We start from the raw sequence: 72,089 nt of genomic DNA on the forward strand, positions 1-72,089 counted from the left end.
CTGATAATCTGTCCATTGTGTGATATTTTTTAAACTATCTGTAAAAATAGCGAATTTTCTATATCTAACCCCTGATAAGTATTCTAACTCGGGAAGTACTGAAATTACTGGTCCATCGAGTGATACTCGTGCCAAAGCGTCTGCCAATTCATTTAATTGTAATCCGCAGTGACCTGGGACCCACACTAATTTGAGGAGTTTTAAATGCGGCCGTGCTAATGTGTGGAACGCTGCTAGGGCATGAGATTGTTCAGAGGTTGTCAGAGCTGCACACACCGAAAGTGAGTCTGTTAGGATGATTGCACTGGTCTCGGTCGTAGGAATTTTACGAAGAGCTAAAATAATAGCTACTAGCTCGGCTTCAAACATAGGAGTGAAATCTGGAAGCCTTACTGACAAAGACCAGCCGAGGAAATCAGACGCAATTCCTACGCCTGCCTTTTCATTGTTGACAGAAGCATCTGTAGCTATTACATTTTTTGTTTCTGCATGTACCAAGTAATTGTTTAATGTAGTGGTCAAAAATCTAAGAGATTGCAACTTGGCTTGTGGGGAGAAGATTTCATCGTACTCTATTCTAATGTTTATGGTTGAGGAATTAGTTTCAATTACTGTGCTAATGTCTACATTTATGCGATCCAGTTTCTTTTTAACGAAAATTATCTGAGGGGTATGAAATCGAGGCCAATGTGCAAGAAAGAAAGAGTCAGGGTCGCTGATAAATGCGTACTCTGATCTTCGCGCCGGTAAACTGTAGAACTTTAAGAAGGTTTGAACCGTTAGAATTCAGAATCGACAGAGGAGTGTTGGCAATCGTGCTTCTTGATACAATACATTATTCGCCACGAACCTGGGAAGTCACAGGCATATTCGCAGGGCTTCTTGCTCTAACATTACTAGCGGTTTAATTTTATAACCAGCGGCCCCGGAGAATAATACACACCCAAATTCCAATATTGGTCGCACATACATTTTATATATCATTAACATCGTGTGTCTGCGCAGCCCGTATTTTCTGTTGCTTAACCTGCGTAATAAACCTAACGCCCGTTGTGCCTTTGCTGTTATATATTCAATGTGTGGGCTCCAATTTAGCTTTTCATTATAAATCATTCCTAAGTACTTGACTGAATCAACTTGTGGAATAGGTTCCCGATTATACAATACAGAAATCGAAACTGTATCTGCTATAGGAAACACCAAGAGCGCACTTTTACTGATGTTCAATGACAATGAAATGGATTGCAACCAAATTTCTAGTGTATTAATATATCTTTGCAGTTTTTGATGTAGTGAGTAAATGTCGCTCTCTGCAGCGAAAAACGCGATATAATCTGTATAAATGTAGACACTGACATCCTGAACAATTGGAATAGAGCTCATCAGTATATTGAATAATGCTGGAGATAGGACGGACCCTTGGGGAACACCACGTTTCTGTTTGAATTTATGCGAACAACAGCCATCCTTCACGAAATACAATTCTCTTGATTTTAGGAATTCTGCTATCCACTCAGTAATATACTGAGGAAACTTTAGACTCTGCAAGGTGGTTAGAAGAATAGAGTGCTCGACACTGTCGTACGCTTTAGCTATGTCGAGAGTTACTAATGCGGCGTACTGTTTCCTTTTACGAGCAAGCTGTATTCGACTCTCTAAATCCGCATGGGCGCACCAAATTGAGCATTCACAACAAAAACCAATTTGATTTGGCTTTAATATGACCTTATTCGTCATCCGGGAGTTTATTCGGCCCTTTAGAATCCTCTCTATGAGTTTCACCATGTTCTAAGTTAGCGAGATGGGTCCGATATTTTCTATGGTAAATTCTAATCCTTGCTTTTTTATTAGTGGGATTACCTTAGATATTTTCCATTCATACGGTATCCAGGCATTCTTTAAAGAGTAGTTTATAAGGTTGAGAACGTCGCCGGGGGATAGCTTGAATAAAATTTTAATCATAGAGACTGTGATTCCATCTGGTCCAGGAGCTGACGATGGTAGATCTCGAATGACTTTTGATGCTTCAGACAGCGTTACGTTTTCGAAGTCAGTGCTTACGCTAGACTTTTGCCAGTTGAAAGCCATAATCGAAGAAAATCTAATTTCTAGACCTCTGCCAATTGACTCTAAAGAGTTCTTCGTTTCTTCCAATGATAGTTTTTCATAATCAGTATTTAATGTAGCCGGCAGGATTTTGCGAGATCGCATATATTGAAATAAAGCTTTCTTATTTTTGGATTTCGAGAGAAAATCGAAATGTCTTTTATCATAATCTTCTTTAGCTTGGGCACCCGTGTGTTTAAATACAGCGGCAAGAAATTTATGATCTGACCAGTTCTTAGGGGACTGATTATGTATTAGCTTCATCCAAGGTGCCTGTCTTCGTCTGTGATCTCGTGAACAGTTGGAATTCCACCAGGGGCTATAGGGTATTCTCTTCGCCGATTTAACAGTAAATTCAGGGTTTTTGTATGCCCTTTTAATTACTGCGCTTATTTTCATAGCTTTAGTGTCATCTCCATCCTGAGAAGGAGCGTCTAAAGCAGTTTTTAGGTCGTGTTGAAATTTTGCATAATTTATATAGGATCGGGCATGGAAGCATGATGGTTTGACGGGGCAAGCGATCTCGAACATTATTGGAAAATGGTCACTGTTGGAGGCGCAATCAAGGGCTGTCCAAGATGTACTAGCAATGGCCGAGCTTACAAAGCTTAAATCTAAGGCGGAGCGTGAATGACCTCGAATAAACGTGGGAGTTGTAGCGTTAAGGCACAATAAGTTGTTGTCTACCGACCAGTCCCACAACCGTTGTCCACACTGATCTGTTCTAAAATCCCAGCAGGTATGGTGAGAGTTGAAGTCACCAACTATTATTTTTTCTTTACAGCCTGAATTAGCAGCCATATTTAACAGTCTCGTGTCTTGAACGCCTACAGGAAGGTAGACGTTTATTAGCGAGAAAGGCAAGTATCCTGGCAAGGTAATATCTAACGCGAAAATTTCGCACTCAGAAGACATACATTTGTATGAGTTTTTAACTTTTAAACTAATTTTATTGTTTATAAAGAAAGCTAAACCTCCACCTTTGGATGGACGGTCTAGACGAAAGGTTTGGAAGTTGGGTAGGTGAAATACATGATGTGTGAATAGCCAAGTTTCTTGTAATGCAATAATAGCCGGATCGAACTTGGAAGACAGGTATAACAGATCTGTTATGGCTGAGTGAAGAGATCGGCAATTCCAATGTATAATTTTAAGAGACCCTATGATTTCGTTAAAATGGTTTTGGCAATCACCTTATCTAAAATACTTTCTTTTAGAAAATCGGTTTTTGAAAGGTTGTCTTTCTGGTATTTCTTGCTTTTTACATGTTTCGGCGAGCTAGGTTTTTTCGATGCAGGGGATCTAGAACGCTTTAGGCATTTGAGATCTATGTCCATATCTTGTGTGTCCTGAGAAGCTTCCTGTGCACCCTCGCTTTGCCTCTGAACGCCTTCTCCAGAGGGCTCTGCAGACTGTGCATCTGGAGGAGTTATCTCAGATTCTGCCTCACTTGTCGGGTGTGCAGACTCAGCATTTTTTACAGCCGTACTTATATCTATCTGTGCTCCATAGACTTGTGCGGTTTGGTTATTCACAATGTGCGACAGCGACTCACATAGGGTGGTAGCAAGGCGCTGCATAGCCTTATCCACAGCCTTCTCGATCATGTCCGCAATTGATAGGGAAAAGGATGCTTCCATTGCTATGTTATGGCGGGCAGCTGCTCCGGCATATCCTTGAGTTCGGGCTTGGATTTCAGCAATGGCATCCTTTCGGGAGCATCGCCTTCTGTCTACAATTTCAAGTATTTGGATTTCACGTGCCTTGGCTGAGCAGTTTGGGTTATCAGCGCAGTGTGCTTCATGGCAGAAAAAGCACTTTTCTTCATTACTTTTACAGTCGTTTGAGTTGTGCGTCTCACCAGAAATTCTGCATTTAGGTACTGACCTGCACCCTTTCACTGTGTGCCCATAACGCCAACACTTAATACACTGTAGGGGACGAGGTGATAGTGGCTCCACTCTGTATATTAAAGGCTACGCTTTGATTTCGGTTGGGCGATTCGACCCGGCAAATGTAGCAATCACGGACTCCGTTGGGACCTTGTTCTTGTCCACAACTCGACTACATCTATAGATAGCTATCACACCTGCTTCTGAAAACATATCTAATATCTAAGTTGGGGTCAAGTTGACATCGACACCCCGAACGAGGCCTTTGACGCAAGGTAGGTGAGGTGGAATGAATGCGCTCACCGGGTTGGTAGCGAATACCGAGCATTTTAGTAGGTCTCGAACACAGAGCTGGTCAGACGAGAAGCAAAGAATGCCACCCTTGCCGAACTCCCCGACCTCTGTGATGCTTTGGTAGTGAGTTGTAGCAGCTCTCAACTCCGTCTGAATCATTTTTGGATTCTTTATCCGTATGATACCATCATTGCTTGGGAACAATGCCACAGGAACGTATGAGATGCCATTGCGTAAAAACAAGTCCACTGGCAATTCCTACGAAGGAAGAGAAGCAGACCAGAGGAAAGCCCCTGGTCCAGGTGAGGAAAACGGCATCAGCCTGGTCGTACTATCTGAAAATACACTCGCTAATCAATAAGGACACTATGGAAACGCTTACGAAAAAAAAAAGAATAAACAAAATCAATCACAACTAGTGAATTCTTGGCCAAACCCTCAGAGCAGGCAAACGTCAGTCGCTGTTCGAAAGCTCGAGACACAGAGCGACACGCGTGCTCGAAGCGTGCCCTTCTTGCCTCTTTGCCGTCGTTTTGTTCTCGCGCTATAACCATCGTCAGGTTTGATAACACCTGATTATGCGAGGCATATGGTGTACCAGAGAGAGAGAGAATAAAACATTTATTTGCGACCGAGAAAAGTGTGTTGGTGAGTGGGCTCCTCAGTCCGGGATCCTATTGGCACGGGCCGCCGTCCTCGCTCGTCTCACGAGGGCACTATCACAACAGTTGCAAAACGCCCACACAACATAAGTAAAAACCCGAGCACCAAACTGATCAACTGAATGACCATTAACTGTTTGTAGCGCCAGCTTTTGACAAAAGAAAATGATACAATTAGTGATCACAAACATTTTTTTTTTTGGTGTTTTTGCCATTAACGGCGCCACTCGCTTAATGAAGCGAGAAGTGGTTTTACGTTAGTAGCTTTTTCCTACATAACTCTGTTGACACATTGTAGGCACACAAAAAAGTTTTCATTTTAGTTTTAATTTACGCAACCACTTTAAACGCTGCAGCCACGTAGTGTTTTTTTTTATTATTGCTCCTCGACGACGCGTCAATATGCAAGTTTTTATGGCTTAATATTAAATTTAGTTGCAAAGCGCCCGCATAGCCAAGGGTAAAAATGTAAACACTAAAATGATCAATTGAATGGCCATAAGATGATTGGAGCGCCAGCTGTCGACAAAAAAAAACTACAAAATTAATAATAATTTTACGGTGCTTTTGTTATCAGAAGGGTTGCAAACTTGATGAAGATAGTTGTGAGTTTACGTTAGTAGGCCTCTTTCTGCAGGCACAATAAGACCACATAACTCTGTCGATACATTTTAGACACGCATGAAAGTTTTTAATTTATGTTTAATTTACGCAGCCACTTAAAAGCTGCAGACACGGAGTGTTTTGTATTGTCGCTTCTAGGCTGCGCGTCAATCTGCAAACTACAAAGACTTGACATTAAGTTTAGTTGCGAAACGCTCACTTATCAAAAGTTAAAAACCTGAACAATTAACTGATCGTTGAAGTGACCTTTAACTGATTAAAGCGCCACCTTTCGACGAAAAACACACTGACTAAGGAGCCTATTATGCCTATACACCGACACTCCTTTTTCTGTCGCAAATAAGTGTTTTATTCTCTCTCTCTGAGCACGTTCGATCACAAACCCGACATCATAGCACTACAGAATACTGTAGTCCCCGATATCAGATTTTCGTCGTACATTACCAACGGACCACTGACTATAGAGTTTCTATATATGAGAAACTCTAAACCGCTGACATCCCAAAACGTTGCCAATGTGTCCATTGCAAATTTTTTTTGGGCGCTAAAGTTTGACAATTTAAACACTCAAATTTTTGCAATACAAATTGCAAACAAGCTTGTTCACGTATTAAAGAAACTAAAATTGCATGATGTTGATTATAACTATTCTTTAAAAAGAAACGACGGTCTTTTGTTCAATTTATTGCTCGCGGAACAGAGCGTTTGCAGATTTGTTTAGTAGATGGCATTACCATTCTTGTAACGTTGAGAGCATAAAGGAAGGTCTAAATAATAACTCTATGGTTGAGAGTACAGGAACCCGTTCTGTGGTAAAGTTGTTGAGAGCGTAGCGGCATGGCGTAGCGATGAGGCCGATTGTGTGTGCCTGCTTGCTTGCGCCGTCATCCGTGTTTCTCGTTGATATGAGCGAAAAACTGCACTTCATGTGACAGTATCTTACTGCGATGTAACAGAGACCCACGAAACAGAAAAATGTCAGCTGCTATGGCCGTATGAAGTGGCGAGTGTGAGTGAACCACATAAAGCCGGTCGTGGTGTGAACGTTACGCGAAAGCCGAGTGTCACGCGCCGTCAACATCGCGGCTTTTCTTGGACCGCGTAGCCCCGTAGGAGAAGGGCGCGTGCGCAGGTCGCTATTTATAAAGCCGGTCGTGGAGTGAACGTTACGCGAAAGCCGAGTGTCGTGCCATCACGGCTGCACCCAAGCGGTTATAGGTTTTAGTGCATGAACCCTATGGGAATCTTGATGTACTAACTCTATGTCTTGAGTTATACAAGCCGAAGTCCTACTTCAATCCAAGTCAAACTCAACGTCAAGTCGATCGACAGTCAAAGCCAAGGAGCCATAGCAGACGGAGCATTCGTGGCAATCTGGCAGCCACGACATTCTGTTGGCAAGAAGAAAAAGCCGCTGGAATTGATTCCTGGCTTCATATTTTTTGTTTAGCACTAGCAGGTACGTATCACATAGGGGAATTTATACTGGTGTGTGCACTAACAAAAACGGACACATACAGCAAGTGTGCATGTTACATTGCCTAGAGTAAAGAAATGATTATGAACCTTCTGCTTTAAAAACCCATGTGGTGTTAGGTTGGAATAGTATGAGCTATCTTGCTAAGAAGCGCAGCCACTATAACAAAGAACACACAACACAAGCGCTTACTGAACAAACTTGAAAATCTGTTATAGTGGCTGCGCTTCTTAGCAAGATGGATCCTTACCAACTGGCCCGATACAATTGTTTATTGAGTATGAGCTAGTTTTGCATTTCACTAATGCCTTCTTTATAAACCTTGTAATATTTATTCTTTTTAACCTCTGGTACATTCAAGCATCAGAAATTTATGAGATTGTTCAGTGCGTGGCAATTTTAAATATGCGTGTTTGACTTTGCGCACAGAAGGAAATGTTAAAAAGAAATTGCTGTAGTGTTTTCAGCGTGAGTTTGATTGCTAGCACCTCATCGCGGCACATGCATAAATGTTTGGATGTTTTCGGTCATTTTTATTTTGTATGTTCACATTGTATTTAAAGAGCCTGCTGTGATGGTGTTCTTGTCGTGGTGTGGATTTTGATTGATGAAAGAGTATCGTGTGAGTTGGTAGTCCCTGTATGAGAGGAACTGTAATTTGCACAATCCAAGGGCAGCACATTCCATTTTTCTAGATTTTTCTTGGTCATGAAGAGCGTGAGTTTTTTGTTTCTGTGACTTGACTAACGAAACACAGCTCTTTCTTTCATATGATGTTCTTTACTTGTTGTGCAGCTAACATTTTCGTTCATAATCAAAAACTTATACCTTGCATCAAGTAACGGTGATTCTATTAGCCGAGGCTATGTCTGCTGACGTTTTTCCAGTTGTTGACAGCGCTCGAATGTGTGTTAGCGTTAACCACGATCATTCATTGCTGTGATAAGCCCGCATTAGATGTGAACAATTTAGCAGAGTGTAGCGGCGTTCATGGGAAAGGGCGCAGCCATGCTAACCTCACATTTCCTGGAGTGATTATCCGGGCATTACTGCACCTACTGCTTACTGATTGTTGCATGAGTGCCAGGTATTTATGACTCTTTTGAATAAGCTGCTGCTTTCAACACATTCTTATCTCGTAAGTAGGTGGATTGACGGCGCATGCAGTTGAACTCCTCGGCAAATTACCAATTAAATTTGTCCATGTTTTGATAGAACAAACAGCCAGGTACTGAAGCGCAGTTCTTCACTTTTGCTTTAATTTATTTTCTTGTATAGCGATGAATACTTATAAAGTTCTAAAATGCTGTGATGATAAGCTTTACTTTCGCTACGAGTGGTTCAGATTTTTACATGAGGAATTCATGAATAATTGTTTACACTGCTTTCCTGAAAAATTTGTTGATTGAAAAGGTAAACTTAAGTTTAGATGCGATGCTGGCCTGTATTGCTCGAAAGGAATTAGAAAAAATGCATGTGCGGGAATGATAGACAAATGCCGATCTTCCTGCTCAAAAACAGTGACTCCTACCATCATTTTGGAAACACAACACGGTGCATACCATGTTTTGTACTATTGCCGTGTTGCTTGTGGCAGGTCGGTGCATACCGTGTTGCATGCAGACGCCACAAGCATGTTGCTTTTGATTCTTTTCGAGCAAAATGGCCAGTTATTGCATTTGGGCATTGCAGTAATGCAAAATGGCACCTCTGTATCAAACTTGATTGCAGAAATGTTAGCACTTTAAAAGGCTCTTCATATAAAGCTGGTGCTCTTGCTCACATGTTTACATTTACATTTGGGAACTAAATATTACTGTTTTGCCATTTGTAGGAAAGACGTTTTACAAAGTGCTGGCACAAGGGCAGTGTTTAGAATGGCATCTCATCTCTACAGCTAGCACTGCATCATTGCTATGTATCTTTGGCTGGTAACTCTGTCCCGTTCTGTCTTAACTCTGAATCCACAATCAATTACAATCAGTCGAGTTACTTAAAAACCTTCAGGTGAGCATTTTGCTTGTGAATCGTGCGGGCACTGAAAATTGCAGAATGCTTACGACATCAGGATGGTTAGTATGCAGAGGTTTTGCTAAATCAAGCTGAACAAACTTGAAAATCTGCAGAATAGCTGAAGAATGCCCCCATCTTTTATCCCAAATAGAAAATAGAGGGGAATTTTATTTTGAAAAAAGTGTGAAATCTTGACCACCACTGTACAGCTGCACCAAATATGCTCATAAACAAATCAATTCCGTCTCACCACCACTCAGGATCATTCAAAGCCAAAATTATTCGTGGGCAGTGTTTCTATATCCTATTCAAAAACCAGTTCTTTGCCATTCCGAAAATTTTTATTGTGTTTTCATAGTTATACTACTGAGCGCTATCATGGGTTTTGTTGCATTCTGTGACAAACACAGTAGGTGTGGCCTGAAATATTTCGACCAATCACATCGTGCTGCCTACCAATACGAAATAAAAAAAAAGCAAGATAGTTTCACATTATCACGCCTCTGAATTCTCATAGTGCTTCTGCATACCTCATAGCATCGTGGAAGCCCTTTAGCATTGTAGTAATGTTTCTTGTATTTTTAATGCTACGATCGTGGCATATTTCTTAAGCAGCTGTGCCAGCTAATATTGTGTTGCCTTATTTATTCCTATTTTCCTTTGTTACTGTCTTTATTTTCTGTATACTCTTACGTGTCTCTCATCGCACTTACATATTTTAACATGCATTCTCTACTGGTGGTGTAGGGCAGTCGGTCTATCCATTCTTGCCGTGTATGGTCCAGCTGACTCACTTTCATAAAAATCTGATAAGGGAAATAATATCGGTCTTGCAAATTAAATAGAAAAGAAGTTGTTTTTACAAGAACCCAGATAACTCAATTCTTGCTTGTTAATTGTGTTAAGAAGACTCATAACTGAAATGAGAAAGCTTGTATCAACAAATTGCGTTTTGAAAATGCAGACATGTGAGTGGTGACAGCACACTAAAAGTCCTGCGTTGATTTGCTCAGATGTTACTGATCTCGGAAGCAAATGTTTGGGTAAATACTTTTCATTGAAGAAACACATTATTGTAATAAGAAAAAAGGTTGGCCCATGTACTCGGAAAGCAGCATCAGATCGTGGCATCATCAGCACCTCATTTTTTTCACAGAATGTAAAACTAAGGATGAGATTGATATTACTTTTGCTTTATTAAAACAATAGAGATTTCGTTTTTGCTGAAGATTAAGTGAGCCTGTTGTGTTTTCTTTATCGTTTTAATTTATGACGAGTTACTCAGCATTTTCGAGTAGATATGAGTATGCAGAAATTTTCTGCTTCATTGAAGTGAAGCAGCTGCATCATGCACAGCTTGAGTGCTTATCATTTGTGATTCTATAAAAGCCGGTGGTTAAAGAAAAAGCTGATTTTTCCTCAAAGGGATGAGAGTGTTCTTTAGGTTGTGTTCTTAGGAGCCTGGTTCCAAGTGAAAAAGTTGTGCCTTTTGCTACCAGCTTGCGACTTTGCAAGTACTGTATGCCTCTTGACATGTGTGTGTGAAAGTGCTGGAAACGTGAAATATGTAGTTTTCTTATTCAATAAATGACTGACATTGCTAAGACATTTTCTCTACTAGTTCAGTGCAAGTAGCATTCTTGGTGACCTCGCATTTGTTTTCTGGTGTTCTGAAGGAGCACTGCCGCAAAAGTTTGAACTTGAGATAACTTGTGAGAGAGTTGCACATGCACAGATACATCACCTACAAAATATCCTGCACATACTATATAGCCAGGAACATACTAAAAATCAATATTAAAGTGTGTGCCAGAACGTAATGTGAAACGGGGTACCTCGTGACATCGACATGAACTTTTTTTCGAGCACAAACAACCAGCAGCCAGCTACGTGACCAGTTGGTGTTGGCTGCCATGGTCATTGCATGCATGCACTCCTGCAGATGGCACAATTCTCTTGTCCACATGATCCCGTATGCTTTTTTTGTGTTGTCACGTAGTCATCCGAGTTTTTCAAAAACCTACACTGCATCCCATCTCTGCCGGTGCTGTCTGAAACTGGAAGTGCAACTGGGCCCCGTGAAAAATATCTTGTAATATTGAATCGTCACATGCTTTAACAGATGAGGTTTGCGGCCTTGATATGTGGGTCGAGGTACACTCGAACCTCATTATAACAAACTTGCATATTAAATGAATTTAACTTTGTTATATCCAAAAATTTGTTATGAAGGTTTATTCTTAACACTAAATCTTTTAATTTGTTATAACCGATATTTCGTTATATCGAGATTTGTTATATCGAGATTTGTTATATCGAGTTTTGAGTGTATGCGGCTTTGATATGCAGGTCACTAGCTGCTTATTCATATATAAAGCAGAACAAGGAAAATTTTTGTGTCGGTATTCATTTAACTGCTATGTTTCTGTTTTAGTTGCTTCAAAACTTATAGCTTTACATATTGAAGCTTTTGGTCATACCTCTCACGATAGACTTGTAGTGTGACATATTACCTGCTCATGGCAAGCCATTTAACAACCAGAAGCGGCCTTTATTCAAAAAAAAAAAAAAAAAATCCTGCTTTTATATTTATATGTTAGTAATGTCATCTTTTGATAAAGACTCAGTGCATGCTCCAAGACACCTGTCATGGGTGTTTAATATCATCATCATCATCATCATCATCAGCCTGACTACGCCCACAGCAGGGCAAAAACCTCTCCTATGTTCCACCAATCAACCCGGTCTTGCGCTTTCCGCTGCCACATTATACCTGCAGATATTTTGATCCCATCGGCCAACCTAACTTTCTGTCTTCCCCTCACGTGTTTGCCTTCTCTATGAATTCAGTCAGTTACCCATAATAACCAGCTGTTATCTTGCCTACGCGCCACGTGCCCGGCCCATGTCCATTTCTTATTCTTGATTTCGACTATGATATTCTTAACGCCGCTTTGTTCCCAGACCCCATCTGCTCTCTTCTTGTCTCTAGGTGTACATATGTAACGTTCATGAAATTTGATAGCCAGTACTGCAAACAGACTTGACATTTCTTGAAAATTAGGGTTAATTTGCAAAGTATTTCCAAGACCTGGTGTGGCTCTGTGATAGAATACTTGATTGCCATGCAAAAGGACAAGGTACGATTCCGGCTGAGACACGGACGTTTATTCTTTGCATTCGTTCAGTCAACACTGCCTCTGTCAACTTTTTCTTGACTCTCAAGCGTTAAAAGTTACCTATGTGTGTTCTTGTTGTTCCAAGGTAGATACTAAGAGTCAATCACCTGTGGCACATACCAGCATACTAGTGGCACTTACCCGCTTCCAGGTATGTGCCACTGTTTTTGTGAAGTGTTTCATGACACAGGAAACGAGACTGTGACATTATTTATGTCATGGCCAGCATACTGTGTTCTCACATCATTTTACCCTTCAGTACTAATTTTGGTGTATCCCAAGGGGTTGAGAGGTTGCGGCGATGGCGTAGTAGGTTGCGGCGATGGCGTAGTGGTTAGAGCATCCGCCTCGCATGCAAGAGGTCCGTGGTTCAAATCCCGGTACCGCGCAGTTCCCAACCGGATTAAAAAAAAAAAAAAAAAAAAATCCGCGTGTTGATGGAACTGCATTAAGAGGCCTGGGGTGTGGCCTCATCGGCAAACACCGCCGAGAACGCACTCCCTCACCAGAGAAGGATTGGCCACCCTGGTGCAGTATCTGGCCACTACCTCCCACATGCTTACGTCAAATAACTCACGGCCCTCAGTCCCCAGCAGCTGCGAAGCAACTGACCATGGCGGCGGTCAGATCTGCAACGCAGCAGAGGGTGCTAAGAATCTCTGGATCCGGACAGGCCGCCATTGGAACCTGAACTTGGCAACGTTTAATGCTAGAACCTTATCTAGTGAGGGAAGTCTAGCTGTACTATTCGAGGAGCTAGAGGGTGTTAAAGGGGATATAATAGGGCTCAGTGAGGTTAGGAGGACAGATGAGGACTATACGGTGCTACAGAATGGGCACGTCCTTTGCTACAGGGGCTTGGCAGACAGAAGAGAACTGGGAGTGGGGTTCCTAATTCACAGAAACATAGCTGGCAACATAGAGGAATACTATATCATTAATGAAAGGGTGGTAGGTATCGTAATTAAACTGAATAAAAGATACAAGATGAAGGTAGTACAGGCTTACGCGCCTACATCCAGCCATGATGACGCTTCAGTTGAAAGCTTCTATGAAGACGTGGAATCGGCAATGAGTATGGTAAAAACACAGTATACTATAGTGATGGGCGACTTTAATGCAAAGGTAGGGAAGAAGCAGGCTGGAGACCAGGCAGTAGGAGATTATGGTATCGGTACTAGAAACGCCAGAGGAGAGCTACTAGTAGAATTCGCAGAACGCAATAATTTACGGATTTTGAATACCTTCTACCGAAAACGAGAAAACCGCAAGTGGACATGGAGGAGCCCTAATGGCGAAAATAAGAACGAAATAGACTTTATAATGAGTGCACAACCTGGAATCGTGCAGGATGTGGAAGTGATTGGCAAGGTACGATGCAGTGACCATAGAATAGTACGGTCTCGAATTCGCCTAGACTTGAAGAAGGAACGACAGAAACTGATACGCAAGAAGCCAATCAATCAGCTAGCACTGAGAGGGAAAGTACAGGAATTCAGAGTGTCGCTGCAGAACAAGTACTCGGCTCTTAGTGAGGAAACGAACCTTAGCGTAGATACAATGAATGATAATCTAACGAGTATCATTACGGAGTGTGCAGTGGAAGTTGGAGGCAGGGTAGTTAGACAAGACACTGGCAAGCTTTCCCAGGAAACGAAGAACCTAATTAAGAAGCGTCAAATCATGAAAGTGTCAAGTACAACAGACAAAATAGAACTGGCAGAGCTTTCGAAGTTGATTAATAGACGTAAGGTATGCGATGTAAGAAGGTATAACATGGAGAGAATTGAACACGCTCTGAAAAAACAAAGGAAGTGTCAAAGCATTGAAGAGGAAACTTGGGATAGGCAAAAGTCGGATGTATGCACTAAGGGACAAAGAAGGCAAAATAACTACCAATATGGATAGGATAGTTAAAATAGCAGAGGAGTTTTACAGAGATCTGTACAGTAGCCGTGACAACCACGGCCTTAACACTATAAGAACTAGCAGTAACCCAGATTACACCCCACCAGTAATGATAGAAGAAGTCAGGAAAGCTTTGGAGAGCATGCAAAGGGGCAAAGCTGCTGGTGAGGATCAGGTAACATCAGATCTGCTGAAAGATGGAGGACAGATTGTGTTAGAAAAACTAGCCACCCTGTTTACGAGGTGTCTCCTGACGGGAAGAGTACCAGAGTCTTGGAAGAACGCTAACATCATCTTAATACATAAGAAAGGAGATGACAAGGACTTGAAGAATTACAGGCCGATCAGCTTGCTCTCTGTAGTATACAAGCTATTTACAAAGGTAATTGCTAACAGAGTAAAGAAAACATTAGAATTCAATCAACCAAAGGAACAAGCAGGATTTCGAACAGGCTACTCAACAATTGACCACATTCATACTATCAATCAGGTAATAGAGAAATGCTCAGAGTATAACCAACCCCTATACATAGCCTTCATAGATTACGAGAAAGCGTTTGATTCAGTAGAAATATCAGCCGTCATGCAAACACTGCGGAATCAGGGCGTAGATGAAGTATATATAAACATTCTGGAAGAAATCTACAGGGGATCAACTGCTACCATAGTGCTTCATAAAGAAAGCAACAGAATACCAATCAAGAAGGGTGTAAGGCAGGGGGACACAATTTCCCCAATGCTATTTACCGCGTGCTTACAGGAGGTTTTCAGAAGCCTAGAATGGGAACAGTTAGGGATAAGAGTCAATGGAGAATACCTTAGTAACCTGCGCTTCGCCGATGACATTGCATTGCTGAGTAACTCGGGGGACGAATTGCAACTCATGATTACGGAGCTAGACAAGGAGAGCAGAAAGGTGGGTCTTAAAATTAATCTGCAGAAAACGAAAGTAATGTACAACAACCTCGGCAAGGAGCAGCGCTTCGAGATAGGTAATAGTGCACTTGAAGTTGTAAAAGACTATGTCTACTTAGGGCAGGTAATAACCGCAGAGCCGAACCACGAGACTGAAGTAACTAGAAGAATAAGAATGGGGTGGAGCACATTTGGCAAGCACTCTCAAATTATGACAGGTAGTTTGCCACTATCCCTCAAGAGGAAGGTATATAACAGCTGTATCTTGCCGGTACTTAGCTACGGAGCAGAAACCTGGAGACTTACAAAGAGGGTTCAGCTTAAATTGAGGACGACGCAGCGAGCAATGGAAAGAAAAATGGTAGGTGTAACCTTAAGAGACAAGAAGAGAGCAGAGTGGATTAGGGAACAAACGGGGGTTAAGGATATCATAGCTGAAATCAAGAAGAAGAAATGGACATGGGCAGGGCATGTAGCGCGTAGACAGGATAACCGCTGGTCATTAAGGGTAACTGACTGGATTCCCAGGGAAGGGAAGCGGGTTAGGGGGAGACAGAAGGTTAGGTGGGCAGATGAGATTAAGAAGTTTGCGGGTATAAATTGGCAGCAGCAAGCACAGGACCGGGTTAACTGGCGGAACATGGGAGAGGCCTTTGTCCTGCAGTGGACGTAGTCAGGCTGATGATGATGATGATGATGAAGGGGTTGATCATGAGAGCATCCAGGTGTAGGTGGCTGGATGGCTATATACATACATGCATACATACATACGTAGACAGACAGGCACCAAAGGTGCTTGTTGTATCGGAGCATTTCTTTGCATACGCCTCAATTGCTCTCTCTCTGTGAAGGGCGATACAAAGCATATATGCGCTTCAACCCCTGGTACGCGTACACTGAATGCAGACAGAAATGAGTCCTTCTTATGTAAAAATATATATATAAGTGGAGACGCGACAGACTTATGATGCCACTGAATGGGTTAAACAAAAGGGGTATAGTGCACTCTTAAAAATAAATAAATAACCATTGTGTATAGGGCTTAAGGATAACATTTAAATTATTTTCTAGTGATAGGAAAAAGAATTGGTGAGACAACAAACATGTCATGTCCACTAAAACGGGTTAACCAATAAAGAGGTTATAATGCACTCTTAAAATAAGTAAATAAATGTAGTGTAAGGGATATGGACAAACTTAGAAGTAAGTGACTGTGAAAGCGATTACAACTGAAACATTTCTAGTTTGACATTCCACAATGCTGCCTGGCGGGTGGGTCACTCTTCAGTTGTCTTCGAAGAAAGAAGAAAATCCAGAAGTTTCAGTGTGGCAGAAATATTCTTTTAGTGTTTTTTTTTTTCTATGGTGTAACCGGGTGGCTCGCTTGAATACTCGCTGTATATATATACGTGTGTTATAAAATAGAGGGTCCATGAACATTATGCGTGCGTACTGCCTCCGTGATTGACACACGTACTATTGACCAAAATGACGGTATGTGACGTCATTACACGTCATATAGTATTGTCATCACGTGACTTGTATTTGACCACTCGCATTGACACCTACGCCGTGGGATCCCGATGGTCAATTTTCGCATTCGATTAAACATCTGAGGCTTTCAAAAAAAGAAAAAGCTACAAAGATTTAATCCATGCAGTCCTATGAAGCATTATCTCAACAGCATCGTGGCGGTCAGAGTAGAGTAACATGACAAACCTCATGCGTGCCACCTTGATGGAAAGATACACTGCTTTCGAGTGGTCCCACCTCTATGGGTCCCGCTATCCCCGAGTTTAATGTGTAAGCACCCTGGTTATTGGAAGCTTATCCTGGTCTTCTTTCAAATTATAGAGGTTATATCATATAATCAGGTGTATACATCAGTTAATGCACTAAGTAGGCTGTAAGTCGCAAATTTATCTGAACTAAGTAACCTTAATTGCGATTCGTGAAAACCACTTGCACATCGTAAATCGTCACAGTCTTGCATTTGGCGCCTAGCGTTCTTTCACTTGCGTCTTTTATTTTTTGCTCTTTTTTATGTGAGCATACATCTCAATCACGGTGCTAATGCAAGATGAGCAGTTGTGCCGTTCTTCATTTCTTGTATGTGAGATAGCGTACGCGAGTTGTTTGCCGCAACCGAAACTGAAACGGAACAATAAAAGCGTCAAAATACTAAAGGTAACACATTTTAGCAAACTATTTCTCTTGATATGACTCAGTCATTTTATACAAAATACTTTGGCAGGGAATGTTGAACGCAATCATTTAATTTACTTATAAATATCCCATAATGGTTTGATAACTTGGAAGTGTGGCAGCTTGGGCTAGTTGGTATGACATGACGATAGTTATAGCGCGAGAACAGAACGCTGACAGAGAGAGAGAAGAAAACATTTATTTGCGACCGAGGAAAGTGTGTCGGTAAACGGACTCCTTGGTCCGGGATCCCATTGGCACGGCCCGCTGTCCTCGCCCATCTCACAAGGGCCTCTTGGGTCTTCAGATCCGAGCTGGACTGAGCTGCCTCCCACCCTACGGTGTTGTGCTGTGCTATGGGTTGTAGAGGTGGATTGTGTGGGCATTCCTATACCATGTGGTACAGGGTGGCTGTTTTAGTGACTCAGAACCTGCACTGTGGTGCGTATATGTTGGGATCTATCTTGGACAGTATGTATGCATTGCGGTAAGACAAGGTCTGCAGGCGACGCCACACTACCTGAGATTCTTTACTGAGCTTTGGCCCCGGGGGCGGAAGTTTCCGTCTTTCAAGTCTTTGATGTTCTAGAATATCTGTGTATGATAGGAAGGGGTCCATACGCATAGCCGAGGGTGGGTGCGATATGTCGGGGTCGGAGGTCCGGAAGAGTAATTCTCGGGCCGAGGCATGGGCGAGCTCATTGCCTCTAACTTCGCAGTAGCCGAGTATCTATATCAGCTGCTTCCATTCGCCCTCTGAGCGTGAGGACGAGAGTCGTGTAAGAAGTCGATGCGCAATGGGGCCAATGTAGCCTTTACAAAAATTTCGGTAGGCTGCTTTTCAATCTGTTAGAACAAAAGTGGACCTTGGGTTTCGTTGGGCGAGGGCGATTCCTGCTTCTCCCATACTAGTTGTCAGTGTCATGGGCTTTCATCAAGCAAGGCACTGCGCCATGTCGCCTGCAGGCAGACAGAAATTAGGTGCCTTCTTTCTTTTCCTCATGAACCACTAACAACAACATCAAGGGATGAAAGAACACGACATAATGCGACTCATTCAGGCATTTGTTATAGCTTTCCTTACCTGAGTGGCTTGAAAGCAGACGAGCGCAAAATAGACGAAGTCATACGTACGACTCTCTAGAGGACTCAGAACTATTCCATGCACACCACACGAATCCAGTTATGCACTTCGTCATCACTAAAACGGTACGAAAAACACTATCAGAACTTGGCATCGAAGCCCCCGTTGAGAGAGAGGGAAAACAACGTATCCCAAATGAATGGAGGCAAGACTTCATCTTCAAACCACTTCCACGCAACATGCATCCTCAGTTCCACGAACATCGACGTCGGGCACGAGCAAAAGTTCACACTTATTCAGATACTGAGGGCGCCTTCTTGTCGATGCAGCTGGACCAGTGAACATTTCATTGTGGAAAAGAAGGTTGAGAAGGACAACAAAGAGGCAAGAAGGTCGTGCTTTTTGTTTGTTTGTTTGTATCCTCTAATCCATGGCTCGTACCCACTCTGGGGGATTGGCCAAGAGAACATATAGTCTCATATGGACGATAACTGCATTATTGCTTACAACGGAAAAAAAGGGGGGGGGGGGGAGTTGTATAGTGAAGACAGTATCCTAAAAAAAAAGAAAGAAACCAAAGATTTAGATAGTGAGAAAAAAGAATCAACAACAAAGTAGACACTAATAGATACAACTTGATTTTGGGAGCCGACCAGACAGCTGGTTTTGCCAAATCCGATTAATTTGGTATGTCACGGATTTATCCAGAATTGAAAATTACTTTTCGACTCGTTTTCTTTTTCATTGAGTATCTGTTAACGTGGGCTTTATGTTGAAAAACGTTTGGAGTCTTGAATAAAATTACACACCGCATCGAATGCATCTCTGTGGCAATGTCCCAAAACAGAGGCACCAAAACTTAGAACATTTTCTGTGGTTAAATTTAAACCTAGCTTCGCAAATGGAATATCTAAAAGTCGTTTCCTAATTAATGCATAGTTACGACATGAGCCAAAATAATGTTCAATAGTTTCCCATTCTTCGCAGAACGGACAAAGGGGGGAAAGTGTCAGACCACCTCTGTGTAAAGAAAAATTTAATGGGGGGACACGGCACCGGGATCTGGAGATTATAATTTCAAGTTTTTTTGACGGACTCCACTGGGCTTTCCATGGAAATTTGAGGTGCTGATAATCTGTCCATTGTGTGATATTTTCTAAACTATCTGTAAAAATAGCGAATTTTCTATATCTAACCCCTGATAAGTATTCTAACTCGGGAAGTACTGAAATTACTGGTCCATCGAGTGATACTCGTGCCAAAGCGTCTGCCAATTCATTTAATTGTAATCCGCAGTGACCTGGGACCCACACTAATTTGAGGAGTTTTAAATGCGGCCGTGCTAATGTGTGGAACGCTGCTAGGGCATGAGATTGTTCAGAGGTTGTCAGAGCTGCACACACCGAAAGTGAGTCTGTTAGGATGATTGCACTGGTCTCGGTCGTAGGAATTTTACGAAGAGCTAAAATAATAGCTACTAGCTCGGCTTCAAACATAGGAGTGAAATCTGGAAGCCTTACTGACAAAGACCAGCCGAGGAAATCAGACGCAATTCCTACGCCTGCCTTTTCATTGTTGACAGAAGCATCTGTAGCTATTACATTTTTTGTTTCTGCATGTACCAAGTAATTGTTTAATGTAGTGGTCAAAAATCTAAGAGATTGCAACTTGGCTTGTGGGGAGAAGATTTCATCGTACTCTATTCTAATGTTTATGGTTGAGGAATTAGTTTCAATTACTGTGCTAATGTCTACATTTATGCGATCCAGTTTCTTTTTAACGAAAATTATCTGAGGGGTATGAAATCGAGGCCGATGTGCAAGAAAGAAAGAGTCAGGGTCGCTGATAAATGCGTACTCTGATCTTCGCGCCGGTAAACTGTAGAACTTTAAGAAGGTTTGAACCGTTAGAATTCGGAATCGACAGAGGAGTGTTGGCAATCGTGCTTCTTGATACAATACATTATTCGCCACGAACCTGGGAAGTCACAGGCATATTCGCAGGGCTTCTTGCTCTAACATTACTAGCGGTTTAATTTTATAACCAGCGGCCCCGGAGAATAATACACACCCAAATTCCAATATTGGTCGCACATACATTTTATATATCATTAACATCGTGTGTCTGCGCAGCCCGTATTTTCTGTTGCTTAACCTGCGTAATAAACCTAACGCCCGTTGTGCCTTTGCTGTTATATATTCAATGTGTGGGCTCCAATTTAGCTTTTCATTATAAATCATTCCTAAGTACTTGACTGAATCAACTTGTGGAATAGGTTCCCGATTATACAATACAGAAATCGAAACTGTATCTGCTATAGGAAACACCAAGAGCGCACTTTTACTGATGTTCAATGACAATGAAATGGATTGCAACCAAATTTCTAGTGTATTAATATATCTTTGCAGTTTTTGATGTAGTGAGTAAATGTCGCTCTCTGCAGCGAAGAACGCGATATAATCTGTATAAATGTAGACACTGACATCCTGAACAATTGGAATAGAGCTCATCAGTATATTGAATAATGCTGGAGATAGGACGGACCCTTGGGGAACACCACGTTTCTGTTTGAATTTATGCGAACAACAGCCATCCTTCACGAAATACAATTCCCTTGATTTTAGGAATTCTGCTATCCACTCAGTAATATACTGAGGAAACTTTAGACTCTGCAAGGTGGTTAGAAGAATAGAGTGCTCGACACTGTCGTACGCTTTAGCTATGTCGAGAGTTACTAATGCGGCGTACTGTTTCCTTTTACGAGCAAGCTGTATTCGACTCTCTAAATCCGCATGGGCGCACCAAATTGAGCATTCACAACAAAAACCAATTTGATTTGGCTTTAATATGACCTTATTCGTCATCCGGGAGTTTATTCGGCCCTTTAGAATCCTCTCTATGAGTTTCACCATGTTCTAAGTTAGCGAGATGGGTCCGATATTTTCTATGGTAAATTCTAATCCTTGCTTTTTTATTAGTGGGATTACCTTAGATATTTTCCAGTCATACGGTATCCAGGCATTCTTTAAAGAGTAGTTTATAAGGTTGAGAACGTCGCCGGGGGATAGCTTGAATAAAATTTTAATCATAGAAACTGTGATTCCATCTGGTCCAGGAGCTGACGATGGTAGATCTCGAATGACTTTTGATGCTTCAGACAGCGTTACATTTTCGAAGTCAGTGCTTACGCTAGACTTTTGCCAGTTGAAAGCCATAATCGAAGAAAATCTAATTTCTAGACCTCTGCCAATTGACTCTAAAGAGTTCTTCGTTTCTTCCAATGATAGTTTTTCATAATCAGTATTTAATGTAGACGGCAGGATTTTGCGAGATCGCATATATTGAAATAAAGCTTTCTTATTTTTGGATTTCGAGAGAAAATCGAAATGTCTTTTATCATAATCTTCTTTAGCTTGGGCAACCGTGTGTTTAAATACAGCGGCAAGAAATTTATGATCTGACCAGTTCTTAGGGGACTGATTATGTATTAGCTTCATCCAAGCTGCCTGTCTTCGTCTGTGATCTCGTGAACAGTTGGAATTCCACCAGGGGCTATAGGGTATTCTCTTCGCCGATTTAGCAGTAACTTCAGGGTTTTTGTATGCCCTTTTAATTACTGCGCTTATTTTCATAGCTTTAGTGTCATCTCCATCCTGAGAAGGAGCATCTAAAGCAGTTTTTAGGTCGTGTTGAAATTTTGCATAATTTATATAGGATCGGGCATGGAAGCATGATGGTTTGACGGGGCAAGCGATCTCGAACATTATTGGAAAATGGTCACTGTTGGAGGCGCAATCAAGGGCTGTCCAAGATGTACTAGCAATGGCCGAGCTTACAAAGCTTAAATCTAAGGCGGAGCGTGAATGACCTCGAATAAACGTGGGAGTTGTAGCGTTAAGGCACAATAAGTTGTTGTCTACCGACCAGTCCCACAACCGTTGTCCACACTGATCTGTTCTAAAATCCCAGCAGGTATGGTGAGAGTTGAAGTCACCAACTATTATTTTTTCTTTACAGCCTGAATTAGCAGCCATATTTAACAGTCTCGTGTCTTGAACGCCTACAGGAAGGTAGACGTTTATTAGCGAGAAAGGCAAGTATCCTGGCAAGGTAATATCTAACGCGAAAATTTCGCACTCAGAAGACATACATTTGTATGAGTTTTTAACTTTTAAACTAATTTTATTGTTTACAAAGAAAGCTAAACCTCCACCTTTGGATGGACGGTCTAGACGAAAGGTTTGGAAGTTGGGTAGGTGAAATACATGATGTGTGAATAGCCAAGTTTCTTGTAATGCAATAATAGCCGGATCGAACTTGGAAGACAGGTATAACAGATCTGTTATGGCTGAGTGAAGAGATCGGCAATTCCAATGTATAATTTTAAGAGACCCTATGATTTCGTTAAAATGGTTTTGCCAATCACCTTATCTAAAATACTTTCTTTTAGAAAATCGGTTTTTGAAAGGTTGTCTTTCTGGTATTTCTTGCTTTTTACATGTTTCGGCGAGCTAGGTTTTTTCGATGCAGGGGATCTAGAACGCTTTAGGCATTTGAGATCTATGTCCATATCTTGTGTGTCCTGAGAAGCTTCCTGTGCACCCTCGCTTTGCCTCTGAACGCCTTCTCCAGAGGGCTCTGCAGACTGTGCATCTGGAGGAGTTATCTCAGATTCTGCCTCACTTGTCGGGTGTGCAGACTCAGCATTTTTTACAGCCGTACTTATATCTATCTGTGCTCCATAGACTTGTGCGATTTGGTTATTCACAATGTGCAACAGCGACTCACATAGGGTGGTAGCAAGGCGCTGCATAGCCTTATCCACAGCCTTCTCGATCATGTCCGCAATTGATAGGCAAAAGGATGCTTCCATTGCTATGTTATGGCGGGCAGCTGCTCCGGCATATCCTTGAGTTCGGGCTTGGATTTCAGCAATGGCATCCTTTCGGGAGCATCGCCTTCTGTCTACAATTTCAAGTATTTGGATTTCACGTGCCTTGGCTGAGCAGTTTGGGTTATCAGCGCAGTGTGCTTCATGGCAAAAAAAGCACTTTTCTTCATTACTTTTACAGTCGTTTGAGTTGTGCGTCTCACCAGAAATTCTGCATTTAGGTACTGACCTGCACCCTTTCACTGTGTGCCCATAAAGCCAACACTTAATACACTGTAGGGGACGAGGTGATAGTGGCTCCACTCTGTATATTAAAGGCTACGCTTTGATTTCGATTGGGCGATTCGACCCGGCAAATGTAGCAATCACGGACTCCGTTGGGACCTTGTTCTTGTCCACAACTCGACTACATCTATAGATAGCTATCACACCTGCTTCTGAAAACATATCTAATATCTAAGTTGGGGTCAAGTTGACATCGACACCCCGAACGAGGCCTTTGACGCAAGGTAGGTGAGGTGGAATGAATGCGCTCACCGGGTTGGTAGCGAATACCGAGCATTTTAGTAGGTCTCGAACACAGAGCTGGTCAGACGAGAAGCAAAGAATGCCACCCTTGCCGAACAGCCTGACCTCTGTGATGCTTTGGTAGTGAGTTGTAGCAGCTCTCAACTCCGTCTGAATCATTTTTGGATTCTTTATCCGTATGATACCATCATTGCTTGGGAACAATGCCACAGGAACGTATGAGATGCCATTGCGTAAAAACAAGTCCACTGGCAATTCCTACGAAGGAAGAGAAGCAGACCAGAGGAAAGCCCCTGGTCCAGGTGAGGAAAACGGCATCAGCCTGGTCGTACTATCTGAAAATACACTCGCTAATCAATAAGGACACTATGGAAACGCTTACGAAAAAAAAAAGAATAAACAAAATCAATCACAACTAGTGAATTCTTGGCCAAACCCTCAGAGCAGGCAAACGTCAGTCGCTGTTCGAAAGCTCGAGACACAGAGCGACACGCGTGCTCGAAGCGTGTCCTTCTTGCCTCTTTGCCGTCGTTTTGTTCTCGCGCTATAACCATCGTCAGGTTTGATAACACCAGATTATGCGAGGCATATAGTGTACCAGAGAGAGAGAGAATAAAACATTTATTTGCGACCGAGAAAAGTGTGTTGGTGAGTGGGCTCCTCAGTCCGGGATCCTATTGGCACGGGCCGCCGTCCTCGCTCGTCTCACGAGGGCACTATCACAACAGTTGCAAAACGCCCACACAACATAAGTAAAAACCCGAGCGCCAAACTGATCAATTGAATGACCATTAACTGTTTGTAGCGCCAGATTTTGACAAAAGAAAATGATACAATTAGTGATCACGAACATTTTTTTTTTCGGTGTTTTTGCCATTAACGGCGCCACACGCTTAATGAAGCGAGAAGTGGTTTTACGTTAGTAGCTTTTTCCTACATAACTCTGTTGACACATTGTAGGCACACAAAAAAGTTTTCATTTTAGTTTTAATTTACGCAACCACTTTAAACGCTGCAGCCACGTGGTGTTTTTTTTTATTATTGCTCCTCGACGACGCGTCAATATGCAAGTTTTTATGGCTTAATATTAAATTTAGTTGCAAAGCGCCCGCATAGCCAAGGGTAAAAATGTAAACACTAAAGTGATCAATTGAATGGCCATAAGATGATTGGAGCGCCAGCTGTCGACGAAAAAAAACTACAAAATTATTAATAATTTTACGGTGCTTTTGTTATCAGAAGGGTTGCAAACTTGATGAAGATAGTTGTGAGTTTACGTTAGTAGGCCTCTTTCTGCAGGCACAATAAGACCACATAACTCTGTCGATACATTTTAGACACGCATGAAAGTTTTTAATTTATGTATAATTTACGCAGCCACTTGAAAGCTGCAGACACGGAGTGTTTTGTATTGTCGCTTCTAGGCTGCGCGTCTATCCGCAAGTTACAAAGACTTACCATTAAGTTTAGTTGCGAAACGCTCATTTATCAAAAGTTAAAAACCTGAACAATTAACTGATCGTTGAAGTGACCTTTAACTGATTAAAGCGCCAGCTGTCGACGAAAAACACACTGACTAAGGAGCCTATTATGCCTATACACCGACACTCCTTTTTCTGTCGCAAATAAGTGTTTTATTCTCTCTCTCTAAGCACGTTCGATCACAAGCCCGACATCATAGCACTACAGAATACTGTAGTCCCCGATATCAGATTTTCGTCGTACATTACCAACGGACCACTGACTATAGAGTTTCTATATATGAGAAACTCTAAACCGCTGACATCCCAAAACGTTGCCAATGTGTCCATTGCAAATTTTTTTTGGGCGCTAAAGTTTGACAATTTAAACACTCAAATTTTTGCAATACAAATTGCAAACAAGCTTGTTCACGTATTAAAGAAACTAAAATTGCATGATGTTGATTATAACTATTCTTTAAAAAGAAACGACGGTCTTTTGTTCAATTTATTGCTCGCGGAACAGAGCGTTTGCAGATTTGTTTAGTAGATGGCATTACCATTCTTGTAACGTTGAGAGCATAAAGGAAGGTCTAAATAATAACTCTATGGTTGAGAGTACAGGAACCCGTTCTGTGGTAAAGTTGAGGAATCTTCGATTTGGCTTGCACTAGTTCAGAAAAGTGCAGGTGCAGAAAAAGCGGTGCCAAGCGGTGCAGTGAGCGTGCAGCGCCGGTCGAGCAAGTGCAGGTGCAGCCTCAACCACGCCTCGGCACTAGCCGACACTAGCGCGCGACGGCTACAGCCAAAACGAAGGCGTGAGTTGACGTGAGTGCAGGCCGGAGAACACCTTGTAGTGTAAGCCTAAAATAGCCGCCTCCGCCGCCTTGTCCGATCAATACACGGCCGTGATGGCACTTCTTGTGACTGCGATGGAATTGCTGGACTCGAGCAGCGACGACGATTCCGTCAGCGGTGCCGTTTGCAGTGACTGCGACGATGAGTACGACGATGCGTGCATCTTGGTCGCGTGCGCGTTGGTGCGCGACGATGCCAACCGTGTACCCGGGTACGAAAGCATTATCGGCAGGTACCATGAGTATGAATTCAAGCGCCTCTTCAGGCTGTCCAGGGAGACTTTTGATAGTTTCAGGGCCAAGTTCAAGACTTCAGCCTTCTACCCAAGGGCAGTGCAAGGCCGCCAACAAATCAGTGCCGAAAAAACATGCCTCATAGCGCTTGTGTACCTAGGCTCACAAATATCTATGTACGCCATAGGCGACAAATTCGATGTTACCGAGTCGTCTGTTCATGTTTGTGTGACACGGGTCGTTCACTTCTTACACGCTATTAGCGATGAGATAATTTGCTGGCCTAGTAGCGCGGAAGTGACCCGCATAAAGAACGGCTTCCTCGCCAAAAGTAAAGGCAAGGGCCCAAGAAACACCATCGGCTGTATCGATGGATCACACATCGGGATACTCACTCCAAGCGAATCTACGCAGTCTTACTTCAACCGGAAAAAGTGGCCTTCGATAATCCTGCAAGGAATCTGCGACGACAGGAACAAGTTGCTGAACGTGTTTATTGGGTTTCCAGGTTCGGTTCACGACGCCCGTGTCCTGAGGGAGAGCCCCTTCTTTGCACGCGCAATTCAGGAATGTGAAGACAATTATATACTGGGTGACAGTGCATATCCACTGATGCCATGGCTCATGACCCCATTCAAGGACAATGGAAGTTCTTTTCCTACGTGGAAAAAGAGCTTCAATAAACGACACAGTCAACAACGAGTGCTTATTGAGAACACCTTCGGCCTGCTTAAACAGCGTTTTAGGAGGCTCTACCTTGTTGATGCAAAAAGTGTGCAACAGTGCTGCTATATAGTTATGGCTGCGTGTGTGCTACACAACATGTGCAACGATGAAAGGGACTTCCTTGAGGAACTTGCAACGCTTCCCCAAGAAGAAGATGTGGGCAATGATGAAAGTGAAGGAGATTTTGATTGCAGTCTGCCAGGCTACAGTCAGTCTCTGCGAGAGTTCATTGCAAAGGAACAGTGCTAGAAGTTCATCTTTGCTTCGCGATTTATTCAGTGTGCAAATGTTTTGCGAAGTGGGGTGCCGCGTCTAGAAGCAATGTTTTTTTTTAACAAATTAGATGGAGTAGACACTGCTAGTGTTATAAAAGTTTATTGCCCATATAATAACCCGTCCTTATTTGAGAGTACGTCGATCAACCGATCGAATCGCTGCATGCGCTCATCATGCCGCTTTGCCTTTGCCTCTTCCCATTTTTTTCTTTCCTCCAGTTGTTTCACTGCTGCCTCCTCTTGCTTAGCTCTCGAAGCTTGCATTTTTTCTAATGCCTCCAAGAGCGGCGTGACTTGGGACCTACTCTGGCGCTTCCTTTTTGGCGTTGTGCTGCTCCGAACTTTGGATGCTGTGTTGCACTCGACTGGGACTGCTGCATCTTGAGGTGCTTCAGTGATGCTGGTGCTGTTGAAAGTAATTGTACAGGTGCCATGTCATTTCCAGGCTACAGCACAAATTAAGTAATTTTTACTTACTCTGGACTTGCACTAGGCAGGATTGTTTTTCCAGGCTCCAAGAGCAGCCTTGGATTTACACTATGTTCTTTTTCCAAGACTTCTGCCAGCTCTCTGTAATAGACACTATGAGAATCACTGAAGATATGAAGACACAATCGTAACTTACTCTTCATATTCACAGTTCACACGGTGGTGACCTGAAGAATTGTTGTCTTTTTTTGACTTTTTATATGCTCTGTCCAGCGACTTCCATTTGTTTTCCACTTGTGTGGCAGTCACGTTGCACAAGAACTCCGTATTGATGGCCTCAGCCAACTTCTTCCACAGAAGCCTTCTTGTGCTAAACAAAAAAGCAAAGCACAGTTAGTAGGAAAGAAGGAAGCGACGTAACGTGACCCAAGTCTTGCAGTAGCACATGAACCTTTCCTTAGTACTTCATATGTGTAGCTTTCAGGGATAATTGCTAGGGATGTTCGATTATTCGAAAATTTTGGATAATGAATCAAACAGCACTGTATTCGGTTCCTAAGTCGAATCGAATTGCACATATTCTAAGTAACAAATATTCTTTTAATAATCGGCACTGGCGGGAGAACCCCAAAACAACGAAACAGCTACAAGTCATTCTTTCAATCCCTAATGTGACCTGTACGCAGCCCAAGCTTTTGCAAGACTACCTACACTATATTGATTGTCGAATGAATGCGCTTCTGAAAGCTCCATTCTTGCTCAATTTTTACTGCACTTTAGCTGTATCGCATTTATCAGCTCCTGTCTTCGTCTTGTAATAACCAAAGGTGGGAACTACGAGTGCTTGCAGCTTCACGACTAGCAACAGATACAAGTTTTGCGTTTGCGTAAATTGTTCTTGCAGATGTAAATTTCAACGCCCATTGTTATCCGCTTTTAGTGCGCAGGCCATGTTGTGATGACGGGTTGATCTGCTCCGTTACATATTTAGTTGTATCTGCAATGTTTGGTTGTAAATTGTTTTGTTTTTGTGTCCCAATTTTATTTAAAGTGAGGTGACAAAGTCTCACGTTGATAACGCTAGTCAATGCCGTAGTTGAACCTACAATTACAAAATGTTACGAATATTCTAGTTCCTGCTGCATACGAGATTACCTTAGTTTTCGTAATTGTGGTATTTTGAGTAGATTCAAACTGACTGTAATGGCCTTTGTCGAAAGTTTGTGACTATTTGTTTCAAATAAAATGTTCTGTTCTAAGGCTGTTTTGAAAATGGTCTACTTACTATTCAAACAGTATTCAATTACTATTTGTATTCTATTTGGTGCCATTACTATTTGACTCTTACTTGATTAGGTTCCGAAATTCACTATTCACACACTTCTGATAACTGCGAACGTTCTTTTTGTGCGGGAAGCATTATGTTGGAGAAGTTGAACATTGTGTAAATCACTCTTTTGGATCATAAAGCTTCACTAAGGAGACAGCCATATTCTAACCTGTCTTTGCATTGTAAAACATGCAGCTGCGCAACCTTGTTTGCTGACACGACGGCGCAGTCTAGGTTCAAAGATAGGGTAGCACGTGTCAAGAAGCATATCTCTTTTAACAATGAGCTGCACCATCTTGAAAAGTGGCAGTGCGAGAGAAATGCGGACAGACAGTGAAGACACAAGGACTGCAGGGCGAGACTTGCTAGAGATGTGCCTCAGAATAACAACATGCAATTCCCTCTAGTGCAAATTCTCAAGGCAGCACTACACTTGCAACATGGCTTGAGCTTGGAGGTGCTGCACCTTTTCGGCAAGACAGCGGTTGTGCAATGCCCAACACAAAAGCACCGTCGCTGTTTTTGAAGATCACTTGACTTAATGAAACATTACGAATGCCTTCGTTGTGTATATATGTGCGTGACTATACATACTGTTTGTGTGTATATGTAAACGTATATGTCACAGTCAGGCGCATAGCCAAAATTTTTTTTCAGTGGGGGGGGGGCAGTAAAATGTAAATTGCTGGCAGTAAAATGTAGGCAACAATAACCATCGCCATTGTGAACTTCATGCGCCCTTATCTTGTTGGTGCTTGCCTAGAGTGAAACGGAATAATAAAAAGCTGCAAATAATTTTGGACATAGGATGACATACCGAAGTGCCCTGGTTTTTCCCACCAAGTCCTTCATTTCCGAGTATTTGGCGATGAAGAACCTTGTTTTTCGGGCGCTCCAAAGCTCTTCCACATCTTCAGCCGACGCGGCTGCTGCTGGAAATGCGGCTAAAGCCCCATCGCTGTCAACGTCGCCGTCGCAGGCAGGAGAAGGCGTCGGCGGTTGTGCCGGAGGGGGGTCATTTTCACGATTCCCTGCCATGAACCGCAACGTAACGCGCTTGCCGTCTGCAAGGGCGAAAACCAAGATTAAAAATACCGACATAGCATAAGCAATGCTACGAGGCTGTTTGCTGACCGACTACGACTCCTGGCCGCTAACCACGTTTTTTGGCAATGCATGCAGCCTGACTTACCTGATGCCTCATAGACGTAACCGTTGGCGTCCGTCATAAATGACCCGTCGGGATTGTGAAGTGCCTTAACTTCCTTTTGAACGCCCTGAACAACTATTTGCAACGTCGTCTGCTCTGGCCTTGGGGGGACGCCCGCCATGCTGCACTACTCTGCACCTGCTTTGGAGTGCGTGCACGCCGGTACAGAACTCGTCAGGAACTAGGCTTACACCTAGACAAAACGAGGGAGCCAGTGCAGAGGGTGCGACAGAGGGCGCGCGCTGCTCCGGCAAAACGAGGACGAAGGTGCTGCACCCTTTGAACTGGTTCAGCCGGTGCAGCCAAAACGAAGAGACCATTGTTGAGAGCGTAGCGGCATGGCGTAGCGATGAGGCCGATTGTGTGTGCCTGCTTGCTTGCGCCGTCATCCGTGTTTCTCGTTGATATGAGCGAAAAACTGCACTTCATGTGACAGTATCTTACTGCGATGTAACAGAGACCCACGAAACAGAAAAATGTCAGCTGCTATGGCCGTATGAAGTGGCGAGTGTGAGTGAACCACATAAAGCCGGTCGTGGAGTGAACGTTACGCGAAAGCCGAGTGTCACGCGCCGTCAACATCGCGGCTTTTCTTGGACCGCGTAGCCCCGTAGGAGAAGGGCGCGTGCGCAGGTCGCTATTTATAAAGCCGGTCGTGGAGTGAACGTTACGCGAAAGCCGAGTGTCGTGCCATCACGGCTGCACCCAAGCGGTTATAGGTTTTAGTGCATGAACCCTATGGGAATCTTGTTGTACTAACTCTATGTCTTGAGTTATACAAGCCGAAGTCCTACTTCAATCCAAGTCAAACTCAACGTCAAGTCGATCGACAGTCAAAGCCAAGGAGCCATAGCAGACGGAGCATTCGTGGCAATCTGGCAGCCACGACATTCTGTTGGCAAGAAGAAAAAGCCGCTGGAATTGATTCCTGGCTTCATATTTTTTGTTTAGCACTAGCAGGTACGTATCACATAGGGGAATTTATACTGGTGTGTGCACTAACAAAAACGGACACATACAGCAAGTGTGCATGTTACATTGCCTAGAGTAAAGAAATGATTATGAACCTTCTGCTTTAAAAACCCATGTGGTGTTAGGTTAGAATAGTATGAGCTATCTTGCTAAGAAGCGCAGCCACTATAACAAAGAACACACAACACAAGCGCTTACTGAACAAACTTGAAAATCTGTTATAGTGGCTGCGCTTCTTAGCAAGATGGATCCTTACCAACTGGCCCGATACAATTGTTTATTGAGTATGAGCTAGTTTTGCATTTCACTAATGCCTTCTTTATAAACCTTGTAATATTTATTCTTTTTAACCTCTGGTACATTCAAGCATCAGAAATTTATGAGATTGTTCAGTGCGTGGCAATTTTAAATATGCGTGTTTGACTTTGCGCACAGAAGGAAATGTTAAAAAGAAATTGCTGTAGTGTTTTCAGCGTGAGTTTGATTGCTAGCACCTCATCGCGGCACATGCATAAATGTTTGGATGTTTTCGGTCATTTTTATTTTGTATGTTCACATTGTATTTAAAGAGCCTGCTGTGATGGTGTTCTTGTCGTGGTGTGGATTTTGATTGATGAAAGAGTATCGTGTGAGTTGGTAGTCCCTGTATGAGAGGAACTGTAATTTGCACAATCCAAGGGCAGCACATTCCATTTTTCTAGATTTTTCTTGGTCATGAAGAGCGTGAGTTTTTTGTTTCTGTGACTTGACTAACGAAGCACAGCTCTTTCTTTCATATGATGTTCTTTACTTGTTGTGCAGCTAACATTTTCGTTCATAATCAAAAACTTATACCTTGCATCAAGTAACGGTGATTCTATTAGCCGAGGCTATGTCTGCTGACGTTTTTCCAGTTGTTGACAGCGCTCGAATGTGTGTTAGCGTTAACCACGATCATTCATTGCTGTGATAAGCCCGCATTAGATGTGAACAATTTAGCAGAGTGTAGCGGCGTTCATGGGAAAGGGCGCAGCCATGCTAACCTCACATTTCCTGGAGTGATTATCCGGGCATTACTGCACCTACTGCTTACTGATTGTTGCATGAGTGCCAGGTATTTATGACTCTTTTGAATAAGCTGCTGCTTTCAACACATTCTTATCTCGTAAGTAGGTGGATTGACGGCGCATGCAGTTGAACTCCTCGGCAAATGACCAATTAAATTTGTCCATGTTTTGATAGAACAAACAGCCAGGTACTGAAGCGCAGTTCTTCACTTTTGCTTTAATTTATTTTCTTGTATAGCGATGAATACTTATAAAGTTCTAAAATGCTGTGATGATAAGCTTTACTTTCGCTACGAGTGGTTCAGATTTTTACATGAGGAATTCATGAATAATTGTTTACACTGCTTTCCTGAAAAATTTGTTGATTGAAAAGGTGAACTTAAGTTTAGATGCGATGCTGGCCTGTATTGCTCGAAAGGAATTAGAAAAAATGCATGTGCGGGAATGATAGACAAATGCCGATCTTCCTGCTCAAAAACAGTGACTCCTACCATCATTTTGGAAACACAACACGGTGCATACCATGTTTTGTACTATTGCCGTGTTGCTTGTGGCAGGTCTGTGCATACCGTGTTGCATGCAGACGCCACAAGCATGTTGCTTTTGATTCTTTTCGAGCAAAATGGCCAGTTATTGCATTTGGGCATTGCAGTAATGCAAAATGACACCTCTGTATCAAACTTGATTGCAGAAATGTTAGCACTTTAAAAGGCTCTTCATATAAAGCTGGTGCTCTTGCTCACATGTTTACATTTACATTTGGGAACTAAATATTACTGTTTTGCCATTTGTAGGAAAGACGTTTTACAAAGTGCTGGCACAAGGGCAGTGTTTAGAATGGCATCTCATCTCTACAGCTAGCACTGCATCATTGCTATGTATCTTTGGCTGGTAACTCTGTCCCGTTCTGTCTTAACTCTGAATCCACAATCAATTACAATCAGTCGAGTTACTTAAAAACCTTCAGGTGAGCATTTTGCTTGTGAATCGTGCGGGCACTGAAAATTGCAGAATGCTTACGACATCAGGATGGTTAGTATGCAGAGGTTTTGCTAAATCAAGCTGAACAAACTTGAAAATCTGCAGAATAGCTGAAGAATGCCCCCATCTTTTATCCCAAATAGAAAATAGAGGGGAATTTTATTTCAAAAAAAGTGTGAAATCTTGACCACCACTGTACAGCTGCACCAAATATGCTCATAAACAAATCAATTCCGTCTCACCACCACTCAGGATCATTCAAAGCCAAAATTATTCGTGGGCAGTGTTTCTATATCCTATTCAAAAACCAGTTCTTTGCCATTCCGAAAATTTTTATTGTGTTTTTATAGTTATACTACTGAGCGCTATCATGGGTTTTGTTGCATTCTGTGACAAACACAGTAGGTGTGGCCTGAAATATTTCGACCAATCACATCGTGCTGCCTACCAATACGAAATAAAAAAAAAGCAAGATAGTTTCACATTATCACGCCTCTGAATTCTCATAGTGCTTCTGCATACCTCATAGCATCGTGGAAGCCCTTTAGCATTGTAGTAATGTTTCTTGTATTTTTAATGCTACGATCGTGGCATATTTCTTAAGCAGCTGTGCCAGCTAATATTGTGTTGCCTTATTTATTCCTATTTTCCTTTGTTACCGTCTTTATTTTCTGTATACTCTTACGTGTCTCTCATCGCACTTACATATTTTAACATGCATTCTCTACTGGTGGTGTAGGGCAGTCGGTCTATCCATTCTTGCCGTGTATGGTCCAGCTGACTCACTTTCATAAAAATCTGATAAGGGAAATAATATCGGTCTTGCAAATTAAATAGAAAAGAAGTTGTTTTTACAAGAACCCAGATAACTCAATTCTTGCTTGTTAATTGTGTTAAGAAGACTCATAACTGAAATAAGAAAGCTTGTATCAACAAATTGCGTTTTGAAAATGCAGACATGTGAGTGGTGACAGCACACTAAAAGTCCTGCGTTGATTTGCTCAGATGTTACTGATCTCGGAAGCAAATGTTTGGGTAAATACTTTTCATTGAAGAAACACATTATTGTAATAAGAAAAAAGGTTGGCCCATGTACTCGGAAAGCAGCATCAGATCGTGGCATCATCAGCACCTCATTTTTTTCACAGAATGTAAAACTAAGAATGAGATTGATATTACTTTTGCTTTATTAAAACAATAGAGATTTCGTTTTTGCTGAAGATTAAGTGAGCCTGTTGTGTTTTCTTTATCGTTTTAATTTATGACGAGTTACTCAGCATTTTCGAGTAGATATGAGTATGCAGAAATTTTCTGCTTCATTGAAGTGAAGCAGCTGCATCATGCACAGCTTGAGTACTTATCATTTGTGATTCTATAAAAGCCGGTGGTTAAAGAAAAAGCTGATTTTTCCTCAAAGGGATGAGAGTGTTCTTTAGGTTGTGTTCTTAGGAGCCTGGCTCCAAGTGAAAAAGTTGTGCCTTTTGCTACCAGCTTGCGACTTTGCAAGTACTGTATGCCTCTTGACATGTGTGTGTGAAAGTGCTGGAAACGTGAAATATGTAGTTTTCTTATTCAATAAATGACTGACATTGCTAAGACATTTTCTCTACTAGTTCAGTGCAAGTAGCATTCTTGGTGACCTCGCATTTGTTTTCTGGTGTTCTGAAGGAGCACTGCCGCAAAAGTTTGAACTTGAGATAACTTGTGAGAGAGTTGCACATGCACAGATACATCACCTACAAAATATCCTGCACATACTATATAGCCAGGAACATACTAAAAATCAATATTAAAGTGTGTGCCAGAACGTAATGTGAAACGGGGTACCTCGTGACATCGACATGAACTTTTTTTCGAGCTCAAACAACCAGCAGCCAGCTACGTGACCAGTTGGTGTTGGCTGCCATGGTCATTGCATGCATGCACTCCTGCAGATGGCACAATTCTCTTGTCCACATGATCCCATATGCTTTTTTTGTGTTGTCACGTAGTCATCCGAGTTTTTCAAAAACCTACACTGCATCCCATCTCTGCCGGTGCTGTCTGAAACTGGAAGTGCAACTGGGCCCCGTGAAAAATATCTTGTAATATTGAATCGTCACATGCTTTAACAGATGAGGTTTGCGGCCTTGATATGTGGGTCGAGGTACACTCGAACCTCATTATAACAAACTTGCATATTAAATGAATTTAACTTTGTTATATCCAAAAATTTGTTATGAAGGTTTATTCTTAACACTAAATCTTTTAATTTGTTATAACCGATATTTCGTTATATCGAGATTTGTTATATCGAGATTTGTTATATCGAGTTTTGAGTGTATGCGGCTTTGATATGCAGGTCACTAGCTGCTTATTCATATATAAAGCAGAACAAGGAAAATTTTTGTGTCGGTATTCATTTAACTGCTATGTTTCTGTTTTAGTTGCTTCAAAACTAATAGCTTTACATATTGAAGCTTTTGGTCATACCTCTCACGATAGACTTGTAGTGTGACATATTACCTGCTCATGGCAAGCCATTTAACAACCAGAAGCGGCCTTTATTCAAAAAAAAAAAAAAAAATCCTGCTTTTATATTTATATGTTAGTAATGTCATCTTTTGATAAAGACTCAGTGCATGCTCCAAGACACCTGTCATGGGTGTTTAATATCATCATCATCATCATCATCATCATCATCAGCCTGACTACGCCCACAGCAGGGCAAAAACCTCTCCTATGTTCCACCAATCAACCCGGTCTTGCGCTTTCCGCTGCCACATTATACCTGCAGATATTTTGATCCCATCGGCCAACCTAACTTTCTGTCTTCCCCTCACGTGTTTGCCTTCTCTATGAATTCAGTCAGTTACCCATAATAACCAGCTGTTATCTTGCCTACGCGCCACGTGCCCGGCCCATGTCCATTTCTTATTTTTGATTTCGACTATGATATTCTTAACGCCGCCTTGTTCCCAGACCCCATCTGCTGTCTTCTTGTCTCTAGGTGTACATATGTAACGTTCATGAAATTTGATAGCCAGTACTGCAAACAGACTTGACATTTCTTGAAAATTAGGGTTAATTTGCAAAGTATTTCCAAGACCTGGTGTGGCTCTGTGATAGAATACTTGATTGCCATGCAAAAGGACAAGGTACGATTCCGGCTGAGACACGGACGTTTATTCTTTGCATTCGTTCAGTCAACACTGCCTCTGTCAACTTTTTCTTGACTCTCAAGCGTTAAAAGTTACCTATGTGTGTTCTTGTTGTTCCAAGGTAGATACTAAGAGTCAATCACCTGTGGCACATACCAGCATACTAGTGGCACTTACCCGCTTCCAGGTATGTGCCACTGTTTTTGTGAAGTGTTTCATGACACAGGAAACGAGACTGTGACATTATTTATGTCATGGCCAGCATACTGTGTTCTCACATCATTTTACCCTTCAGTACTAATTTTGGTGTATCCCAAGGGGTTGATCATGAGAGCATCCAGGTGTAGGTGGCTGGATGGCTATATACATACATGCATACATACATACGTAGACAGACAGGCACCAAAGGTGCTTGTTGTATCGGAGCATTTCTTTGCATACGCCTCAATTGCTCTCTCTCTGTGAAGGGCGATACAAAGCATATATGCGCTTCAACCCCTGGTACGCGTACACTGAATGCAGACAGAAATGAGTCCTTCTTATGTAAAAATATATATATAAGTGGAGACGCGACAGACTTATGATGCCACTGAATGGGTTAAACAAAAGGGGTATAGTGCACTCTTAAAAATAAATAAATAACCATTGTGTATAGGGCTTAAGGATAACATTTAAATTATTTTCTAGTGAAAGGAAAAAGAATTGGTGAGACAACAAACATGTCATGTCCACTAAAACGGGTTAACCAATAAAGAGGTTATAATGCACTCTTAAAATAAGTAAATAAATGTAGTGTAAGGGATATGGACAAAGTTAGAAGTAAGTGACTGTGAAAGCGATTACAACTGAAACATTTCTAGTTTGACATTCCACAATGCTGCCTGGCGGGTGGGTCACTCTTCAGTTGTCTTCGAAGAAAGAAGAAAATCCAGAAGTTTCAGTGTGGCAGAAATATTCTTTTAGTGTTTTTTTTTTTTTTATGGTGTAACCGGGTGGCTCGCTTGAATACTCGCTGTATATATATACGTGTGTTATAAAATAGAGGGTCCATGAACATTATGCGTGCGTACTGCCTCCGTGATTGACACACGTACTATTGACCAAAATGACGGTATGTGACGTCATTACACGTCATATAGTATTGTCATCACGTGACTTTTATTTGACCACTCGCATTGACACCTACGCCGTGGGATCCCGATGGTCAATTTTCGCATTCGATTAAACATCTGAGGCTTTCAAAAAAAAAAGCTACAAAGATTTAATCCATGCAGTCCTATGAAGCATTATCTCAACAGCATCGTGGCGGTCAGAGTAGAGTAACATGACAAACCTCATGCGTGCCACCTTGATGGAAAGATACACTGCTTTCGAGTGGTCCCACCTCTATGGGTCCCGCTATCCCCGAGTTTAATGTGCAAGCACCCTGGTTATTGGAAGCTTATCCTGGTCTTCTTTCAAATTATAGAGGTTATATCATATAATCAGGTGTATACATCAGTTAATGCACTAAGTAGGCTGTAAGTCGCAAATTTATCTGAACTAAGTAACCTTAATTGCGATTCGTGAAAACCACTTGCACATCGTAAATCGTCACAGTCTTGCATTTGGCGCCTAGCGTTCTTTCACTTGCGTCTTTTATTTTTTGCTCTTTTTTATGTGAGCATACATCTCAATCACGGTGCTAATGCAAGATGAGCAGTTGTGCCGTTCTTCATTTCTTGTATGTGAGATAGCGTACGCGAGTTGTTTGCCGCAACCGAAACTGAAACGGAACAATAAAAGCGTCAAAATACTAAAGGTAACACATTTTAGCAAACTATTTCTCTTGATATGACTCAGTCATTTTATACAAAATACTTTGGCAGGGAATGTTGAACACAATCATTTAATTTACTTATAAATATCCCATAATGGTTTGATAACTTGGAAGTGTGGCAGCTTGGGCTAGTTGGTATGACATGACGATAGTTATAGCGCGAGAACAGAACGCTGACAGAGAGAGAGAAGAAAACATTTATTTGCGACCGAGGAAAGTGTGTCGGTAAACGGACTCCTTGGTCCGGGATCCCATTGGCACGGCCCGCTGTCCTCGCCCATCTCACAAGGGCCTCTTGGGTCTTCGGATCCGAGCTGGACTGAGCTGCCTCCCACCCTACGGTGTTGTGCTGTGCTATGGGTTGTAGAGGTGGATTGTGTGGGCATTCCTATACCATGTGGTACAGGGTGGCTGTTTTAGTGACTCAGAACCTGCACTGTGGTGCGTATATGTTGGGATCTATCTTGGACAGTATGTATGTATTGCGGTAAGACAAGGTCTGCAAGCGACGCCACACTACCTGAGATTCTTTACTGAGCTTTGGCCCCGGGGGCGGAAGTTTCCGTCTTTCAAGTCTTTGATGTTCTAGAATATCTGTGTATGATAGGAAGGGGTCCATACGCATAGCCGAGGGTGGGTGCGATATGTCGGGGTCGGAGGTCCGGAAGAGTAATTCTCGGGCCGAGGCATGGGCGAGCTCATTGCCTCTAACTTCGCAGTGGCCGAGTATCTATATCAGCTGCTTCCATTCGCCCTCTGAGCGTGAGGACGAGAGTCGTGTAAGAAGTCGATGCGCAATGGGGCCAATGTAGCCTTTACAAAAATTTCGGTAGGCTGCTTTTCAATCTGTTAGAACAAAAGTGGACCTTGGGTTTCGTCGGGCGAGGGCGATTCCTGCTTCTCCCATACTAGTTGTCAGTGTCATGGGCTTTCATTAAGAGCAAGGCACTGCGCCGTGTCGCCTGTAGGCAGACAGAAAACAGGTGCCTTCTTTTTTTTCCTCATGAACCACTAACAACAACATCAAGGGATGAAAGAACACGACATAATGCGACTCATTCAGGCATTTGTTATAGCTTTCCTTACCTGTGTGGCTTGAAAGCAGACGAGCGCAAAATAGACAAAGCCATACGTATGACTCTCTAGAGGACTCAGAACTATTCCATGCACACCACACGAATCCAGTCATGCACTTCGTCATCACTAAAACGGTACGAAAAACACTATCAGAACTTGGCAGCGAAGCCCCCGTTGAGAGAGAGGGAAAACAACGTATCCCAAATGAATGGAGGCAGGACTTCACCTTCAAACCACTTCCACGCAACATGCATCCTCAGTTCCACGAACATCGACGTCGGGCACGAGCAAAAGTTCACAACTATTCAGATACTGAGGGCGCCTTCTTGTCGATGCAGCTGGACCAGTGAACATTTCATTGTGGAAAAGAAGGTTGAGAAGGACAACAAAGAGGCAAGAAGGTCGTGCTTTTTGTTTGTTTGTTTGTTTGTATCCTCTAATCCATGGCTCGTACCCACTCTGGGGGATTGGCCAAGAGAACTTATAGTCTCATATGGACGATAACTGCATTATTGCTTACAACGGAAAAAAAGGGGGGGGGGGGGAGTTGTATAGTGAAGACAGTATCCTAAAAAAAAAGAAAGAAACCAAAGATTTAGATAGTGAGAAAAAAGAATCAACAACAAAGTAGACACTAATAGATACAACTTGATTTTGGGAGCCGACCAGACAGCTGGTTTTGCCAAATCCGATTAATTTGGTATGTCACGGATTTATCCAGAATTGAAAATTACTTTTCGACCCGTTTTTTTTCTCATTGAGTATCTGTTAACGTGGGCTTTATGTTGAAAAAGGTTTGGAGTCTTGAATAAAATTACACACCGCATCGAATAAAATTACACACCGTTTTGGTGCCTCTGTTTTGGGACATTGCTCTGTGGCAATGTCCCAAAACAGAGGCACCAAAACTTAGAACATTTTCTGTGGTTAAATTTAAACCTAGCTTCGCAAATGGGATATCTAAAAGTCGTTTCCTAATTAATGCATAGTTACGACATGAGCCAAAATAATGTTCAATAGTTTTCGATTCTTCGCAGAACGGACAAAGGGGGGAAAGTGTCGGACCACCTCTGTGTAAATAAAAATTTAATGGGGGGACACGGCACCGGGATCTGGAGATTATAATTTCAAGTTTTTTTGACGGACTCCACTGGGCTTTCCATGGAAATTTGAGGTGCTGATAATCTGTCCATTGTGTGATATTTTCTAAACTATCTGTAAAAATAGCGAATTTTCTATATCTAACCTTTGATAAGTATTCTAACTCGGGAAGTACTGAAATTACTGGTCCATCGAGTGATACTCGTGCCAAAGCGTCTGCCAATTCATTTAATTGTAATCCGCAGTGACCTGGGACCCACACTAATTTGAGGAGTTTTAAATGCGGCCGTGCTAATGTGTGGAACGCTGCTAGGGCATGAGATTGTTCAGAGGTTGTCAGAGCTGCACACACCGAAAGTGAGTCTGTTAGGATGATTGCACTGGTCTCGGTCGTAGGAATTTTACGAAGAGCTAAAATAATAGCTACTAGCTCGGCTTCAAACATAGGAGTGAAATCTGGAAGCCTTACTGACAAAGACCAGCCGAGGAAATCAGACGCAATTCCTACGCCTGCCTTTTCATTGTTGACAGAAGCATCTGTAGCTATTACATTTTTTGTTTCTGCATGTACCAAGTAATTGTTTAATGTAGTGGTCAAAAATCCAAGAGATTGCAACTTGGCTTGTGGGGAGAAGATTTCATCGTACTCTATTCTAATGTTTATGGTTGAGGAATTAGTTTCAATTACTGTGCTAATGTCTACATTTATGCGATCCAGTTTCTTTTTAACGAAAATTATCTGAGGGGTATGAAATCGAGGCCAATGTGCAAGAAAGAAAGAGTCAGGGTCGCTGATAAATGCGTACTCTGATCTTCGCGCCGGTAAACTGTAGAACTTTAAGAAGGTTTGAACCGTTAGAATTCGGAATCGACAGAGGAGTTTTGGCAATCGTGCTTCTTGATACAATACATTATTCGCCACGAACCTGGGAAGTCACAGGCATATTCGCAGGGCTTCTTGCTCTAACATTACTAGCGGTTTAATTTTATAACCAGCGGCCCCGGAGAATAATACACACCCAAATTCCAATATTGGTCGCACATACATTTTATATATCATTAACATCGTGTGTCTGCGCAGCCCGTATTTTCTGTTGCTTAACCTGCGTAATAAACCTAACGCCCGTTGTGCCTTTGCTGTTATATATTCAATGTGTGGGCTCCAATTTAGCTTTTCATTATAAATCATTCCTAAGTACTTGACTGAATCAACTTGTGGAATAGGTTCCCGATTATACAATACAGAAATCGAAACTGTATCTGCTATAGGAAACACCAAGAGCGCACTTTTACTGATGTTCAATGACAATGAAATGGATTGCAACCAAATTTCTAGTGTATTAATATATCTTTGCAGTTTTTGATGTAGTGAGTAAATGTCGCTCTCTACAGCGAAGAACGCGATACAATCTGTATAAATGTAGACACTGACATCCTGAACAATTGGAATAGAGCTCATCAGTATATTGAATAATGCTGGAGATAGGACGGACCCTTGGGGAACACCACGTTTCTGTTTGAATTTATGCGAACAACAGCCATCCTTCACGAAATACAATTCTCTTGATTTTAGGAATTCTGCTATCCACTCAGTAATATACTGAGGAAACTTTAGACTCTGCAAGGTGGTTAGAAGAATAGAGTGCTCGACACTGTCGTACGCTTTAGCTATGTCGAGAGTTACTAATGCGGCGTACTGTTTCCTTTTACGAGCAAGCTGTATTCGACTCTCTAAATCCGCATGGGCGCACCAAATTGAGCATTCACAACAAAAACCAATTTGATTTGGCTTTAATATGACCTTATTCGTCATCCGGGAGTTTATTCGGCCCTTTAGAATCCTCTCTATGAGTTTCACCATGTTCTAAGTTAGCGAGATGGGTCCGATATTTTCTATGGTAAATTCTAATCCTTGCTTTTTTATTAGTGGGATTACCTTAGATATTTTCCAGTCATACGGTATCCAGGCATTCTTTAAAGAGTAGTTTATAAGGTTGAGAACGTCGCCGGGGGATAGCTTGAATAAAATTTTAATCATAGAGACTGTGATTCCATCTGGTCCAGGAGCTGACGATGGTAGATCTCGAATGACTTTTGATGCTTCAGACAGCGTTACGTTTTCGAAGTCAGTGCTTACGCTAGACTTTTGCCAGTTGAAAGCCATAATCGAAGAAAATCTAATTTCTAGACCTCTGCCAATTGACTCTAAAGAGTTCTTCGTTTCTTCCAATGATAGTTTTTCATAATCAGTATTTAATGTAGACGGCAGGATTTTGCGAGATCGCATATATTGAAATAAAGCTTTCTTATTTTTGGATTTCAAGAGAAAATCGAAATGTCTTTTATCATAATCTTCTTTAGCTTGGGCAACCGTGTGTTTAAATACAGCGGCAAGAAATTTATGATCTGACCAGTTCTTAGGGGACTGATTATGTATTAGCTTCATCCAAGCTGCCTGTCTTCGTCTGTGATCTCGTGAACAGTTGGAATTCCACCAGGGGCTATAGGGTATTCTCTTCGCCAATTTAACAGTAAATTCAGGGTTTTTGTATGCCCTTTTAATTACTGCGCTTATTTTCATAGCTTTAGTGTCATCTCCATCCTGAGAAGGAGCGTCTAAAGCAGTTTTTAGGTCGTGTTGAAATTTTGCATAATTTATATAGGATCGGGCATGGAAGCATGATGGTTTGACGGGGCAAGCGATCTCGAACATTATTGGAAAATGGTCACTGTTGGAGGCGCAATCAAGGGCTGTCCAAGATGTACTAGCAATGGCCGAGCTTACAAAGCTTAAATCTAAGGCGGAGCGTGAATGACCTCGAATAAACGTGGGAGTTGTAGCGTTAAGGCACAATAAGTTGTTGTCTACCGACCAGTCCCACAACCGTTGTCCACACTGATCTGTTCTAAAATCCCAGCAGGTATGGTGAGAGTTGAAGTCACCAACTATTATTTTTTCTTTACAGCCTGAATTAGCAGCCATATTTAACAGTCTCGTGTCTTGAACGCCTACAGGAAGGTAGACGTTTATTAGCGAGAAAGGCAAGTATCCTGGCAAGGTAATATCTAACGCGAAAATTTCGCACTCAGAAGACATACATTTGTATGAGTTTTTAACTTTTAAACTAATTTTATTGTTTACAAAGAAAGCTAAACCTCCACCTTTGGATGGACGGTCTAGACGAAAGGTTTGGAAGTTGGGTAGGTGAAATACATGATGTGTGAATAGCCAAGTTTCTTGTAATGCAATAATAGCCGGATCGAACTTGGAAGACAGGTATAACAGATCTGTTATGGCTGAGTGAAGAGATCGGCAATTCCAATGTATAATTTTAAGAGACCCTATGATTTCGTTAAAATGGTTTTGGCAATCACCTTATCTAAAATACTTTCTTTTAGAAAATCGGTTTTTGAAAGGTTGTCTTTCTGGTATTTCTTGCTTTTTACATGTTTCGGCGAGCTAGGTTTTTTCGATGCAGGGGATCTAGAACGCTTTAGGCATTTGAGATCTATGTCCATATCTTGTGTGTCCTGAGAAGCTTCCTGTGCACCCTCGCTTTGCCTCTGAACGCCTTCTCCAGAGGGCTCTGCAGACTGTGCATCTGGAGGAGTTATCTCAGATTCTGCCTCACTTGTCGGGTGTGCAGACTCAGCATTTTTTACAGCCGTACTTATATCTATCTGTGCTCCATAGACTTGTGCGATTTGGTTATTCACAATGTGCGACAGCGACTCACATAGGGTGGTAGCAAGGCGCTGCATAGCCTTATCCACAGCCTTCTCGATCATGTCCGCAATTGATAGGGAAAAGGATGCTTCCATTGCTATGTTATGGCGGGCAGCTGCTCCGGCATATCCTTGAGTTCGGGCTTGGATTTCAGCAATGGCATCCTTTCGGGAGCATCGCCTTCTGTCTACAATTTCAAGTATTTGGATTTCACGTGCCTTGGCTGAGCAGTTTGGGTTATCAGCGCAGTGTGCTTCATGGCAAAAAAAGCACTTTTCTTCATTACTTTTACAGTCGTTTGAGTTGTGCGTCTCACCAGAAATTCTGCATTTAGGTACTGACCTGCACCCTTTCACTGTGTGCCCATAACGCCAACACTTAATACACTGTAGGGGACGAGGTGATAGTGGCTCCACTCTGTATATTAAAGGCTACGCTTTGATTTCGGTTGGGCGATTCGACCCGGCAAATGTAGCAATCACGGACTCCGTTGGGACCTTGTTCTTGTCCACAACTCGACTACATCTATAGATAGCTATCACACCTGCTTCTGAAAACATATCTAATATCTAAGTTGCGGTCAAGTTGACATCGACACCCCGAACGAGGCCTTTGACGCAAGGTAGGTGAGGTGGAATGAATGCGCTCACCGGGTTGGTAGCGAATACCGAGCATTTTAGTAGGTCTCGAACACAGAGCTGGTCAGACGAGAAGCAAAGAATGCCACCCTTGCCGAACAGCCTGACCTCTGTGATGCTTTGGTAGTGAGTTGTAGCAGCTCTCAACTCCGTCTGAATCATTTTTGGATTCTTTATCCGTATGATACCATCATTGCTTGGGAACAATGCCACAGGAACGTATGAGATGCCATTGCGTAAAAACATGTCCACTGGCAATTCCTACGAAGGAAGAGAAGCAGACCAGAGGAAAGCCCCTGGTCCAGGTGAGGAAAACGGCATCAGCCTGGTCGTACTATCTGAAAATACACTCGCTAATCAATAAGGACACTATGGAAACGCTTACGAAAAAAAAAAGAATAAACAAAATCAATCACAACTAGTGAATTCTTGGCCAAACCCTCAGAGCAGGCAAACGTCAGTCGCTGTTCGAAAGCTCGAGACACAGAGCGACACGCGTGCTCGAAGCGTGTCCTTCTTGCCTCTTTGCCGTCGTTTTGTTCTCGCGCTATAACCATCGTCAGGTTTGATAACACCAGATTATGCGAGGCATATAGTGTACCAGAGAGAGAGAGAATAAAACATTTATTTGCGACCGAGAAAAGTGTGTTGGTGAGTGGGCTCCTCAGTCCGGGATCCCATTGGCACGGGCCGCCGTCCTCGCTCGTCTCACGAGGGCACTATCACAACAGTTGCAAAACGCCCACACAACATAAGTAAAAACCCGAGCACCAAACTGATCAACTGAATGACCATTAACTGTTTGTAGCGCCAGCTTTTGACAAAAGAAAATGATACAATTAGTGATCACAAACATTTTTTTTTTGGTGTTTTTGCCATTAACGGCGCCACTCGCTTAATGAAGCGAGAAGTGGTTTTACGTTAGTAGCTTTTTCCTACATAACTCTGTTGACACATTGTAGGCACACAAAAAAGTTTTCATTTTAGTTTTAATTTACGCAACCACTTTAAACGCTGCAGCCACGTGGTGTTTTTTTTTTTATTATTGCTCCTCGACGACGCGTCAATATGCAAGTTTTTATGGCTTAATATTAAATTTAGTTGCAAAGCGCCCGCATAGCCAAGGGTAAAAATGTAAACACTAAAGTGATCAATTGAATGGCCATAAGATGATTGGAGCGCCAGCTGTCGACGAAAAAAAACTACAAAATTAATAATAATTTTACGGTGCTTTTGTTATGAGAAGGGTTGCAAACTTGATGAAGATAGTTGTGAGTTTACGTTAGTAGGCCTCTTTCTGCAGGCACAATAAGACCACATAACTCTGTCGATACATTTTAGACGCGCATGAAAGTTTTTAATTTATGTATAATTTACGCAGCCACTTGAAAGCTGCAGACACGGAGTGTTTTGTATTGTCGCTTCTAGGCTGCGCGTCTATCCGCAAGTTACAAAGGCTTACCATTAAGTTTAGTTGCGAAACGTTCACATATCAAAAGTTGAAAACTTGAACAATTCACTGATCAATAAAATGACCATTACTTGATTAAAGCGCCACCTTTCGACAAAAGAAAGAGTACAATTTCTAATATTTTTGCGGTGCTTTTGTTTTCAGAAAGGTTGCAAACTTGATGAAGATAGTTGTGAGTTTACGTTAGTAGCTCTCTTTTTGCAGGCACAATAAGACCACATGACTCTGTCGACACATTTTAGACACGCATGAAAGTTTTCAATTTATGTATAATTTACGCAGCCACTTAAAAGCTGCAGACACGGAGTGTTTTGTATTGTCGCTTCTAGGCTGCGCGTCAATCTGCAAACTACAAAGACTTGACATTAAGTTTAGTTGCGAAACGCTCACTTATCAAAAGTTAAAAACCTGAACAATTAACTGATCGTTAAAGTGACCTTTAACTGATTAAAGCGCCAGCTGTCGACGGAAAACACACTGACTAAGGAGCCTATTATGCCTATACACCGACACTCCTTTTTCTGTCGCAAATAAAGTGTTTTATTCTCTCTCTCTAAGCACGCTCGATCACAAACCCGACATCATAGCACTACAGAATACTGTAGTCCCCGATATCAGATTTTCGTCGTACATTACCAACGGACCACTGACTATAGAGTTTCTATATATGAGAAACTCTAAACCGCTGACATCCCAAAACGTTGCCAATGTGTCCATTGCAAATTTTTTTTGGGCGCTAAAGTTTGACAATTTAAACACTCAAATTTTTGCAATACAAATTGCAAACAAGCTTGTTCACGTATTAAAGAAACTAAAATTGCATGATGTTGATTATAACTATTCTTTAAAAAGAAACGACGGTCTTTTGTTCAATTTATTGCTCGCGGAACAGAGCGTTTGCAGATTTGTTTAGTAGATGGCATTACCATTCTTGTAACGTTGAGAGCATAAAGGAAGGTCTAAATAATAACTCTATGGTTGAGAGTACAGGAACCCGTTCTGTGGTAAAGTTGTTGAGAGCGTAGCGGCATGGCGTAGCGATGAGGCCGATTGTGTGTGCCTGCTTGCTTGCGCCGTCATCCGTGTTTCTCGTTGTTATGAGCCAAAAACTGCACTTCATGTGACAGTATCTTACTGCGATGTAACAGAGACCCACGAAACAGAAAAATGTCAGCTGCTATGGCCGTATGAAGTGGCGAGTGTGAGTGAACCACATAAAGCCGGTCGTGGAGTGAACGTTACGCGAAAGCCGAGTGTCACGCGCCGTCAACATCGCGGCTTTTCTTGGACCGCGTAGCCCCGTAGGAGAAGGGCGCGTGCGCCGGTCGCTATTTATAAAGCCGGTCGTGGAGTGAACGTTACGCGAAAGCCGAGTGTCGTGCCATCACGGCTGCATCCAAGCGGTTATAGGTTTTAGTGCATGAACCCTATGGGAATCTTGTGTTACTAACTCTATGTCTTGAGTTATACAAGCCGAAGTCCTACTTCAATCCAAGTCAAACTCAACGTCAAGTCGATCGACAGTCAAAGCCAAGGAGCCATAGCAGACGGAGCATTCGTGGCAATCTGGCAGCCACGACATTCTGTTGGCAAGAAGAAAAAGCCGCTGGAATTGATTCCTGGCTTCATATTTTTTGTTTAGCACTAGCAGGTACGTATCACATAGGGGAATTTATACTGGTGTGTGCACTAACAAAAACGGACACATACAGCAAGTGTGCATGTTACATTGCCTAGAGTAAAGAAATGATTATGAACCTTCTGCTTTAAAAACCCATGTGGTGTTAGGTTGGAATAGTATGAGCTATCTTGCTAAGAAGCGCAGCCACTATAACAAAGAACACACAACACAAGCGCTTACTGAACAAACTTGAAAATCTGTTATAGTGGCTGCGCTTCTTAGCAAGATGGATCCTTACCAACTGGCCCGATACAATTGTTTATTGAGTATGAGCTAGTTTTGCATTTCATTAATGCCTTCTTTATAAACCTTGTAATATTTATTCTTTTTAACCTCTGGTACATTCAAGCATCAGAAATTTATGAGATTGTTCAGTGCGTGGCAATTTTAAATATGCGTGTTTGACTTTGCGCACAGAAGGAAATGTTAAAAAGAAATTGCTGTAGTGTTTTCAGCGTGAGTTTGATTGCTAGCACCTCATCGCGGCACATGCATAAATGTTTGGATGTTTTCGGTCATTTTTATTTTGTATGTTCACATTGTATTTAAAGAGCCTGCTGTGATGGTGTTCTTGTCGTGGTGTGGATTTTGATTGATGAAAGAGTATCGTGTGAGTTGGTAGTCCCTGTATGAGAGGAACTGTAATTTGCACAATCCAAGGGCAGCACATTCCATTTTTCTAGATTTTTCTTGGTCATGAAGAGCGTGAGTTTTTTGTTTCTGTGACTTGACTAACGAAACACAGCTCTTTCTTTCATATGATGTTCTTTACTTGTTGTGCAGCTAACATTTTCGTTCATAATCAAAAACTTATACCTTGCATCAAGTAACGGTGATTCTATTAGCCGAGGCTATGTCTGCTGACGTTTTTCCAGTTGTTGACAGCGCTCGAATGTGTGTTAGCGTTAACCACGATCATTCATTGCTGTGATAAGCCCGCATTAGATGTGAACAATTTAGCAGAGTGTAGCGGCGTTCATGGGAAAGGGCGCAGCCATGCTAACCTCACATTTCCTGGAGTGATTATCCGGGCATTACTGCACCTACTGCTTACTGATTGTTGCATGAGTGCCAGGTATTTATGACTCTTTTGAATAAGCTGCTGCTTTCAACACATTCTTATCTCGTAAGTAGGTGGATTGACGGCGCATGCAGTTGAACTCCTCAGCAAATTACCAATTAAATTTGTCCATGTTTTGATAGAACAAACAGCCAGGTACTGAAGCGCAGTTCTTCACTTTTGCTTTAATTTATTTTCTTGTATAGCGATGAATACTTATAAAGTTCTAAAATGCTGTGATGATAAGCTTTACTTTCGCTACGAGTGGTTCAGATTTTTACATGAGGAATTCATGAATAATTGTTTACACTGCTTTCCTGAAAAATTTGTTGATTGAAAAGGTAAACTTAAGTTTAGATGCGATGCTGGCCTGTATTGCTCGAAAGGAATTAGAAAAAATGCATGTGCGGGAATGATAGACAAATGCCGATCTTCCTGCTAAAAAACAGTGACTCCTACCATCATTTTGGAAACACAACACGGTGCATACCATGTTTTGTACTATTGCCGTGTTGCTTGTGGCAGGTCGGTGCATACCGTGTTGCATGCAGACGCCACAAGCATGTTGCTTTTGATTCTTTTCGAGCAAAATGGCCAGTTATTGCATTTGGGCATTGCAGTAATGCAAAATGACACCTCTGTATCAAACTTGATTGCAGAAATGTTAGCACTTTAAAAGGCTCTTCATATAAAGCTGGTGCTCTTGCTCACATGTTTACATTTACATTTGGGAACTAAATATTACTGTTTTGCCATTTGTAGGAAAGACGTTTTACAAAGTGCTGGCACAAGGGTAGTGTTTAGAATGGCATCTCATCTCTACAGCTAGCACTGCATCATTGCTATGTATCTTTGGCTGGTAACTCTGTCCCCTTCTGTCTTAACTCTGAATCCACAATCAATTACAATCAGTCGAGTTACTTAAAAACCTTCAGGTGAGCATTTTGCTTGTGAATCGTGCGGGCACTGAAAATTGCAGAATGCTTACGACATCAGGATGGTTAGTATGCAGAGGTTTTGCTAAATCAAGCTGAACAAACTTGAAAATCTGCAGAATAGCTGAAGAATGCCCCCATCTTTTATCCCAAATAGAAAATAGAGGGGAATTTTATTTTGAAAAAAGTGTGAAATCTTGACCACCACTGTACAGCTGCACCAAATATGCTCATAAACAAATCAATTCCGTCTCACCACCACTCAGGATCATTCAAAGCCAAAATTATTCGTGGGCAGTGTTTCTATATCCTATTCAAAAACCAGTTCTTTGCCATTCCGAAAATTTTTATTGTGTTTTCATAGTTATACTACTGAGCGCTATCATGGGTTTTGTTGCATTCTGTGACAAACACAGTAGGTGTGGCCTGAAATATTTCGACCAATCACATCGTGCTGCCTACCAATACGAAATAAAAAAAAAGCAAGATAGTTTCACATTATCACGCCTCTGAATTCTCATAGTGCTTCTGCATACCTCATAGCATCGTGGAAGCCCTTTAGCATTGTAGTAATGTTTCTTGTATTTTTAATGCTACGATCGTGGCATATTTCTTAAGCAGCTGTGCCAGCTAATATTGTGTTGCCTTATTTATTCCTATTTTCCTTTGTTACTGTCTTTATTTTCTGTATACTCTTACGTGTCTCTCATCGCACTTACATATTTTAACATGCATTCTCTACTGGTGGTGTAGGGCAGTCGGTCTATCCATTCTTGCCGTGTATGGTCCAGCTGACTCACTTTCATAAAAATCTGATAAGGGAAATAATATCGGTCTTGCAAATTAAATAGAAAAGAAGTTGTTTTTACAAGAACCCAGATAACTCAATTCTTGCTTGTTAATTGTGTTAAGAAGACTCATAACTGAAATAAGAAAGCTTGTATCAACAAATTGCGTTTTGAAAATGCAGACATGTGAGTGGTGACAGCACACTAAAAGTCCTGCGTTGATTTGCTCAGATGTTACTGATCTCGGAAGCAAATGTTTGGGTAAATACTTTTCATTGAAGAAACACATTATTGTAATAAGAAAAAAGGTTGGCCCATGTACTCGGAAAGCAGCATCAGATCGTGGCATCATCAGCACCTCATTTTTTTCACAGAATGTAAAACTAAGGATGAGATTGATATTACTTTTGCTTTATTAAAACAATAGAGATTTCGTTTTTGCTGAAGATTAAGTGAGCCTGTTGTGTTTTCTTTATCGTTTTAATTTATGACGAGTTACTCAGCATTTTCGAGTAGATATGAGTATGCAGAAATTTTCTGCTTCATTGAAGTGAAGCAGCTGCATCATGCACAGCTTGAGTACTTATCATTTGTGATTCTATAAAAGCCGGTGGTTAAATAAAAAGCTGATTTTTCCTCAAAGGGATGAGAGTGTTCTTTAGGTTGTGTTCTTAGGAGCCTGGCTCCAAGTGAAAAAGTTGTGCCTTTTGCTACCAGCTTGCGACTTTGCAAGTACTGTATGCCTCTTGACATGTGTGTGTAAAAGTGCTGGAAACGTGAAATATGTAGTTTTCTTATTCAATAAATGACTGACATTGCTAAGACATTTTCTCTACTAGTTCAGTGCAAGTAGCATTCTTGGTGACCTTGCATTTGTTTTCTGGTGTTCTGAAGGAGCACTGCCGCAAAAGTTTGAACTTGAGATAACTTGTGAGAGAGTTGCACATGCACAGATACATCACCTACAAAATATCCTGCACATACTATATAGCCAGGAACATACTAAAAATCAATATTAAAGTGTGTGCCAGAACGTAATGTGAAACGGGGTACCTCGTGACATCGACATGAACTTTTTTTCGAGCACAAACAACCAGCAGCCAGCTACGTGACCAGTTGGCGTTGGCTGCCATGGTCATTGCATGCACTCACTCCTGCAGATGGCACAATTCTCTTGTCCACATGATCCCGTATGCTTTTTTTGTGTTGTCACGTAGTCATCCGAGTTTTTCAAAAACCTACACTGCATCCCATCTCTGCCGGTGCTGTCTGAAACTGGAAGTGCAACTGGGCCCCGTGAAAAATATCTTGTAATATTGAATCGTCACATGCTTTAACAGATGAGGTTTGCGGCCTTGATATGTGGGTCGAGGTACACTCGAACCTCATTATAACAAACTTGCATATTAAATGAGTTTAACTTTGTTATATCCAAAAATTTGTTATGAAGGTTTATTCTTAACACTAAATCTTTTAATTTGTTATAACCGATATTTCGTTATATCGAGATTTGTTATATCGAGATTTGTTATATCGAGTTTTGAGTGTATGCGGCTTTGATATGCAGGTCACTAGCTGCTTATTCATATATAAAGCAGAACAAGGAAAATTTTTGTGTCGGTATTCATTTAACTGCTATGTTTCTGTTTTAGTTGCTTCAAAACTTATAGCTTTACATATTGAAGCTTTTGGTCATACCTCTCACGATAGACTTGTAGTGTGACATATTACCTGCTCATGGCAAGCCATTTAACAACCAGAAGCGGCCTTTATTCAAAAAAAAAAAAAATCCTGCTTTTATATTTATATGTTAGTAATGTCATCTTTTGATAAAGACTCAGTGCATGCTCCAAGACACCTGTCATGGGTGTTTAATATCATCATCATCATCATCAGCCTGACTACGCCCACAGCAGGGCAAAAACCTCTCCTATGTTCCACCAATCAACCCGGTCTTGCGCTTTCCGCTGCCACATTATACCTGCAGATATTTTGATCCCATCGGCCAACCTAACTTTCTGTCTTCCCCTCACGTGTTTGCCTTCTCTATGAATTCAGTCAGTTACCCATAATAACCAGCTGTTATCTTGCCTACGCGCCACGTGCCCGGCCCATGTCCATTTCTTATTCTTGATTTCGACTATGATATTCTTAACGCCGCTTTGTTCCCAGACCCCATCTGCTGTCTTCTTGTCTCTAGGTGTACATATGTAACGTTCATGAAATTTGATAGCCAGTACTGCAAACAGACTTGACATTTCTTGAAAATTAGGGTTAATTTGCAAAGTATTTCCAAGACCTGGTGTGGCTCTGTGATAGAATACTTGATTGCCATGCAAAAGGACAAGGTACGATTCCGGCTGAGACACGGACGTTTATTCTTTGCATTCGTTCAGTCAACACTGCCTCTGTCAACTTTTTCTTGACTCTCAAGCGTTAAAAGTTACCTATGTGTGTTCTTGTTGTTCCAAGGTAGATACTAAGAGTCAATCACCTGTGGCACATACCAGCATACTAGTGGCACTTACCCGCTTCCGGGTATGTGCCACTGTTTTTGTGAAGTGTTTCATGACACAGGAAACGAGACTGTGACATTATTTATGTCATGGCCAGCATACTGTGTTCTCACATCATTTTACCCTTCAGTACTAATTTTGGTGTATCCCAAGGGGTTGATCATGAGAGCATCCAGGTGTAGGTGGCTGGATGGCTATATACATACATGCATACATACATACGTAGACAGACAGGCACCAAAGGTGCTTGTTTTATCGGAGCATTTATTTGCATACGCCTCAATTGCTCTCTCTCTGTGAAGGGCGATACAAAGCATATATGCGCTTCAACCCCTGGTACGCGTACACTGAATGCAGACAGAAATGAGTCCTTCTTATGTAAAAATATATATATAAGTGGAGACGCGACAGACTTATGATGCCACTGAATGGGTTAAACAAAAGGGGTATAGTGCACTCTTAAAAATAAATAAATAACCATTGTGTATAGGGCTTAAGGATAACATTTAAATTATTTTCTAGTGAAAGGAAAAAGAATTGGTGAGACAACAAACATGTCATGTCCACTAAAACGGGTTAACCAATAAAGAGCTTATAATGCACTCTTAAAATAAGTAAATAAATGTAGTGTAAGGGATATGGACAAAGTTAGAAGTAAGTGACTGTGAAAGCGATTACAACTGAAACATTTCTAGTTTGACATTCCACAATGCTGCCTGGCGGGTGGGTCACTCTTCAGTTGTCTTCGAAGAAAGAAGAAAATCCAGAAGTTTCAGTGTGGCAGAAATATTCTTTTAGTGTTTTTTTTTTTTATGGTGTAACCGGGTGGCTCGCTTGAATACTCGCTGTATATATATACGTGTGTTATAAAATAGAGGGTCCATGAACATTATGCGTGCGTACTGCCTCCGTGATTGACACACGTACTATTGACCAAAATGACGGTATGTGACGTCATTACACGTCATATAGTATTGTCATCACGTGACTTTTATTTGACCACTCGCATTGACACCTACGCCGTGGGATCCCGATGGTCAATTTTCGCATTCGATTAAACATCTGAGGCTTTCAAAAAAAAAAAAGCTACAAAGATTTAATCCATGCAGTCCTATGAAGCATTATCTCAACAGCATCGTGGCGGTCAGAGTAGAGTAACATGACAAACCTCATGCGTGCCACCTTGATGGAAAGATACACTGCTTTCGAGTGGTCCCACCTCTATGGGTCCCGCTATCCCCGAGTTTAATGTGCAAGCACCCTGGTTATTGGAAGCTTATCCTGGTCTTCTTTCAAATTATAGAGGTTATATCATATAATCAGGTGTATACATCAGTTAATGCACTAAGTAGGCTGTAAGTCGCAAATTTATCTGAACTAAGTAACCTTAATTGCGATTCGTGAAAACCACTTGCACATCGTAAATCGTCACAGTCTTGCATTTGGCGCCTAGCGTTCTTTCACTTGCGTCTTTTATTTTTTGCTCTTTTTTATGTGAGCATACATCTCAATCACGGTGCTAATGCAAGATGAGCAGTTGTGCCGTTCTTCATTTCTTGTATGTGAGATAGCGTACGCGAGTTGTTTGCCGCAACCGAAACTGAAACGGAACAATAAAAGCGTCGAAATACTAAAGGTAACACATTTTAGCAAACTATTTCTCTTGATATGACTCAGTCATTTTATACAAAATACTTTGGCAGGGAATGTTGAACGCAATCATTTAATTTACTTATAAATATCCCATAATGGTTTGATAACTTGGAAGTGTGGCAGCTTGGGCTAGTTGGTATGACATGACGATAGTTATAGCGCGAGAACAGAACGCTGACAGAGAGAGAGAAGAAAACATTTATTTGCGACCGAGGAAAGTGTGTCGGTAAACGGACTCCTTGGTCCGGGATCCCATTGGCACGGCCCGCTGTCCTCGCCCATCTCACAAGGGCCTCTTGGGTCTTCGGATCCGAGCTGGACTGAGCTGCCTCCCACCCTACGGTGTTGTGCTGTGCTATGGGTTGTAGAGGTGGATTGTGTGGGCATTCCTATACCATGTGGTACAGGGTGGCTGTTTTAGTGACTCAGAACCTGCACTGTGGTGCGTATATGTTGGGATCTGTCTTGGACAGTATGTATGTATTGCGGTAAGACAAGGTCTGCAGGCGACGCCACACTACCTGAGATTCTTTACTGAGCTTTGGCCCCGGGGGCGGAAGTTTCCGTCTTTCAAGTCTTTGATGTTCTAGAATATCTGTGTATGATAGGAAGGGGTCCATACGCATAGCCGAGGGTGGGTGCGATATGTCGGGGTCGGAGGTCCGGAAGAGTAATTCTCGGGCCGAGGCATGGGCGAGCTCATTGCCTCTAACTTCGCAGTGGCCGAGTATCTATATCAGCTGCTTCCATTCGCCCTCTGAGCGTGAGGACGAGAGTCGTGTAAGAAGTCGATGCGCAATGGGGCCAATGTAGCCTTTACAAAAATTTCGGTAGGCTGCTTTTCAATCTGTTAGAACAAAAGTGGACCTTGGGTTTCGTTGGGCGAGGGCGATTCCTGCTTCTCCCATACTAGTTGTCAGTGTCATGGGCTTTCATCAAGCAATGCACTGCGCCATGTTGCCTGTAGGCAGACAGAAATTAGGTGCCTTCTTTCTTTTCCTCATGAACCACTAACAACAACATCAAGGGATGAAAGAACACGACATAATGCGACTCATTCAGGCATTTGTTATAGCTTTCCTTACCTGAGTGGCTTGAAAGCAGACGAGCGCAAAATAGACGAAGTCATACGTACGACTCTCTAGAGGACTCAGAACTATTCCATGCACACCACACGAATCCAGTCATGCACTTCGTCATCACTAAAACGGTACGAAAAACACTATGAGAACTTGGCATCGAAGCCCCCGTTGAGAGAGAGGGAAAACAACGTATCCCAAATGAATGGAGGCAGGACTTCATCTTCAAACCACTTCCACGCAACATGCATCCTCAGTTCCACGAACATCGACGTCGGGCACGAGCAAAAGTTCACAACTATTCAGATACTGAGGGCGCCTTCTTGTCGATGCAGCTGGACCAGTGAACATTTCATTGTGGAAAAGAAGGTTGAGAAGGACAACAAAGAGGCAAGAAGGTCGTGCTTTTTGTTTGTTTGTTTGTATCCTCTAATCCATGGCTCGTACCCACTCTGGGGGATTGGCCAAGAGAACATATAGTCTCATATGGACGATAACTGCATTATTGCTTACAACGGAAAAAAAGGGGGGGGGGGGGGAGTTGTATAGTGAAGACAGTATCCTGAAAAAAAAGAAAGAAACCAAAGATTTAGATAGTGAGAAAAAAGAATCAACAACAAAGTAGACACTAATAGATACAACTTGATTTTGGGAGCCGACCAGACAGCTGGTTTTGCCAAATCCGATTAATTTGGTATGTCACGGATTTATCCAGAATTGAAAATTACTTTTCGACCCGTTTTTTTTCATTGAGTATCTGTTAACGTGGGCTTTATGTTGAAAAACGTTTGGAGTCTTGAATAAAATTACACACCGCATCGAATGCATCTCTGTGGCAATGTCCCAAAACAGAGGCACCAAAACTTAGAACATTTTCTGTGGTTAAATTTAAACCTAGCTTCGCAAATGGAATATCTAAAAGTCGTTTCCTAATTAATGCATAGTTACGACATGAGCCAAAATAATGTTCAATAGTTTTCGATTCTTCGCAGAACGGACAAAGGGGGGAAAGTGTCGGACCACCTCTGTGTAAATAAAAATTTAATGGGGGGACACGGCACCGGGATCTGGAGATTATAATTTCAAGTTTTTTTGACGGACTCCACTGGGCTTTCCATGGAAATTTGAGGTGCTGATAATCTGTCCATTGTGTGATATTTTCTAAACTATCTGTAAAAATAGCGAATTTTCTATATCTAACCTTTGATAAGTATTCTAACTCGGGAAGTACTGAAATTACTGGTCCATCGAGTGATACTCGTGCCAAAGCGTCTGCCAATTCATTTAATTGTAATCCGCAGTGACCTGGGACCCACACTAATTTGAGGAGTTTTAAATGCGGCCGTGCTAATGTGTGGAACGCTGCTAGGGCATGAGATTGTTCAGAGGTTGTCAGAGCTGCACACACCGAAAGTGAGTCTGTTAGGATGATTGCACTGGTCTCGGTCGTAGGAATTTTACGAAGAGCTAAAATAATAGCTACTAGCTCGGCTTCAAACATAGGAGTGAAATCTGGAAGCCTTACTGACAAAGACCAGCCGAGGAAATCAGACGCAATTCCTACGCCTGCCTTTTCATTGTTGACAGAAGCATCTGTAGCTATTACATTTTTTGTTTCTGCATGTACCAAGTAATTGTTTAATGTAGTGGTCAAAAATCTAAGAGATTGCAACTTGGCTTGTGGGGAGAAGATTTCATCGTACTCTATTCTAATGTTTATGGTTGAGGAATTAGTTTCAATTACTGTGCTAATGTCTACATTTATGCGATCCAGTTTCTTTTTAACGAAAATTATCTGAGGGGTATGAAATCGAGGCCAATGTGCAAAAAAGAAAGAGTCAGGGTCGCTGATAAATGCGTACTCTGATCTTCGCGCCGGTAAACTGTAGAACTTTAAGAAGGTTTGAACCGTTAGAATTCAGAATCGACAGAGGAGTGTTGGCAATCGTGCTTCTTGATACAATACATTATTCGCCACGAACCTGGGAAGTCACAGGCATATTCGCAGGGCTTCTTGCTCTAACATTACTAGCGGTTTAATTTTATAACCAGCGGCCCCGGAGAATAATACACACCCAAATTCCAATATTGGTCGCACATACATTTTATATATCATTAACATCGTGTGTCTGCGCAGCCCGTATTTTCTGTTGCTTAACCTGCGTAATAAACCTAACGCCCATTGTGCCTTTGCTGTTATATATTCAATGTGTGGGCTCCAATTTAGCTTTTCATTATTAATCATTCCTAAGTACTTGACTGAATCAACTTGTGGAATAGGTTCCCGATTATACAATACAGAAATCGAAACTGTATCTGCTATAGGAAACACCAAGAGCGCACTTTTACTGATGTTCAATGACAATGAAATGGATTGCAACCAAATTTCTAGTGTATTAATATATCTTTGCAGTTTTTGATGTAGTGAGTAAATGTCGCTCTCTGCAGCGAAGAATGCGATATAATCTGTATAAATGTAGACACTGACATCCTGAACAATTGGAATAGAGCTCATCAGTATATTGAATAATGCTGGAGATAGGACGGACCCTTGGGGAACACCACGTTTCTGTTTGAATTTATGCGAACAACAGCCATCCTTCACGAAATACAATTCTCTTGATTTTAGGAATTCTGCTATCCACTCAGTAATATACTGAGGAAACTTTAGACTCTGCAAGGTGGTTAGAAGAATAGAGTGCTCGACACTGTCGTACGCTTTAGCTATGTCGAGAGTTACTAATGCGGCGTACTGTTTCCTTTTACGAGCAAGCTGTATTCGACTCTCTAAATCCGCATGGGCGCACCAAATTGAGCATTCACAACAAAAACCAATTTGATTTGGCTTTAATATGACCTTATTCGTCATCCGGGAGTTTATTCGGCCCTTTAGAATCCTCTCTATGAGTTTCACCATGTTCTAAGTTAGCGAGATGGGTCCGATATTTTCTATGGTAAATTCTAATCCTTGCTTTTTTATTAGTGGGATTACCTTAGATATTTTCCATTCATACGGTATCCAGGCATTCTTTAAAGAGTAGTTTATAAGGTTGAGAACGTCGCCGGGGGATAGCTTGAATAAAATTTTAATCATAGAGACTGTGATTCCATCTGGTCCAGGAGCTGACGATGGTAGATCTCGAATGACTTTTGATGCTTCAGACAGCGTTACGTTTTCGAAGTCAGTGCTTACGCTAGACTTTTGCCAGTTGAAAGCCATAATCGAAGAAAATCTAATTTCTAGACCTCTGCCAATTGACTCTAAAGAGTTCTTCGTTTCTTCCAATGATAGTTTTTCATAATCAGTATTTAATGTAGACGGCAGGATTTTGCGAGATCGCATATATTGAAATAAAGCTTTCTTATTTTTGGATTTCGAGAGAAAATCGAAATGTCTTTTATCATAATCTTCTTTAGCTTGGGCAACCGTGTGTTTAAATACAGCGGCAAGAAATTTATGATCTGACCAGTTCTTAGGGGACTGATTATGTATTAGCTTCATCCAAGGTGCCTGTCTTCGTCTGTGATCTCGTGAACAGTTGGAATTCCACCAGGGGCTATAGGGTATTCTCTTCGCCGATTTAACAGTAAATTCAGGGTTTTTGTATGCCCTTTTAATTACTGCGCTTATTTTCATAGCTTCAGTGTCATCTCCATCCTGAGAAGGAGCGTCTAAAGCAGTTTTTAGGTCGTGTTGAAATTTTGCATAATTTATATGGGATCGGGCATGGAAGCATGATGGTTTGACGGGGCAAGCGATCTCGAACATTATTGGAAAATGGTCACTGTTGGAGGCGCAATCAAGGGCTGTCCAAGATGTACTAGCAATGGCCGAGCTTACAAAGCTTAAATCTAAGGCGGAGCGTGAATGACCTCGAATAAACGTGGGAGTTGTAGCGTTAAGGCACAATAAGTTGTTGTCTACCGACCAGTCCCACAACCGTTGTCCACACTGATCTGTTCTAAAATCCCAGCAGGTATGGTGAGAGTTGAAGTCACCAACTATTATTTTTTCTTTACAGCCTGAATTAGCAGCCATATTTAACAGTCTCGTGTCTTGAACGCCTACAGGAAGGTAGACGTTTATTAGCGAGAAAGGCAAGTATCCTGGCAAGGTAATATCTAACGCGAAAATTTCGCACTCAGAAGACATACATTTGTATGAGTTTTTAACTTTTAAACTAATTTTATTGTTTATAAAGAAAGCTAAACCTCCACCTTTGGATGGACGGTCTAGACGAAAGGTTTGGAAGTTGGGTAGGTGAAATACATGATGTGTGAATAGCCAAGTTTCTTGTAATGCAATAATAGCCGGATCGAACTTGGAAGACAGGTATAACAGATCTGTTATGGCTGAGTGAAGAGATCGGCAATTCCAATGTATAATTTTAAGAGACCCTATGATTTCGTTAAAATGGTTTTGGCAATCACCTTATCTAAAATACTTTTTTTTAGAAAATCGGTTTTTGAAAGGTTGTCTTTCTGGTATTTCTTGCTTTTTACATGTTTCGGCGAGCTAGGTTTTTTCGATGCAGGGGATCTAGAACGCTTTAGGCATTTGAGATCTATGTCCATATCTTGTGTGTCCTGAGAAGCTTCCTGTGCACCCTCGCTTTGCCTCTGAACGCCTTCTCCAGAGGGCTCTGCAGACTGTGCATCTGGAGGAGTTATCTCAGATTCTGCCTCACTTGTCGGGTGTGCAGACTCAGCATTTTTTACAGCCGTACTTATATCTATCTGTGCTCCATAGACTTGTGCGATTTGGTTATTCACAATGTGCGACAGCGACTCACATAGGGTGGTAGCAAGGCGCTGCATAGCCTTATCCACAGCCTTCTCGATCATGTCCGCAATTGATAGGGAAAAGGATGCTTCCATTGCTATGTTATGGCGGGCAGCTGCTCCGGCATATCCTTGAGTTCGGGCTTGGATTTCAGCAATGGCATCCTTTCGGGAGCATCGCCTTCTGTCTACAATTTCAAGTATTTGGATTTCACGTGCCTTGGCTGAGCAGTTTGGGTTATCAGCGCAGTGTGCTTCATGGCAGAAAAAGCACTTTTCTTCATTACTTTTACAGTCGTTTGAGTTGTGCGTCTCACCAGAAATTCTGCATTTAGGTACTGACCTGCACCCTTTCACTGTGTGCCCATAAAGCCAACACTTAATACACTGTAGGGGACGAGGTGATAGTGGCTCCACTCTGTATATTAAAGGCTACGCTTTGATTTCGGTTGGGCGATTCGACCCGGCAAATGTAGCAATCACGGACTCCGTTGGGACCTTGTTCTTGTCCACAACTCGACTACATCTATAGATAGCTATCACACCTGCTTCTGAAAACATATCTAATATCTAAGTTAGGGTCAAGTTGACATCGACACCCCGAACGAGGCCTTTGACGCAAGGTAGGTGAGGTGGAATGAATGCGCTCACCGGGTTGGTAGCGAATACCGAGCATTTTAGTAGGTCTCGAACACAGAGCTGGTCAGACGAGAAGCAAAGAATGCCACCCTTGCCGAACTGCCTGACCTCTGTGATGCTTTGGTAGTGAGTTGTAGCAGCTCTCAACTCCGTCTGAATCATTTTTGGATTCTTTATCCGTATGATACCATCATTGCTTGGGAACAATGCCACAGGAACGTATGAGATGCCATTGCGTAAAAACAAGTCCACTGGCAATTCCTACGAAGGAAGAGAAGCAGACCAGAGGAAAGCCCCTGGTCCAGGTGAGGAAAACGGCATCAGCCTGGTCGTACTATCTGAAAATACACTCGCTAATCAATAAGGACACTATGGAAACGCTTACGAAAAAAAAAAGAATAAACAAAATCAATCACAACTAGTGAATTCTTGGCCAAACCCTCAGAGCAGGCAAACGTCAGTCGCTGTTCGAAAGCTCGAGACACAGAGCGACACGCGTGCTCGAAGCGTGTCCTTCTTGCCTCTTTGCCGTCGTTTTGTTCTCGCGCTATAACCATCGTCAGGTTTGATAACACCAGATTATGCGAGGCATATAGTGTACCAGAGAGAGAGAGAATAAAACATTTATTTGCGACCGAGAAAAGTGTGTTGGTGAGTGGGCTCCTCAGTCCGGGATCCCATTGGCACGGGCCGCCGTCCTCGCTCGTCTCACGAGGGCACTATCACAACAGTTGCAAAACGCCCACACAACATAAGTAAAAACCCGAGCACCAAACTGATCAACTGAATGACATTTAACTGTTTGTAGCGCCAGCTTTTGACAAAAGAAAATGATACAATTAGTGATCACGAACATTTTTGTTTTTCGGTGTTTTTGCCATTAACGGCGCCACACGCTTAATGAAGCGAGAAGTGGTTTTACGTTAGTAGCTTTTTCCTACATAACTCTGTTGACACATTGTAGGCACACAAAAAAGTTTTCACTTTAGTTTTAATTTACGCAACCACTTTAAACGCTGCAGCCACGTGGTGTTTTTTTTTATTATTGCTCCTCGACGACGCGTCAATATGCAAGTTTTTATGGCTTAATATTAAATTTAGTTGCAAAACGCCCGCATAGCCAAGGGTAAAAATGTAAACACTAAAATGATCAATTGAATGGCCATAAGATGATTGGAGCGCCAGCTGTCGACAAAAAAAAACTACAAAATTAATAATAATTTTACGGTGCTTTTGTTATCAGAAGGGTTGCAAACTTGATGAAGATAGTTGTGAGTTTACGTTAGTAGGCCTCTTTCTGCAGGCACAATAAGACCACATAACTCTGTCGATACATTTTAGACACGCATGAAAGTTTTTAATTTATGTATAATTTACGCAGCCACTTGAAAGCTGCAGACACGGAGTGTTTTGTATTGTCGCTTCTAGGCTGCGCGTCTATCCGCAAGTTACAAAGGCTTACCATTAAGTTTAGTTGCGAAACGTTCACATATCAAAAGTTGAAAACTTGAACATTTCACTGATCGTTAAAACGAGCTTCAACTGATTAAAGCGCCACCTGTCGACAAAAAAAAGAGTACAATTTGTAATATTTTTGCGGTGCTTTTGTTTTCAGAAAGGTTGCAAACTTGATGAAGATAGTTGTGAGTTTACGTTAGTAGCTCTCTTTTTGCAGGCACAATAAGACCACATAACTCTGTCGACACATTTTAGACACGCATGAAAGTTTTTAATTTATGTATAATTTACGCAGCCACTTAAAAGCTGCAGACACGGAGTGTTTTGTATTGTCGCTTCTAGGCTGCGCGTCAATCTGCAAACTACAAAGACTTGACATTAAGTTTAGTTGCGAAACGCTCACTTATCAAAAGTTAAAAACCTGAACAATTAACTGATCGTTGAAGTGACCTTTAACTGATTAAAGCGCTCTCTGTCGACGAAAAACACACTGACTAAGGAGCCTATTATGCCTATACACCGACACTCCTTTTTCTGTCGCAAATAAGTGTTTTATTCTCTCTCTCTAAGCACGTTCGATCACAAACCCGACATCATAGCACTACAGAATACTGTAGTCCCCGATATCAGATTTTCGTCGTACATTACCAACGGACCACTGACTATAGAGTTTCTATATATGAGAAACTCTAAACCGCTGACATCCCAAAACGTTGCCAATGTGTCCATTGCAAACTTTTTTTGGGCGCTAAAGTTTGACAATTTAAACACTCAAATTTTTGCAATACAAATTGCAAACAAGCTTGTTCACGTATTAAAGAAACTAAAATTGCATGATGTTGATTATAACTATTCTTTAAAAAGAAACGACGGTCTTTTGTTCAATTTATTGCTCGCGGAACAGAGCGTTTGCAGATTTGTTTAGTAGATGGCATTACCATTCTTGTAACGTTGAGAGCATAAAGGAAGGTCTAAATAATAACTCTATGGTTGAGAGTACAGGAACCCGTTCTGTGGTAAAGTTGTTGAGAGCGTAGCGGCATGGCGTAGCGATGAGGCCGATTGTGTGTGCCTGCTTGCTTGCGCCGTCATCCGTGTTTCTCGTTGATATGAGCGAAAAACTGCTTTCATGTGACAGTATCTTACTGCGATGTAACATAGACCCACGAAACAGAAAAACGTCAGCTGCTATGGCCGTATGAAGTGGCGAGTGTGAGTGAACCACATAAAGCCGGTCGTGGAGTGAACGTTACGCGAAAGCCGAGTGTCACGCGCCGTCAACATCGCGGCTTTTCTTGGACCGCGTAGCCCCGTAGGAGAAGGGCGCGTGCGCAGGTCGCTATTTATAAAGCCGGTCGTGGAGTGAACGTTACGCGAAAGCCGAGTGTCGTGCCATCACGGCTGCACCCAAGCGGTTATAGGTTTTAGTGCATGAACCCTATGGGAATCTTGTTGTACTAACTCTATGTCTTGAGTTATACAAGCCGAAGTCCTACTTCAATCCAAGTCAAACTCAACGTCAAGTCGATCGACAGTCAAAGCCAAGGAGCCATAGCAGACGGAGCATTCGTGGCAATCTGGCAGCCACGACATTCTGTTGGCAAGAAGAAAAAGCCGCTGGAATTGATTCCTGGCTTCATATTTTTTGTTTAGCACTAGCAGGTACGTATCACATAGGGGAATTTATACTGGTGTGTGCACTAACAAAAACGGACACATACAGCAAGTGTGCATGTTACATTGCCTAGAGTAAAGAAATGATTATGAACCTTCTGCTTTAAAAACCCATGTGGTGTTAGGTTAGAATAGTATGAGCTATCTTGCTAAGAAGCGCAGCCACTATAACAAAGAACACACAACACAAGCGCTTACTGAACAAACTTGAAAATCTGTTATAGTGGCTGCGCTTCTTAGCAAGATGGATCCTTACCAACTGGCCCGATACAATTGTTTATTGAGTATGAGCTAGTTTTGCATTTCACTAATGCCTTCTTTATAAACCTTGTAATATTTATTCTTTTTAACCTCTGGTACATTGAAGCATCAGAAATTTATGAGATTGTTCAGTGCGTGGCAATTTTAAATATGCGTGTTTGACTTTGCGCACAGAAGGAAATGTTAAAAAGAAATTGCTGTAGTGTTTTCAGCGTGAGTTTGATTGCTAGCACCTCATCGCGGCACATGCATAAATGTTTGGATGTTTTCGGTCATTTTTATTTTGTATGTTCACATTGTATTTAAAGAGCCTGCTGTGATGGTGTTCTTGTCGTGGTGTGGATTTTGATTGATGAAAGAGTATCGTGTGAGTTGGTAGTCCCTGTATGAGAGGAACTGTAATTTGCACAATCCAAGGGCAGCACATTCCATTTTTCTAGATTTTTCTTGGTCATGAAGAGCGTGAGTTTTTTGTTTCTGTGACTTGACTAACGAAACACAGCTCTTTCTTTCATATGATGTTCTTTACTTGTTGTGCAGCTAACATTTTCGTTCATAATCAAAAACTTATACCTTGCATCAAGTAACGGTGATTCAATTAGCCGAGGCTATGTCTGCTGACGTTTTTCCAGTTGTTGACAGCGCTCGAATGTGTGTTAGCGTTAACCACGATCATTCATTGCTGTGATAAGCCCGCATTAGATGTGAACAATTTAGCAGAGTGTAGCGGCGTTCATGGGAAAGGGCGCAGCCATGCTAACCTCACATTTCCTGGAGTGATTATCCGGGCATTACTGCACCTACTGCTTACTGATTGTTGCATGAGTGCCAGGTATTTATGACTCTTTTGAATAAGCTGCTGCTTTCAACACATTCTTATCTCGTAAGTAGGTGGATTGACGGCGCATGCAGTTGAACTCCTCAGCAAATGACCAATTAAATTTGTCCATGTTTTGATAGAACAAACAGCCAGGTACTGAAGCGCAGTTCTTCACTTTTGCTTTAATTTATTTTCTTGTATAGCGATGAATACTTATAAAGTTCTAAAATGCTGTGATGATAAGCTTTACTTTCGCTACGAGTGGTTCAGATTTTTACGTGAGGAATTCATGAATAATTGTTTACACTGCTTTCCTGAAAAATTTGTTGATTGAAAAGGTAAACTTAAGTTTAGATGCGATGCTGGCCTGTATTGCTCGAAAGGAATTAGAAAAAATGCATGTGCGGGAATGATAGACAAATGCCGATCTTCCTGCTCAAAAACAGTGACTCCTACCATCATTTTGGAAACACAACACGGTGCATACCATGTTTTGTACTATTGCCGTGTTGCTTGTGGCAGGTCGGTGCATACCGTGTTGCATGCAGACGCCACAAGCATGTTGCTTTTGATTCTTTTCGAGCAAAATGGCCAGTTATTGCATTTGGGCATTGCAGTAATGCAAAATGACACCTCTGTATCAAACTTGATTGCAGAAATGTTAGCACTTTAAAAGGCTCTTCATATAAAGCTGGTGCTCTTGCTCACATGTTTACATTTACATTTGGGAACTAAATATTACTGTTTTGCCATTTGTAGGAAAGACGTTTTACAAAGTGCTGGCACAAGGGCAGTGTTTAGAATGGCATCTCATCTCTACAGCTAGCACTGCATCATTGCTATGTATCTTTGGCTGGTAACTCTGTCCCGTTCTGTCTTAACTCTGAATCCACAATCAATTACAATCAGTCGAGTTACTTAAAAACCTTCAGGTGAGCATTTTGCTTGTGAATCGTGCGGGCACTGAAAATTGCAGAATGCTTACGACATCAGGATGGTTAGTATGCAGAGGTTTTGCTAAATCAAGCTGAACAAACTTGAAAATCTGCAGAATAGCTGAAGAATGCCCCCATCTTTTATCCCAAATAGAAAATAGAGGGGAATTTTATTTTGAAAAAAGTGTGAAATCTTGACCACCACTGTACAGCTGCACCAAATATGCTCATAAACAAATCAATTCCGTCTCACCACCACTCAGGATCATTCAAAGCCAAAATTATTCGTGGGCAGTGTTTCTATATCCTATTCAAAAACCAGTTCTTTGCCATTCCGAAAATTTTTATTGTGTTTTCATAGTTATACTACTGAGCGCTATCATGGGTTTTGTTGCATTCTGTGACAAACACAGTAGGTGTGGCCTGAAATATTTCGACCAATCACATTGTGCTGCCTACCAATACGAAATAAAAAAAAAGCAAGATAGTTTCACATTATCATGCCTCTGAATTCTCATAGTGCTTCTGCATACCTCATAGCATCGTGGAAGCCCTTTAGCATTGTAGTAATGTTTCTTGTATTTTTAATGCTACGATCGTGGCATATTTCTTAAGCAGCTGTGCCAGCTAATATTGTGTGTCCTTATTTATTCCTATTTTCCTTTGTTACTGTCTTTATTTTCTGTATACTCTTACGTGTCTCTCATCGCACTTACATATTTTAACATGCATTCTCTACTGGTGGTGTAGGGCAGTCGGTCTATCCATTCTTGCCGTGTATGGTCCATCTGACTCACTTTCATAAAAATCTGATAAGGGAAATAATATCGGTCTTGCAAATTAAATAGAAAAGAAGTTGTTTTTACAAGAACCCAGATAACTCAATTCTTGCTTGTTAATTGTGTTAAGAAGACTCATAACTGAAATGAGAAAGCTTGTATCAACAAATTGCGTTTTGAAAATGCAGACATGTGAGTGGTGACAGCACACTAAAAGTCCTGCGTTGATTTGCTCAGATGTTACTGATCTCGGAAGCAAATGTTTGGGTAAATACTTTTCATTGAAGAAACACATTATTGTAATAAGAAAAAAGGTTGGCCCATGTACTCGGAAAGCAGCATCAGATCGTGGCATCATCAGCACCTCATTTTTTTCACAGAATGTAAAACTAAGGATGAGATTGATATTACTTTTGCTTTATTAAAACAATAGAGATTTCGTTTTTGCTGAAGATTAAGTGAGCCTGTTGTGTTTTCTTTATCGTTTTAATTTATGACGAGTTACTCAGCATTTTCGAGTAGATATGAGTATGCAGAAATTTTCTGCTTCATTGAAGTGAAGCAGCTGCATCATGCACAGCTTGAGTACTTATCATTTGTGATTCTATAAAAGCCGGTGGTTAAAGAAAAAGCTGATTTTTCCTCAAAGGGATGAGAGTGTTCTTTAGGTTGTGTTCTTAGGAGCCTGGCTCCAAGTGAAAAAGTTGTGCCTTTTGCTACCAGCTTGCGACTTTGCAAGTACTGTATGCCTCTTGACATGTGTGTGTGAAAGTGCTGGAAACGTGAAATATGTAGTTTTCTTATTCAATAAATGACTGACATTGCTAAGACATTTTCTCTACTAGTTCAGTGCAAGTAGCATTCTTGGTGACCTTGCATTTGTTTTCTGGTGTTCTGAAGGAGCACTGCCGCAAAAGTTTGAACTTGAGATAACTTGTGAAAGTGTTGCACATGCACAGATACATCACCTACAAAATATCCTGCACATACTATATAGCCAGGAACATACTAAAAATCAATATTAAAGTGTGTGCCAGAACGTAATGTGAAACGGGGTACCTCGTGACATCGACATGAACTTTTTTTCGAGCACAAACAACCAGCAGCCAGCTACGTGACCAGTTGGTGTTGGCTGACATGGTCATTGCATGCACTCACTCCTGCAGATGGCACAATTCTCTTGTCCACATGATCCCGTATGCTTTTTTTGTGTTGTCACGTAGTCATCCGAGTTTTTCAAAAACCTACACTGCATCCCATCTCTGCCGGTGCTGTCTGAAACTGGAAGTGCAACTGGGCCCCGTGAAAAATATCTTGTAATATTGAATCGTCACATGCTTTAACAGATGAGGTTTGCGGCCTTGATATGTGGGTCGAGGTACACTCGAACCTCATTATAACAAACTTGCATATTAAATGAATTTAACTTTGTTATATCCAAAAATTTGTTATGAAGGTTTATTCTTAACACTAAATCTTTTAATTTGTTATAACCGATATTTCGTTATATCGAGATTTGTTATATCGAGATTTGTTATATCGAGTTTTGAGTGTATGCGGCTTTGATATGCAGGTCACTAGCTGCTTATTCATATATAAAGCAGAACAAGGAAAATTTTTGTGTCGGTATTCATTTAACTGCTATGTTTCTGTTTTAGTTGCTTCAAAACTTATAGCTTTACATATTGAAGCTTTTGGTCATACCTCTCACGATAGACTTGTAGTGTGACATATTACCTGCTCATGGCAAGCCATTTAACAACCAGAAGCGGCCTTTATTCAAAAAAAAAAAAAAAAAAAATCCTGCTTTTATATTTATATGTTAGTAATGTCATCTTTTGATAAAGACTCAGTGCATGCTCCAAGACACCTGTCATGGGTGTTTAATATCATCATCATCATCATCAGCCTGACTACGCCCACAGCAGGGCAAAAACCTCTCCTATGTTCCACCAATCAACCCGGTCTTGCGCTTTCCGCTGCCACATTATACCTGCAGATATTTTGATTCCATCGGCCAACCTAACTTTCTGTCTTCCCCTCACGTGTTTGCCTTCTCTATGAATTCAGTCAGTTACCCATAATAACCAGCTGTTATCTTGCCTACGCGCCACGTGCCCGGCCCATGTCCATTTCTTATTCTTGATTTCGACTATGATATTCTTAACGCCGCTTTGTTCCCAGACCCCATCTGCTGTCTTCTTGTCTCTAGGTGTACATATGTAACGTTCATGAAATTTGATAGCCAGTACTGCAAACAGACTTGACATTTCTTGAAAATTAGGGTTAATTTGCAAAGTATTTCCAAGACCTGGTGTGGCTCTGTGATAGAATACTTGATTGCCATGCAAAAGGACAAGGTACGATTCCGGCTGAGACACGGACGTTTATTCTTTGCATTCGTTCAGTCAACACTGCCTCTGTCAACTTTTTCTTGACTCTCAAGCGTTAAAAGTTACCTATGTGTGTTCTTGTTGTTCCAAGGTAGATACTAAGAGTCAATCACCTGTGGCACATACCAGCATACTAGTGGCACTTACCCGCTTCCAGGTATGTGCCACTGTTTTTGTGAAGTGTTTCATGACACAGGAAACGAGACTGTGACATTATTTATGTCATGGCCAGCATACTGTGTTCTCACATCATTTTACCCTTCAGTACTAATTTTGGTGTATCCCAAGGGGTTGATCATGAGAGCATCCAGGTGTAGGTGGCTGGATGGCTATATACATACATGCATACATACATACGTAGACAGACAGGCACCAAAGGTGCTTGTTGTATCGGAGCATTTCTTTGCATACGCCTCAATTGCTCTCTCTCTGTGAAGGGCGATACAAAGCATATATGCGCTTCAACCCCTGGTACGCATACACTGAATGCAGAGAGAAATGAGTCCTTCTTATGTAAAAATATATATATATAAGTGGAGACGCGACAGACTTATGATGCCACTGAATGGGTTAAACAAAAGGGGTATAGTGCACTCTTAAAAATAAATAAATAACCATTGTGTATAGGGCTTAAGGATAACATTTAAATTATTTTCTAGTGAAAGGAAAAAGAATTGGTGAGACAACAAACATGTCATGTCCACTAAAACGGGTTAACCAATAAAGAGGTTATAATGCACTCTTAAAATAAGTAAATAAATGTAGTGTAAGGGATATGGACAAAGTTAGAAGTAAGTGACTGTGAAAGCGATTACAACTGAAACATTTCTAGTTTGACATTCCACAATGCTGCCTGGCGGGTGGGTCACTCTTCAGTTGTCTTCGAAGAAAGAAGAAAATCCAGAAGTTTCAGTGTGGCAGAAATATTCTTTTAGTGTTTTTTTTTTCTATGGTGTAACCGGGTGGCTCGCTTGAACACTCGCTGTATATATATACGTGTGTTATAAAATAGAGGGTCCATGAACATTATGTGTGCGTACTGCATCCGTGATTGACACACGTACTATTGACCAAAATGACGGTATGTGACGTCATTACACGTCATATAGTATTGTCATCACGTGACTTTTATTTGACCACTCGCATTGACACCTACGCCGTGGGATCCCGATGGTCAATTTTCGCATTCGATTAAACATCTGAGGCTTTCAAAAAAAAAAAAAGCTACAAAGATTTAATCCATGCAGTCCTATGAAGCATTATCTCAACAGCATCGTGGCGGTCAGAGTAGAGTAACATGACAAACCTCATGCGTGCCACCTTGATGGAAAGATACACTGCTTTCGAGTGGTCCCACCTCTATGGGTCCCGCTATCCCCGAGTTTAATGTGCAAGCACCCTGGTTATTGGAAGCTTATCCTGGTCTTCTTTCAAATTATAGAGGTTATATCATATAATCAGGTGTATACATCAGTTAATACACTGAGTAGGCTGTAAGTCGCAAATTTATGAGAACTAAGTAACCTTAATTGCGATTCGTGAAAACCACTTGCACATCGTAGATCGTCACAGTCTTGCATTTGGCGCCTTGCGTTCTTTCACTTGCGTCTTTTATTTTTTGCTCTTTTTTATGTGAGCATACATCTCAATCACGGTGCTAATGCAAGATGAGCAGTTGTGCCGTCCTTCATTTCTTGTATGTGAGATAGCGTACGCGAGTTGTTTGCTGCAACCGAAACTGAAACGGAACAATAAAAGCGTCAAAATAGTAAAGGTAACACATTTTAGCAAACTATTTTTCTTGATATGACTCAGTCATTTTATACAAAATACTTTGGCAGGGAATGTTGAACGCAATCATTTAATTTACTTATAAATATCCCATAATGGTTTGATAACTTGGAAGTGTGGCAGCTTGGGCTAGTTGGTATGACATGACGATAGTTATAGCGCGAGAACAGAACGCTGACAGAGAGAGAGAAGAAAACATTTATTTGCGACCGAGGAAAGTGTGTCGGTAAACGGACTCCTTGGTCCGGGATCCCATTGGCACGGCCCGCTGTCCTCTCCCATCTCACAAGGGCCTCTTGGGTCTTCGGATCCGAGCTGGACTGAGCTGCCTCCCACCCTACGGTGTTGTGTTGTGCTATGGGTTGTAGAGGTGGATTGTGTGGGCATTCCTATACCATGTGGTACAGGGTGGCTGTTTTAGTGACTCAGAACCTGCACTGTGGTGCGTATATGTTGGGATCTGTCTTGGACAGTATGTATGTATTGCGGTAAGACTAGGTCTGCAGGCGACGCCACACTACCTGAGATTCTTTACTGAGCTTTGGCCCCGGGGGCGGAAGTTTCCGTCTTTCAA

General features: G+C 41.7%; 1 protein-coding gene across 2 annotated transcripts; it reads right to left on the reverse strand.

The window, feature by feature from the left end:
- Positions 1–27,414: 27,414 nt before the first annotated feature.
- On the reverse strand, positions 27,415–30,779 carry LOC142768761 (uncharacterized). 2 transcript variants are annotated; one of them, XR_012885433.1, is made up of 4 exons: positions 30,282–30,779; positions 27,956–30,153; positions 27,808–27,900; positions 27,415–27,736 (listed from the first exon to the last, which is right to left on the reverse strand). XR_012885433.1 is itself a non-coding variant. In XM_075870762.1 (2 exons), the coding sequence occupies exons 1-2, from the start codon at positions 30,418–30,420 to the stop codon at positions 29,849–29,851; spliced, it is 444 nt and encodes a 147-aa protein (XP_075726877.1). In that variant the 5' UTR covers positions 30,421–30,779; the 3' UTR covers positions 27,415–29,848. The 2 variants fall into 2 exon arrangements, 1 of the variants encoding a protein (XP_075726877.1); XM_075870762.1 differs by having other exon boundaries at positions 27,415–30,153.
- Between the last annotated feature and the right edge of the window lie 41,310 nt (positions 30,780–72,089).

This window comes from Rhipicephalus microplus, chromosome 8 (assembly GCF_043290135.1).
Source record: "Rhipicephalus microplus isolate Deutch F79 chromosome 8, USDA_Rmic, whole genome shotgun sequence".
Lineage (NCBI taxonomy): Eukaryota > Metazoa > Arthropoda > Arachnida > Ixodida > Ixodidae > Rhipicephalus > Rhipicephalus microplus.

Coding starts and splice junctions, on each gene's coding strand:
- LOC142768761 (XM_075870762.1), bottom strand. CDS start 30,420: ATGGCGGGCGTCCCCCCAAGGCCAGAGCAGACGACGTTGCAAATAGTT. Junction 30,154..30,281: donor TTACGTCTATGAGGCATCAG/GTAAGTCAGGCT, acceptor TCGCCCTTGCAG/ACGGCAAGCGCGTTACGTTG.